The following is a 72,089-nucleotide window of genomic DNA, read 5'->3' as shown; positions in this document are numbered from 1 at the left end:
GTCCCATGATGGACTTGTGCTGAAAGACATGATCCATCCCTGCCTGCCCCATAAGCTGTGCATGGCTTTGCAAACCTCCAGCATGTCCCCTTCCATAATGAAGAGTTAGGAGTCCTTCAGAGTCCCTGTCTCACTGGGCAGCCCTGGGATCATGCTGTCCCCTGCCGAGCCATGTGAGAGCTGCCTGTCTCTTTTCGGTCAAAGCTGCCTATGTATGACACCAGCCTATCAACAAGCCCTCACATCTGGGAGCGCAGGGGACTTCAGGTGCCAGCAGCCCAGCAGAAGCCATGATATCCAGCAGCAGGAGCAATACCAGCTGCTGGGGACAGTAGCAGCCTCCCCCAGCAGAGCTGTTTGCCACAGGAGCATGTGTCTGAGATGTCATTGCTAAATCAGAGAGGTCTGAAATCAGCACACCACGGCACATCAGCACATCAAACCAAGTCAAAAGAAAATCTTTCTGGCAGTGGCTGTTTCCCAATCCAGACAGGCCGTGCTCAACCACTAGGTATTCCTCACACAAATAGCAGATACGTGGGAAACCAAATGACACGTCCATCTTGGTGCCAGTTGGCACTTACAATGAGCCTGAAGGTTGAAAACAAGCTAAAATTCGTTGGGGAATGTCCAGTCCACTGCCTGTCCCCAGTGGGGGCACCAGGGCTTTACCTCTGCCCCAGAAGAAGCAACCACAGAAGGCTCTTAGCTGCCTGCTCCCACAGCTCTGAGCTCGCCAAGGCTGCCATTTGTCCTCCTAAGCTACCTCCACCATCTCAATTTACTCTTGGTGGCTTACAGTGAGCCTGCATCACTTCAGCCTCTCCTGCCGGTCTGGTGGTCTCAGCTTTGGGCACAGTCACAAGTCAGTCTGAGCGTCCCTGCTCTGCAGAGAGAGATGAGCCACGTTTCGGAAGAGGCAGTGTTGCAGCAGACCCTCCTGACCTTCCCTCTACATCTCTTCACGTGTTTTGTTTCTCCCCTGTGCTCCTTTGCCCCATAGCTACAGGCTACAATTACTAATAGTAACTAATAAAGAGGCAGAACAGCACCAGATGAACCTGGAGAGGTCAACCTAAAAGCAATGGCTTAAGAGCAAAAAATAATTGTCCAAAAGCAATGTGAAAGCAATTATTCTCCAGCTAACATTACCTCTCAGCATAAATAACTCCTCCTGACCTCTCCAAGGCTTTGATTTTCTCCATTTGAGAAACTCTACTGTCACCATCCACCCAACATGTCTTACCTTTCTGTGAGGAGCCACCCGGGCTAGTGCTGCGCCTCTGCCAACACCAGCTCACTTGGAGCTGGCGACCTGAACAGGGTCTGCTTTTCCATGAGCTCCTGGCATTGTTGTGTGATGGCATCTAGTGGGCTTCTCACAGAGCTCTGCTGGCTCCCTCCAATACTCTGGAATATTTTTGCCTTTTCCATGGGCTCATAAATATACAAATCATGGCTTGAAGCTTTAAAAACTCCCTTTTGGTATCCACAAAGGAGAGTTTTTCTGTTTTTTGTGGGTTTTTTTTTTTTTTTCCTCGAGAATGCAGTAGAAGTGGAAAGGCCCCATCAGCAGGTATTTGAACAAGGTGCATTTAAGCAGAAAAAAACCCTATCCATGAGACCTTATGGATATTAAGTGTTTACATGGTTTCAAAACAGTAGCTGAACCAATTCGTGCGAGACAAAAGTCCACAATGTGTATTAAATGCCCAGAAGGCCCTGTTCCATGAGAAGAGGGGCTTGGAGACCACAGTGGGGCAAGCTGGCTGAATGTTTGCCCTGGTCTAATTGCCTGCCTGGACCAGACAGGGACAGTAACAGCGAGAGGACACTACACTAGGTGAATGTCTGATCCCAACTGGTTGTGTGCAGCCATCCTTATGCTCTCTTGTAGTGTGCCAGTATGACTGGGGGGGCAAAACCTTTAGCTGATTTTAATATGATAATGAATACATTTGTAAGGGAAATTATACTGTGTGGTGACTACAACGCAGTGTCCCAGATTTGCTCGTATTTTAGACTCCTTCTAGCCCTTCTCACTTCAGCTGGAGCCGTTACTTTTTTTCACGTCGGATTTGAAGGTATGATCCATGTAGCATCAAATAAAAGCTCAAACCCCTTGTTTTGCCAGGAGTGGGGACAGAAGTGAAACTCCTATGTTATCCCTGGATTCACCCCCAGTCTCTCACTGAGATTAGAGATACCTGAAATTCAGCCCACACTTGTCCATGTGGTTTATGAACCTCAGGAGTCTTGAAGCAAGAGGGGAGGTGATGTCTTGTTTTTGATAAAGCCTGTGCTAGGGAAAAACCTTCTGGTTTTTGTTTAAGTCCACACAGTTATTCCTGTTCTGGATGAATCATAATGAATACTTTATCTTAATTGTTGTAAGGATTTCATCACAGAGCTCTCTGCAGAGATTATGACATAAGAAGAGGAAAAGAAAGTGGTTGCAAAATATGGGAAATGCAAAAGAGACATTTACATACACTTGCTCTCTGTAACAATGGACCATCATTGTCCAGGTCCCCAGTAAATATTCAGTGCAGTATTTGTCTGTATTTTGTAAAACCAAGAAGGTTGGGGAATTAAGGAAACACAATAGCTGGGTGTTGCAAAGCATTTGTGCTAATTAGATGATCATGTGCTACCCAAACACAAGGATGAAATGTCCCGTAAGGGAAGGAGCAACGAAAATGTTCCAAATCGATGCCTAAATATAGGGGTTTGGTCTATAGTAACAACCTAAGTTTGAGGTTTGATCTTCAGGAAAGATGTCAATAAGCAGTGCTGTTGCCAGCAGTTTTTAAAATCAAACCACTGTTTAAATACCTCACTGCAGAACTAAGAGCCTATTTGAGGTCCTATTATTGACATCTCACCTGGTAAATATTTGAGGAATTTCCTGTAACGTTTTTTTCCCTCACATTTTTTCTCAGTTAAGGATAAGTCAATAAGTCCTGTGAATTTTTAAAGGCAGATGTGTGTTACTTCCTGCTGTGCAGTATATAGAAACTTCAGGTACTTTATAGAAATATTCAGAAACTATACAGATTTGCATATGAGTTGTTGCTATTTTTCTGCTAAAACACGTTAGTTAGGTGTTACTGTTCTGATCTTGCAAACACTTATGCCAATAAATAACTTGAGTCAAAGGGGAAACATTGCTTACATGCGTTACAGTCACAAAAATGTGCATGACTGGGGTTTCATCTTGAAAATGTTCACTTGCTGAAATTAAAATCGTAAGAAGTTGTGATTCTGTTAACACTGTACATTTTGACAATATCGTTTGGGATATTTTATCTCATAGGGCACCATCAGTAATTTAATGCTTTATTATTGAAGCAGCTCTATTGCAACCAGGTGGCAGGGCTATTTGCACCTTCTACATGAGGGAATACAGGACAACCCATCAGTCTCCCTCATGTTTCTCTGCACTTGCCTAGAACTGATTTGAGAACATAACAACAAAAGTCTGTTCACCAGGAAGTGTCAAAACACAAAATCCAGTATTTTTCATTAATATGTTGGTTTTGATCAACCCTCCTTTGAAAGCTGCTTTTAACAGAAAAAAAAAAAAAAAGAAAAAGTGATTAAATTTAGAGCGGTTCATTACAGACTAGGAGAGCAGACAAGTGTTTGCCAGCTTTCAAGAACACTATTTCCATTAACTGTTTTGGCTCAGGCAGAGTAGAGACTTAAACCTTATCCTCGCATGTACAGGGAGAGCAGCCTGACTGCTTGGTTTACCTTACTCTTGACTTTCCACATTTTCTGGCTAGTCCCAAGGATAATAGAATCATAGAATAGTTAGAGTTGGAAAGGACCTCAAGATCATCTAGTTCCAACCCCTGTGCCATGGGCAGGGACGCCTCACACTAAACCATCCCACACAAGGCTTCATCCAACCTGGCCTTGAACACTGCCAGGGATGGAGCACTCACAACCTCCCTGGGCAACCCATTCCAGTGCCTCACCACCCTAACAGGAAAGAATTTCCTCCTTATATCCAATCTAAACTTCCCCTGTTTAAGTTTTAACCCATTACCCCTTGTCCTGTCACTACAATCCCTGATGAAGAGTCCCTTCCCAGCATCCCTGTGCCTCTGATACATTAGTACATGTTGGGAATTAAAGCAAAAGCATCTGCTATTGCAGGCTCTTCAGAAGGGCAGCAGCACCTCACAGCAAGTACATCCGTGCACTGGTTTTGCATCTAACCTCTTAACAGTGATATATCTAAAATACAAATTATACCAAATGCAAGCAATCAGTAAACACATTTTCATGCTAGGGAGTCTTTGTGAAATGGTGACCTTACTTTTTAAGGGGAATTTACGCAGCTGCCTACCAGGTTATTACAGCATCAGAGTTGCATCATTCCTAAATACACTACAGGCGAGCACCAATGTAAAGGCATTAGAACAACGAAAAATGACCATGAAAATCATTATGTGGGATGTAACCCTTGCTGTATTAAGCAATCTGTTTCCCACTCCTTTAGGGCAACCTGAGTATGCTTTCAGCAATCTTGCTTCATTACCCGGCAAGACAAAGATTACAAGGGTTTTAGAAAACAGCCTGAAATGGGAGAACCCATTTTAAACTATTTAGGGACTATTTCAGTCCTCCATGAAAATTTGCTTTAGGTAAAGACAACGTAAAACCAGATCAGCAGGAAATTCCTGACAAGGAAACAAACAAGTGCTGCAGAGTATCCTAACTTCAAACACCTTAATGCAATAATTTGTTTTTAATCATCCATGAGATGGAAAATATGAGGAAAATGTAATATAAATGTCCAAGAATAGCAGTGGTTAGTTGTTTGGATTTAAAATCAAAGGAAGTTTCCATGATGTTGAAGTATTCCATACCAATAGGCCTGAGGGAACTCAGGGTGCGGTAGGTTTCCATTTGCCGAAAACAGGAACATGTTGCAGTTGTCTTCCTAATATCCTCCTGCAGCTCCATGCGCCAGGATGGAACTGCAAGGACCTGTGCTAATGGAGCAGCATGTCTTCTTATGCTGCAGCAGACACTCCTTGGGGTGAGCCAGCCTGGTTTGAATCATTCATGTTGCTGAGATCCTTACCTCCTGCCAAGGTTTTGCTCCAGCTACGCCTTGCAGCAGACTTACCCGTCCCCTTGTAGGTGTCAGCAGGCACTGGTGCTGCACTGGGCTGCAAGTGCTGGTACCCCGCTGAGCACTCGCAGAGGTAATAAGTCTAGAGACAAAGTAGTTAGAGGTCCACCTTGGAAACATATCTCTCATTTCCCTGGTGATAAAAATAAAATATCTCTCCCTGATCACTTTGGGAGAGCGCTTTCTCCCCCTTTTCAGGGACTCTTAAGCCTGGTTTGGGATAGAAAGGAAATAAACTTTTATCATGGGGAAATGGAACACAGAAAATCTCCTACACACCTGTCTGCTTCTTTTGGTGCCTAAATACCTTTGAAAGTCCTGTCCTGAGTGCCAAAGCTATGATGGATTACACAGTATTTCCTTTTTATTATGGCACTGCATCCTTTGGGCCTCACATTAACATAATTAGGGGCATATGGCACCAGAATCTCTGCTGATTCAAACTGATGCAGCTCCTTTGAAGTCGAAGAGCCTGTGCCAGTGTATACCTGCTGAAGATTTGGTTTATGGTCTGGGAAATAAGAGGTGGGGGAAGAGCAAAGGGACCCAGCTGCTTTTTGTAGTTAATTAACAATTACAAAGATATATTTGTGCCCCCCTTCCTGCTGTCCACCAGGAGCTATGCCTAAAGTGCCTTCATAGTTGTAATATCCTTTTCATGGTTACCTCTCACTGTCAGCTGCTGTGCCTCTCCTTGTGACTCGGAATATTTCAGTGGCTGTACTTAAAACTGCATGCAGTGAGTCAGAGCCAGCCAGCCACCTCAGGGTAGCAATCAAAACCATCCCATTCCCATCCACTGGTTCATAAGGAGACAATTGACTGAGCTACTCTGTGCAAAGAAATTAAACTCTCAATTATTTTTTTCTTGAATTCATTGTGAAAACACTTGATAGTTATAACTGAACAAAATTTCTAAAAAATATCTGCTAGGTAACACCTAAAAGATACGAAAACTTAGTCTGCTGAGAAAGTAAGTGATGTGAGTCTGAAGCATAAGGCCCTGGATTAAGAGCCAGGGAGCAAGGAAATATTGTGAGTGGGTGAAATTCCAAACTCCAGGACTGGAGTGAAATTCCAAACTCCTGAATCTATATTCAAGGCACCCAGATAAAAGAAACTTAACTGTCAGAAATGCTGTAATGAATAACTAGAGTCACTGAAAGCTCTGAGCTGTCAGTACCTGGAAAACCCCAATAACTGGCACCCTGGAAAATAGGGTCATGTCTTTTGGGCAACTTAAATGTGGTTTTGTGTACTCACACTCCGCCCAGTTCCTGTAATGATCCTCAAATGATGTTTCAATCCCAAATACTTCCCAACTTTGAGGTAGTTCCTATTCATATCTAATCAAGGATTAGGGCATTTCCAGGTAAATAAAGAGCAGTAAATCCTATGGGAAGAACTGCCAGCCTGCTTCTTCCCTTGCAACAGCAGGGCTGTCTATGTCAGTTTGTCTTACCTCTCTGTGCAGCTCATGCTCTTCCTGTGTCCTTGGGTGCTAACAGCCATGGCAGAGTGGCTCCTGCAGCACGGTCACCTCTCTGTGCTCTCAGGCACTAAGACTGAGAGCATTTACATCATAGGCAATCAGATATAAAGGCAGCTCCCAAGTAAAGGGATAACATCAGCTCTTCCCATGTGCTGTCAGGGAGAGAGCACCAGGACAAGGTACAGAGATGCCAGACAGCAGCTCCAGGCACTTTAGCACTGATGGGCAGAGCCCTTGCTGGATGCTACTGGAGCCAGGGAAGCTGTACAGAGGTTTGTGTTCATTCTAGGTGTAGCTGATTTTTTAGACCACATCTGTTCTTAATATTCTGCTACTATGCACAGTTAAATGTTTCACAGCACTTTTATCAGCCAGCTCTCAGCTGGGACTAGGAGCTGGTTATTTTGAGGAATTTCCTGCTTCTAAATTAGACTATCACAGGGCTAAAAAGGCTCATCTCCAGCCATAGCTTAAGCACTAGGTCTCCTTCCATCTCACTGGATGGCAAATTGATTTTATCCGGCCATTGCCCCTTTGTAGTGATGATGAAAATCAGCAGTCTTTTGTAGGAAGATGTTCAGCTAACACAGTGTTAAGCTTAAATCAGAGTAATGTATATGGATTTAGACACTGATACCAAATCTGGACTGTTACCTGTGCAAGAAAGTTACTTCCCAAACTGGGAATTTCTAAAATCTCCATCGTATCATATCTCATCAATGCAGATGAGTCTAATCCAAATAGAGAAAAATTATACCTTCGAGTTGAACACATTGCAAAAGGTACTTGGCTGGTTGGGAGGACTTGGAATTAGGAGAGAAGTATAGGTCATCTAGGACAGCTATCTGGAGTCACTCATATGATGTGGACTAATTCAGACCCTCATTCGTGGGAAAAAGGAAACCTCTGGCTCAGGCAGGTCAGTGGGGGAGATACTCTTCTCCATCCTCTTCCTCCTTTCTGTGATGCAGAAAAAATGAGGAATCATGCATGCCCTGGGGAGTCTGGTGCACCTTGCTGAAATAAATAGCAGTAATTATCAAGCTGCATTGACTATTTTACCAGAAAAATCAGCAACTGATTCCTTGTCTTCTGCATATTCAGTAATGTGGGTGAGGTGGTTGAATTCTTAGCACTTTTTGACTACACCAGCTTGGAACATCCTATCTTTGGTTCGGTGTTTTGGTGTTGGTGCTGCTGTGTTAATGTTGTTACATAACACAGTGAAGAGTGGGGTTGATTGAAGAGTAGGGTGGATTGAAGAATGGGGTTGATTGAAGAATAGGGTTGTAAATAAGTAACCTCAAGAACGTTAGGCTTTGTTAGCAACTATAGAGAAAATGAAAATTACTAAGATAAGCTTTGCCAGAACCACCTGGTGATTACTGATATGACAATGATCCTAAAACAAAGTGATGAAGAAATAACCACTGGAGGTCCAAAAGCCCACTACCACATTTTTGTATGCATATGGGAGGCATTCTCTAAGAAGTATGATGTAATGTATGTAATCTAATGAATATGTATGTTTAAGGACAGTATAATCACAGCCTGGTTGATGCCTGATAGAGACATGCTTGGAGGAGCTATCCCCTGGTGCCGCAATAAAGAATACCTGCTTGTCATCTTAAAACTTTGTTGGTGAGTTCCTGGAGTTTTCTCCAAATCAACAGCAATTTAAAGCATTTCATTAAACTTGTTCTGCAGGTTGTATATGACTTTATACTTCTCAAGCGCCCTGCATCAAATCATCCTTGTACTTCCTGTAAGCACTCATTACATCCCCTGCCACTCTGGCAAGCTCTGGCAGCAATGTCACAACCAAATCGCAGAATGATTTGGTAAAGCAGACAGTCAACCACTGGCATGTGCTGGAAAAGTCAGGAAGGTTGTCTGGGGGCTCAAAACTGCATAATTCAGACCTCCTAAGCCCTATCTAAACCAGCCTAGAGCTGGGACAGTGGAAGATACTGAGCTTTGACATTCAAAAGTCATTCAGCGTTCAGATTTCAGAGCGAGGCACTCCACTGGACGTGGATGACTAGCAGAACAGGGATAATGCAGCTTAAAATGCAGGCATTGGAGAAACTGGGAGTGAGAGTTGTTTTGCTTGGCCACAGCAGGCCAAAACACTGGGGATCACCCCTCAAGTCCCCAGAGGAGTTGTAAACTTACAGCAATCTGCTGCTGTCAGACAAGAGATGTTCTGATGGGAGAAGGAAGAAATGAGTTAGCAGCAGCTGGACACTGTAAGACACACAGCTGCAGGTGACAAGACCTGGGTTTGCCTTCCTCGTCTAGCTTTATGTTTTGCCTAATGATGTAAAATGCTCCTGGCAAGGAGTTTCCATCTGCTCATGGCGAGGACAAGGTCAGACCTAGACTGGTTTAGCTCCTACTGAGAGCGCTGCCAGCTCCTCCTCAAGCTGTGGTGTTTTTGCACTCAGTCAAGTGTTGAGGATGCTATGGTGTGGCTTCTCTGGACTGTCTCCTGGCCTTTTCACCTTGAATCAGGGCTGCAGACAAATGACCAGGCCCTTAAGTAGACCATGGCTTGAGAGGAGGCTGAGTAGGATGAGCAGAACCACACAACATGGCATGAGAAATTAATGAAGATAACAAACAACAGTGCGCGTAGGTAGTCATATCCATAATCCCATGTAAAGCTTTCCCTGGCTGGCACAGGAACAAGTTTATGGAAAGGTCCTGCATCCTGGAGCATCTTGGAGCATGTCACGATGTTGGTGCCCATGCTAGGCTGGCAGCATTGCAGCCACCTGCCAGTTCACAGCACTGAGGTCCTGCCCAAGCCCATCACAGACATCAATGCCAGCAGTCTGGACCTTGCTCTGTGATATTTGACCTTGCTCCCACTCCCCTTTTCTGTCTTACACCAGTTAGAAGTACCTAAGTATTTCTGAAATGCATTAGGGTTCCAGCAGTGTCCATCTCCAGGTGATCAGATTCCCCAGTATAAACTGTCCCAACCTACTTCTTCCTCGAGTCCAAGCACACCGAGCTTGCCATCATTGACTCTTTTCTCATAATTTGGGCACCTTACTTCTGGGCCCAGGTCACTGTCACCAGCTTTAAGCAACAGGCAGAGATGCACAATGTTTGAGTATAGCCACCTTTGCCTCCTTAGGGAATTATAATGGGAGGGGAAAACTGTCAACCCCCTTTGGACCTTGTTATCAATACCATTATCATTGGTATAATGCTATTAAATGACTTGGCAGGAGTATCACAAAGTTTGAATAATTGCTGTTTTCAAATAACGTAATTTGAAGTACAAGCTGATCTATTAACCTGAAGAACGAGTCTGACTAAATGCTTGAAATTGCCGTTAGATATATGACATTATTAGAGCAGAGGCTTTGTATCAATATTTTAATGGAAGTGTAGTTAAGGTTTGATTGTTTTGAAAAATATTACCATAAAGTTTATTATGGGCTGTTTAATTATCCACATTAATTTAAGAATAGTTGTATGTTAAAATAGTGTTAATTTCTCTATGTCTTCCATGCAGACACTATTAACAATTGTCTTTGTCTCTAGGAAATGAATGCCTGAGCTGAAAAGAAAGGAAAAGATCTTTTAAAGATTTTTTTTTTTTCATTTTCAAAATCATCTTTCAAAGGACTGTAGTAAGCAAGCTTCACAGCAAAGTGGCATGGACACAGACGTTAACTCTCCATCCAGACAGATTCAGAGTTTTCTGGGGTGAGGGTTCGTGATGCAGAGCCAAGCTAACAACGGCTCATGAAAAGTGTGCTCCTGTTCCAATTTCCCATCCCCTCCTGCAGTTTCCTGTAAACCAGTAGCAGGACACTGACCTCATTGTGAACCAGCTTGTGCTGCAAACCCATGGGAACAATAACCACACAAAAGAAGGAATAATTTCAGAGGGACTGAACCCCTGCATCAGCTTACTGTGGAGCAAGGTAAGTGCCAGAGCAGGGGAGAGGTGGAGAGGGACTGTGCAGCCAAGGATGGAGGGGAGAGCAAAGCTGCTCTGTGCACTGTTTTAAACACCAACTGCTTCCAAAACTGGTTTATTTGTAACATGAAGCTGTGCTGTCAGAGATGAACAGGAGTCGGCAGCCACCATGGCACAATATGGTCAAGCAAAGAGAAGATAATTAATGGCAACACAAGCTGGTTGTGACAGGAAACGCAGCTGATCACTAGGCATATCAAGGATGAGGGGGTCATTAAGAACAGCCAACATGGTTTTATGAGGGGGAAGTCATGTATAACCAACCTTATAGCCTTCTATGAGGAAGTGACTAGGTGGAGGGATGATGGTAGAGCGGTAGATGCAGTTTTTCTTGATTTCAGTAAGGCATTTGATACTGTCTCCCACAGCATCCTCATAGATAAGCTAAAGAAGTGTGGGCTTGACGATCAAGTAGTGAGGTGGATCGAGAACTGGTTGAAAGGAAGAAGGCAGAGAGTTGTGGTCAATGGCGCAGAATCTAGCTGGAGGTCTGTGACTAGTGGAGTTCCTCAGGGGTCGGTGCTGGGACCGGTGCTGTTTAATATTTTCATCAATGACCTGGATGAGGGAACTGAGTGCACCCTCAGCAAGTTTGCTGATGACACAAAACTGGGAGGAGTGGCTGACACACCAGAGGACTGTGCTGCCATTCAGCGAGACCTGGACAGGCTGGAGAGTTGGGCGGGGAGAAACTTGATGAAATTTAACAAGGGCAAGTGTAGAGTCTTGCATCTGGGGAAGAACAACCCCATGTACCAGTACAGGTTGGGGGTTGACCTGCTGGAAAGTAGTGAAGGGGAAAGGGACCTGGGGGTCCTGGTGGATAGGAGGATGACCATGAGCCAGCAATGTGCTCTTGCGGCCAAGAAGGCAAATGGCATCTTAGGGTGCATTAGAAAGGGAGTGGTTAGTAGGTCAAGAGAGGTTCTCCTCCCCCTCTACTCAGCCTTGGTGAGGCCGCATCTGGAATATTGCGTCCAGTTCTGGGCCCCTCTGTTCAAGAAGGACAGGGAATTGCTTGAGGGAGTCCAGCGCAGAGCCACAAAGATGATTAAGGGAGTGGAACATCTCCCTTATGAGGAGAGGCTGAGGGAGCTGGGTCTCTTTAGCTTGGAGAAGAGGAGACTGAGGGGTGACCTCATCAATGTTTACAAATATGTAAAGGGTAGGTGTCAGGATGATGGAGCTAGGCTTTTTTCAGTGATATCCAGTGATAGGACAAGGGGCAATGGGTGTAAACTGGAGCATAGGAAGTTCCACGTTAACATCAGGAAGAACTTCTTTACTGTAAGAGTGACAGAGCACTGGAACAGGTTGCCCAGGGGGGTTGTGGAGTCTCCTACACTGGAGATATTCAAGGCCCGCCTGGACAAGTTCCTGTGTGATGTACTGTAGGTTACCCTGCTCTTGCAGGGGGGTTGGACTAGATGATCTTTTGAGGTCCCTTCCAACCCTTGGGATTCTGTGATTCTGATCTCAGTGACCTGCTACAATATTGATTTGCCACAAACAGGAGCCAGGCACAACAACAGCTCCACCAAAATCTCCCTCATGTTTCACCATTCATGCAGTATTACAAGGACGTAGGTCAGCAGTCTGTGTTTGACACCATAGTACAGCCAAAGCCAAGCAGGCAGTCACCTACACCACACCAGAACAGAAGACATTCATGCCACCTCCAACCAAAGGCTCACCTAGCCTATAATCATATTTCCAATAGGGACAAAAATGGACACCTTGGGAAAAATATAAGGAAAATGCAAGCGTACACTGATGCTTGCCCCATGTACTCTATCAGCCTACACATGCCCATAGCTTAAAGACTCAAAACACAGTGTCACAGTGTAAGGACGTATGTAATTCTGTGTGTTTTGAATTTACATCTCTTGTCTTTGTTTTGATCTTGTATTGACAGTAGAAGCAAACAATTCTTCTCAGTTGACCCTCTTTCTTCATGATTTTACAGACATATATCTCGAAGCCCTCCATTGCTTTTCCTGGAACATGAGTTGAGGCACACATATGCCTTCATGACACAGGGACCATCTTCTGCCTCTGCTCCTCCCTGCTGGCCTTTGGGTATTCCTTTTCTATGCGGGGGAACCTGAATCCTGCCAAATGGGAGAATGGACAATTTTCTGCAAGGTATAGGGTGATAAGCATGACATAAAAGGAGGAAAACCAATAGCACAAAAATATTGGGCACTCAACTGCCAGAGTAGACGCAAGTGAGAAGACCAGGGATCCTACAAAGGTTCCTTTCCTGTGTCAAGGTCTGTCAGTGAACTATCCTTTAGTCTTCAGTGGAAAACCCCTGCTAGCTTTTTCCTGGTATAAGACTAAGGAAAATTCTACTGTTGCTTTTATTACTCAAAGACTTTGAAGACTTTCCATACAGTCATGATTAGTCAGTACTAATGCATCCCGTTTATACTGCTCTTAGATTTATACACCATGCCCACTGTATGACCTCTAAGGGAACTATTTAATAAAATGTTTAAGTGACCTAGAAGCTGAAATAGTTTTTAAGAGGTACTCCATGTGCTGAAGGTCAGCTGTTTTAGGGACCTAAAGGTACAGGTAGGGTCTTACCAGAATTTGAATTTAAGGGCCATATGTACATCCGATGGCTGAACACTACAGAAAACTGCACTAGAGCTGAAACACCCTTGAAACTGAGATTAGGGCCCTAAGATACTGTGGAGATTTTGGAAATCACAGTCCATGATTTATTTCATCAGCATTTGTACATTTACTCTTCTTGCCACCTTCTTAGTGTCTCCACCCCATAGCGAGAAGCAAGAACACATATGTTAGGGTGTTTAAGAGAAAAGTGGGACACACTGAGGGAAGCATTGCCAGCAAAAAAAAAACCCAATGGAAATACCAGTACTGTTATGCAAAGCCTTGATAAGACCTCATTTGGTCATTCTAAGGTCAAAGAAAGAAGAATTCAAACTGGAACAAGTTCAGAGAAGAATAGCTTGAATGGCTGGAAGAACAGGGAGTCTATTAGACATGGAGAAACCAAAACACACTGGCTCTTTAACTGATCACATCAAAGACTGTGTTGTATAATATGGCTGCTATACAACCCAGGAGTACATGAGAGGGATGGAAACGATGCTTAAGAAAAAGGAAAATGTTGGTGCAGCAAAATATTTGTAAGCTAGCCATGAATAAGGTTAGGCTGGAAATTGGAAGGAAGTTTCTTCCAGAGGAATGAGGTTCTCTGAGCCTTTCCCAGAGAAACAAAAAATCCAGTCACTTTTAAGCTTAAGCAGTTTGTGAAAGGGTTATCATAACGCCACAAGATTATATCACAGCAAGTCTCTGCCAGTCCTATTTGCCAACATGCTTATATCCAGATAGAGCTGAGCCAAACAAAAACACACTACATGAACAGGGAACTTGGCATAGGGACCAGACTTCGTAACTTCCTTGTAAAACTGCAGTCAGAAACCTCTTCTTGGGAGCTCCACAGAAGAAAGTGAAAACACTCAACAAATATTTCTGTACTGGCAAGAAAAAGAACAGTGGGTTTCTATGGCTTCTCAGTCCATTAACAGCACAATGGTGAAGATGTTTGAGAATCAGCAGGTCCAGGTAATTTCAACTCAAGAGCCAGAAAGGAGGTAGGGTAGGGAGACTTGGCACAATGATGATAAATACTGGAAAAGCTGGAAAGTTCAAGTGGGCTGGAAATGGGCCCATGTGAAGGCGGTCACATGGAAATGAAGATTATTTGCGTAACTGCAAGCCAGCTACCCCACCACTCTCAGACGAGGTAATAGGAATGCTTCCATTCGCAAGATTCAGTCAGCAAAGAAGGGAACAATACGAACGTAATTAAAAGCAGACACATGGTGCTCTGTCTTTTTCAGACTAGTTTGATTTCATTACTGGGGGGACTGCAGAGCTGAGTGGTGATGATAAACAGAGCTTTTTAGAGTTTGGTACTCCTGTAGCATTAATTAAAAGGAACAGCATACAACATGAATAAAGCACGCATGAATTGGATTGTGAACACAGTAACTGATAGAACTCAAAAAAAGTGACTGTCATTGGGGAATCATCTAATGATGAACTGCAGGGAGCAGTATATGCTCAATGCTATTCGATACTTTCTGCAGTGTTCTGGAAGCAAATATAAGAAACACTGCTGAAATAATTTACTGTAGATGACATGAAGTTTGACAATGATAAATAGTGATGAAGATAAGGCTGTCATCTAGAATCATTCAGAGAGAGTGCTAAATTAAGCTGATTCAAACAACCTGTGTTTTAAATCAGAGATATGGAAAATTGTAGATTTCACAGCAGAGAGAGCTGACCATCTGCAGAATGAGGCTGCCTCTGAAAAGCTGGAAGGATTTAGGGGTCCTATCTGACAAGCAACTCAACATGAGCTCCCAAAGTGACAGGATAAAGCAATTTTTGTCTGTACAAGCAATGAAGTTGTTTAGTAGAAGCAGAGAAGACATCTTGCCTCTCTCTAATTGCCTAAAGCTGATCCTGGAAAAATTCTTGCAGCTCTGGTGTCCTTTTTAAAAGTACACTGGCAAACTGGAAACGTCAAGAAATGTGTCATGGGAATTAGTTGAGCACTGGAGAAAAAAACACTTCCAATGAGAAATGTGAGCTCAATCCTCTTAAATTATCAAAACCAAGAGTGAAAGGATTCTGATTACAGTACAGTTTTCCACAGTGTGGGGAAAAAAAGAGCACATAATGATAGCTATGGCTGCACACTGTATCCAGGTGAATTCTGAGGAAACAAAAGGCACATTTCTAACAGCACATCTGCTGCAGCCTTGGAAAAAACGACCTGTGGTGTATGTACCCAATGGACGCTATGCACTACACACCTCTGCAGCCACATGTGAGCTGCAGGGCTCTGAGGAGAGATAAGTGAGTGATGGCATGGGATATGTGTGACCAGAGGTGATGATGATGCCTCTGAGCGTGCACCCTTCATGCTTTCATGAAACCTGGCTTATTTGTAGCTCCAAATCATTGTAGGATGGAAAGAAGCAATTTGTAAGTTAGGTCAAGTAGCAGGACAATGTTTAACAATGATAATTGAGTTTGAGAGCACAACACACTGCAAATGTTGACGAACTCAAGCTCTTTAAAGTACAGGTCATTATCCTCATTACAGCCAGAGCTCGGGTCTGACTGAAATCTGGCATTTTCTGCTCCCTGAGTGCTGGGAGCTATTGGCATCCCTCCCAACCACCACAGTGGCCGCACAAATCATTCAACCCCTTCCTGGCCTAGACCTGTTGTGGAAAGATTGTGTCAGACCTGTGTCTTGCATGAGCTGTCTATATCTCTTTTCAGCCTCCCAAAAGCCAGACTGAGAGCATTTTAATAGAAACTACAAGTTCCAGGGAAATAGCAGGGGGAGCAGGTATTATAGGGACCCCTGCTCTAGCAGGCTCTGGGAGGGTTGGCAGCAGCCACTACATGACAGGACACTGGATGGGACTTGGCTGCAGCCTTTCCAGTGGGTCCCCAGCACATGGAAAGGGATGGCACTGTGCAGGTCAGCTGTGAGACCAGAAACCTGTGATGAAGGTTAAGCTAAAGCTCCCAGCCAGCACATCTTCCCCAGCCTTTGTTTAATTTAACTGTGAGATGCCATTAAGGTCTTTTAGGAAACTAGGAGCCTCAAAAGCCCAATGTAAGCACAGAGAAAGGCACTGATAACATGAGAATTTGATAGATCCCAGTAAAGAAATTTTTCCAGGGGCCATTTGGACTCTGGATGTGCAGATAGAGCAACGGGTGAAACTGAGAAGGTGCAGCAGAGACCCCCAGCTCTGAAGCTGCAGGAAAGGCAGGCAAACAGCCTGAGAAATCACAGCCACGTGTTGCTGGGGAAAGGGCACAGGAAAAAAAATCTGGGAAGAGCTCACATAGTTTGGGAATTGTGATTAAAATAAAGCCAGTTGTGCATGAACAGTAACTTACTGCTCCTGTGTTCAGGACTTTGTACTTTCTTACAGCAAACAAGCTGGTTGAACTCATCTTCAGTTTTCTTCATGTAACTGAAATGTTTTACAAGATCCTAAATTTTGGTGAGCTGGTTGGGTTTAAGAGACAGAAGCATGTTTGAGAGTTTTAACTCTGTGTGTGTGTAACTTTGTGTGTGCATGAATGTGAGTTTAGGCCCCTCAAATTATGTTTTAGCTTCCAATTGAAGCTAAAACTTCTAATGCTAAAGCATTAACTTTCTTTGCAATGTCAGTGGCCTGCCTGGAAGAGCATGTTTGTAATGAGAGAAATGCAAAGTACAGCCAGAGAGAATTTAGCAGATAGATACATTAGAAAAAGACAACTTCCAAATATTGTTAGAAATGAGCTCATTAAATGTGCTTGTTTTGATCTCTGCATCCCACACTGTACAAAGGGTCCACTGGCTGCATATCAAGGGGGATGGAAAGATCATTTCATATCAAGGACATTAGCTGAAGTATGCAAGGATATAGGTGTCTTGTTTCACTTGTGTTTCTTTATCTTCCACTTATGACTACATTTCATTTTAAACTTTGAACCCAAGGGCAAAGGTGCACTGAGGGACAGATGTTGGAAGGCAAAACCATGAATAGGCAGCAGGGCCTTGGATGTCACAGTATGTAAATATGGGCCACAGAATGTAAACATGGGGGAATGGCAGGGTAATGCGCAGTAAACATGGGCTGTGCAAGGAGATCCTGTATAAACATGATACGTCTAGCAGCAGACACTGTGAACACAGGACTTCTGCAAAAAAGACTGAAAGAGGTAGGTCCCTTCTTCCTGGAGAAGAGAAGGCTCAGGGGAATCTCATCACAGTATTCCTATATTCTTATAGGGCAGCTACAAAGAGCATGGAGTGTCTTTCTTATAAAGAGCTACATGGAAAAGGGCCAAAGTGTACAAGCTGCACCAGGAGACATTTCTTCATGATATAAGAAAGGAATTGTTTACAGTAGAACAACCTCCACAGGAATGTGGTAGAGCCTCCATTGCTGGAGGTGTTCAAGATGCTGTTGGACAGGATGCTGTTGGACAGGATAGCCTTGTCTAGATTTCCTTTCCTACAGAAAGTTGGACTAGGTGATCTTTTGAGGTCCCTTCTGACCTGGGCTATTCTATGATTCTATGAACTATGCAAGTTGCAAGATAAACGCTGGAGTGTAGCAGGGCCATGAGCTACCCACGTAGAGAGGATGGGGCAAGGAGGATGCTGTGCGCGTGGGAGCAGAGCAGGTCAGGACATGGGACAGCAGCAGAACTTCAAAAGGCAGAGATTTGGGAAAGCAGATACTCCTGGTTATAAACACAACAGTACTGTATTGCAGATGTATATTACATCATAGCATGGGGAGAGATGAGGTTTTGGTCCTCAGAACCAGTAAGGGTAAAGAAGTTGTGAAAAAGCTTTTATTTCTCCTCAAGGATGTGTGTATTATTGACCATAACAAGCAGCATGAGACAGGCTACCTTTTCACAGGGAGAGAGCTATTTTGGAAATAAAGTCATTACGAACATAAAGGAGATCATCTTCTGGAGGAAACTGTTCTGTGGAGAAAACTGAACACCGTTAACTCAATAACTGATGCTTTACTGGTAAAACTGGAATGACTGTCATGTGCTTCTGCTCCCAATCTCATTGTTTCCGCTGGGTTTTCATTGGGCTGAGCATGGGAATCTCACTTCTGTTATGGCACCCATGGAGGTGGTCCATACTATGAAGATGGATCCCGTATACTATGCTTTTTCTCAGGTCACACATTTACAGTCAAGCTGTTCTTGTACCAGTTGTGGGGAACAATGTGGGAAAAACAAATACGTCTTTCTGAGAGAGGGAAGGGAGTTAGGTTAGGTAGTGATTAGAAAAAGAGACTGGGTAATTAGGGTTATAACTAGAGCACCTCAGTTAGGTGTCATGAATTTCCTTCCATCCTCTCCTATCTCATCGCACACGACACAAACCCACAAGCTCCGCATATGTGGCTGGCCTGCACCCCATCCATGGAAAATGTTGAGTAAGAGGCTATGTGAGCCAGCCTGTGTTAAATCAGCTCAGAGCTGCTAACAGGGCACAAAAACCATCATGGTAATTTCACTGCTCCAGCCACTAGAGTATACATTTTTAATAGCAAAAAAGGTATTAAATGGGATTTCAGCTGCAGATGTGTTTTTTGAATTTATATCCATGTCATAACAGAGGTCATTGACATGTAGCTGAATCAGGGAAAATGACCAAGAATTTGAGAAATATGGGCATGTTTCATTTATGTAAAGAGCGACTCAGCAAAGATCTGTGTGGCAATTTCTGTGGGCAGAAAGACTTATGGTGTCTGGGTAAGGAACGGTTTGTGTAATCTGTCTAGGAATGGAGAAGTCATCTGATTCAAAGAGAAAAGTATACAGATAACTGAAACACTGCATGGAGGCTCTCAGGGAGGTCCAGAAGGGACATTAGGATATGTTTTGGTAAACATGAAAGCTCTGCAAAGCTCTGAGCACACGCATGGGAGTGAGATTTCTTTTAAAGACTGTGCTTACCATTGTAAAGCTACATCATTATGATATGAGATCATCAAAAATCCAGTCAAATGGCATAAAAATGCAAGTATTATGCACTTGATAAAAGTAATCTCCGATATTAGCCTACTGGATCCTGAACTGACAATGACTGAAATGCTGGAGCAGATGTTCTGGTAGGAAAAAGGTAAGAAGCTGTGCTCTCAGGTCAGCTCATGTGCTTGGGCAGTTGCTTTTCAGTGGATTTTAGTAGCAGTGGTCTAAAGAGTTCAAACCGTAGGACTGCAGAAGTTGGCTCATTTTGACCCAGACCTTTCAGGGAGGAAGCACATGATATGCAGGGGCAGCAGAGGCAAGTGCAGACACTGGTCAGGGCATCCAAGCCAGCCCCATCCTCAGCAGCAGGGAGAGACCCAGGGGTCAGCCCTGAAACAGCAGAGGGGCTTTGAAACACAAGGGCTGGCAAAGGCTTGGAGAGCAAAATAGCTGCTGTGTGTCTTGCTTAGCAATCCCTGGGAAGGGCAGGTTAACAGTACTGTTTCCTTCTGTACCTTCCTGTTATTAGGGCAGGAACCCCTTTTTGCAGAGCACTGGTTTTGCTCTTGTTCTTTCTTTGTCACCCCATCTCCTCCGGGACCTTGGTTCTTCCCTCAGCCTTCAGGTGCCATTGCCCCAATCCCCAGCAGCCGTTTGGTGCCGATATAAATCCAAATTGAATTTGGCGGATTTAAGCCCAGACTGCCCTTCACACTGCTTCCTGACAGACATATATATTTTATAGGAAAACTGAATAGAAAATTAAAATACAAACATTTTGGAAGAGACCTGATCCAAAATAAGTTTGAATCCGAGCATATTTTATGTCTGAAATGTAAATGCCTTTAAAAGTGGGAAAAAAGCCAATAAGCAAAAGATATAAAATCATGGAAATAGTGTTTCCCTGCCTAGTACAGAGCTGCCATCCTAATCACTGGCTGGCATTATGACAGACCTGCCAGCATCAAGAGAGCTACCTACTAGGTGAGGATCAGGCCCCACAGTCATGTGTGATTGAGACATTGATGTACCACAAATAAAGCAGAGCTGAAGTTGTGGCTGCTACAGGCAAGAGAAAAGGAAATGAGCCAAGTATGATGTCTTCATACACTTGCAGGCTTCAGGAATGTGTTTTGCTGGCCTTATTGTAATCCAGACTTTGAACTCCTGTTCATTCCCATTTCTCTCTCCCATGACATAAAATAACTCCTCAGGACTGCCTATAACCCCCAAAACTCCTTGGAGCTTGTTCTATTCAACATTACACCACTGGGGCTACTAAAACTATTGTGTAATGAAGTGAGATCACAGACTAGTTCTGTCCATCAGGTTTGCACCATCTTGCCTGCCTGATGGTTAGCAGCAGTTAAGACACTAAAAAATATTCATGTAGGATTACAGCCATAACTCTTAACAGCAGTAGGAAATACAGATATGTGAATGATCTTCCATTAGCAAGAAATCCATTGATGTGGAGAAGTTTTCCACCGATCTTTGTAAGTTCATTGACTCTGCTGTGGTTGCAGTTTGGGAAATCCAGCTTTTATTTGTCTTATGCATTGTACAAACACACGTGGTGCATGTGTTCATCGTGTAGGCTGGTACAGGAGCAAGGACAACAGCACACTGGCATGTTTTCAGATGTGATGTTTGGCCTCTGAATGTTAAATAGAAACCTGGACAGTATTAATGGGTTTAACCTCTCAGCAGATGCACCATGATGTTCAGATTAAAGAGTCTCTGATAATCTGGAACTGTCATCCCATGGAGGGATTTTCCTTTGAAGTGAGCCATTGGCCTTTTTCAAAATCTCATGTTAAAAGGCTATTGACATACAAGACATAGACACTAAGCACTCCAGCTTCCTGGGTTTTGCCCTCATGAAAGCAGTCATCAACAGTCAGGGGACTTTCACAGCCCTTTTACTTACACAGAGCCTCTGAGAAATGCGATATGAAAATGAGTCCAGAGTGTTTTTCTACTGTGTATCCTGACCAGGAGCTATGAACCACTGGGATGGGACTCAAAGCTGGTGGTTCATTTAGTTTTCTAAGCACCAGGAAAATCACAGCACAGCATAATGTAAAAAGTGAGTGCGCTTGGTCAGAAAGGTTATTTAGGAGCTTCAGATGGTGGTCAGATGGCTATATTTTATTCACTAAAATTAAAACCAGCTCTGCATATGGACACATGAATACACTGATGCAGGATGGGCAAGTGAGAAAACACCGTGTGGTGACTAAAAATTATTTAGATTCTCCAAAGAGTGTGAAGCAGCAGCTTGGCAGCACATGGGACATTTTGCTGTCCTCTGGGGCCAAGGTGTCAGTTCCCCCATCCTGCTGCTTCGCTGACATCTGTACTTGCTCTTCACTATTGACTATATAGCTAATGGAGCTTGAAAATATGCTTTGAGACAGATTACTACCACCACATTTTATCACCAGGTCGTTTTCTGTTGTCCTGTGTGGTTATAAGCTACAGGGAACAGATGCCTTTAAAACAAGCCATTCAGTCAAGGAGGTTGAGCTGCAGCTGCAAAGTGAATGCACTGTGTAGGACTGGCTGAGAGGAAAAGGTTGCAAAGGCCCAAGAGCTTGAACATTTACACTTGAAAGTAAAACCATGAAATGTAGTCACTGCAGCCTGGTGCTGGCATTCGCAGCCTGCCCCCAGATTATTCTCTAGGCTATTTTTCTGTAGTGATGCCATCCAGACTAACTAGAGACCAACCCCAAGCCAGACAGAGAATGGGACTGTGCCTGTGGGTCTAACCTGAGGGCCAGAAAATGGAGATTTGACGAGAAACTAGTTTCCTGTTTGCTTGATTAAATACAACTGTAACGTTAAAACATACCAACAGCCCCCTGGAGGTGTGTTGTGAGGATGCACTGCTTAATGTTTGCAAAGTAATTTGGGAGTGAAAAATACTGCAATAATGCAAAGCCCTGTTCTCTTGCAAGAAAGTTGATTGCTTCTTTTATAAGGTAACGAAGTCCAGAAAAGCACAGTGGAAATCAGCATGTCTCCAAATCTCTGGCAGCAGTTCTACCCTAGATAATGCCTGTGGCTGCAGCTCCAATACAACACGATGCTGCAGTCTTCTGGAGAAGGAGAGAAGATAGAAAGCCCTCTAGCACTCAGTGACTTCAGGATGCCTGCAGAGTCACTGCTTTTATACAGAGGGGTGCAGCTGCATCCCCAAACCCAGGATTTCAGGCCTAGATACAGCTGTTATTGCAGTGATTGGCATGGCTTGAGAAAAACCTCACGGATCTTTTATCAGGGCACCTGCAGCATTTCTTACTGAAGGCCTATGAATGAATGCTTCTTCAAAAAAGACAGCAGTTGGTGCCCAGTGCCCTTTGAAAGCTGGCAAAACTATATGATGGCAGAACCCTCTTTTTCAGAAGCATTTGGGCTGTGAGGATCAGTGTATGTGTCCATTTGTGAACCTTTGGGACACAGGACCATGAAAATCTTGGAGGAGCAAGGCTATACACAGGACTCATCAGCAGTTCTTTTGAAGAAGTCTAAGCCCTTAATTTTATTGAAGACCTCTGTAGGATATATTGCCATGGGGCCTGGTAACAAGCACAGTGTGAACAGTTTATAGCAACCCCTTAGAGATCCTTACAGAGAAATCTTACTGAACAATGAGGTGTAAAATATCTTCCCATTTCCTCATGTCCAACATCCAGTTGCCCACCATGTTATTTGAAACATATTTCTTGACTGAAGGGTTATTGCAGGGACCCACTGCAACTGCAGTGAGCACCTATGCACTGCTTGTTTGGCTTCAGATTGGCCCTTCATGTGCATCCTACCTGCTTGCTTTCACCTGCAGCATCTCACTACCCGTTCAGCTGTGCTGATTCAGAACAGGATATCTCTGTTTGCAGTGGGGATGTTTTCAGTGATGCTGTGTTTAAGCACAGCCTTGCATCAAGGCTGCCACCCTAGAAGAGACAGCAAAGATAAGCAAGCAGGAGACAGAGGGTGGTAGGGCAGGAACTTCTATGCTAGGTTGGCTGCTGAAGGAAACATTCCAGGCAATAACCTTCTAATTTTTACTTCTCCTCCAGACTGTGAGGCATGTCTAAAACCAGGCATGGGTTGCTGAAGAGGAGAGGTGCTATGTTAAGGGGATTTAGTCACCGATGTGCTCACTGTCCCCTTCTGAACAGGGCAATGTCCGTTGCTGCAGGTGACATGGCTGTTTGTGAGATAAACCACTACAGAGCCTGGTGTGAAGACCACAGTCTAACCCACAGTAGTGGGGTTATTGTGGAAAATGAAGGCTCAGCCACCAGAACAGGAGCAGGAGCCAAGCAGCCAGTCCCAGTTCTGCAACCCTGTGGGAGCAGCAAAGCCCCAGGAAAAACAAGTACAGGGCAAACAGAGTATAATAGTCAGCCCCTTCCCAAACCCCTTCCCTTTATCATAAATGTTTATTATACAGTCACACATAAAGCTGGGATAGCAAAATTGACCCACCTCCTAGGGTGCTGATTTCAGCAAAAAATTGGCTCCAATTCCTGATTTAAACTTGCATTTTGTGTTCATCACCAACTTGTGCAGAACAAAAAGCCTCCCATCTCTTCCTTCCCTATGCCATGAGTAAGAGGCAAAATGGCTTTTTAGGAAAGCTGTGTAATTCCTGCCTGAAATTCTCTAGAGTGCTGCTTCTTTTTGGTTCTTCCAAACTATTTTTTTACAGGTTCTTAAGCCACAGATGAGAAGGAAAAAAAAGGCACAACAAGAATCCAGTTAAGGAAAAGCCTTGGGAAAGAGAAAGTGCTTGATGTTTGAATGTGAGCCGTAAAGGGAGCCAGAAAAGGTGGGTTAAATGCAGAGCTTAAATATCCAACAGCCACAGTTGTTATCTGGGCCTCTTCACCATTAGCGATGCAGCAATACTGGTTTGGGTTTCCCCCTCCTTTCTTGAGGTTCAGCATGTGAGCAGGTCTCCACAGGCTCCACACTTACTGGTTTGATATCACAAAACATTAGACCCTGTTAAGAAAAGAAAATGTAGTGATTCCAGAGTTCTGGAAAAAAATCTTGGCTTTGGATTACTCTACATGGGGGCAAATTCATTAGATGTCAAGAAAAAGAAATACCCCAAACCAAATAAATGCCTTGCTTCAATTTCCACCCATTGCAGCTGATCACTAGTCTCTAGGCTGAGTTTGTCATTTTAAGGAGAGCTTCTTATTCAGTGAGCCACCAGCAGTGACTGCAGGGAGAAAGCACAGCTTAGTTTCATTTAGGATGTTTCAGTTGTTTCCTTCCTTCAATGTCGCAAAACCTATGTGACCAAAATATACCACAAGTGATATATATAGCAACAGGATTTCCTTGCTCTCAGATGACCTGAGACCTACTCACCCCATTTGCCCATGGGAAAGGAAATGAGATGAGAAATTAGGAGCAAGAGGATGAATATGAAAGGAGAAGGCACCTGCCGTTCATTCCTCCCCTGGCTTTTGTTGCAGGCTGTTTCCCCAGCAATGTGACCTGTAAATTTAAAACCACTCTGGAAGATTTCAGCCTTTCTCAGTTCATTGGCCTCGGTGGAGGGAAAAATTCTGCTTTAGCAATTTCAGCTAACTGGTAATAGGCTTGTTTTCTCAGATGCTTATACAGATGCCAAAGGCCACAGATTGAGCAGTGGTGACCTACTAGGTAGAGTGCAGCCATGTTTATGGGAAGGAGAAGAACTAGAAAAGACCAGATGAAAATACACCAGCTCACTTCATGGACTAAATTCTGCCAATGACACAAAGGGAGAGCACAGCTGTGCTGAGGGCAGTACTGGGCCCTGTGTGTATATTTGCTGAATTAGAGTTTTGTCCTCCTTCCCAATCAGGGTAGCTTTGTTTTATGTCTGTACCTCTCTCTGGTCTATCCAGCCCAACATGATGGAAATACCTGTTTCCTGCTGCTCAATGGAGGGATCCCTTTCTTTGGCAGGTAATAGAGTGAAAGCTGATGCATGTATGTGTATGTGTGTGCATGTATACATACAGATCACCTCTACTGGAAGCTATGAGGCACTAACAGCTCTTTGTTCAAACTGAAGCAGCACAGGTATTCGCAGGGATCTGTTTGCATACAATATTCAAGTGAGTATGAGTGTAGATATATACAAAACTTGCACATATGGTTGTGGTGCATTCAAGGTGATGTATTTCCATATGAACTCATTTCTCCTGAAAGGCAGGCAGGCAGGGAGCAGTCTCTGGAGTATCTTTCTGCTGGAAAGACTCTGGCCCTCTGGTCATTTAGCAAGTGGTGCAGTCATATTAAGATCTTTGATCTCCCTTCTACAGCCTTTCTTTCTTTCTCATACTGTGCAAGAGATGAGACACTCTAATAAAAAACTTCTTGTGGGAGAACATGACTCAGTTTTCACAAGTGGATACTCCATGAGTCATAGAATCATGCAAGGGACCTTAAAGATCATCTAATTCCAACCCCCGTGCCTTGGGCAGGGACGTCTTCCACTAGACCTGGTCTCATCACCCTCACAATAAAGAATTTCTTCCTAATATCTGATCTAAATCTCCCTTCTTTCAGCTTAAAGCCATTCCTCCTTGTCTTATCCCTATATATCCTTGTAAAAAGTGCCTCTCCAGCTTTCTTATAGGCCCCCTTCAGGTACTGGAAGCTGCTCTAAAGTCTCCCTGGAGCCTTCTCCAGGCTGAACAAACCCAGCTCATCGATCAACACCCCCAAGTCCTTCTCTTCAGGGCTGCTCTCAATTCAGTCTCTGCCCAGCCTGTATTTCTGCTTGAGATTGCCCCAAGCCAGGTGCAGGACCTTGCACTTGACCTTGTTGGCCTTCATGATGGTTGCGCTGTCCCACCTCTCAGCCTGTCCAGGTCCTTCTGGATGGTATTCCCTTCATCCCTTCCTTCCAGCATGTTAACCACACCACACAGCTTGGTGTCATCAGTAAACTCACTGAGGTGCACTCAGTCCCTTAGCCAGCACCCTTCACAAGTCTTCAGGTAACCAGAATATCAGAGGAGGCAGAAGAAAAGCAAGGTCAGAGGGGTGAAGTGGAGGAGGAAGTTCTAAGTTTACTTTTGTATTATTTGCACCCAAACTCCTATAGTCTCTGAATCACAACTATGTGCACATATAACTCGCAGTCATCTGCAAGAAATCACCACAATGGTAATTGTTGTCTTTTTTACTCAGGAATTTTCAGGGTTAAACTTTTAGTGGCATAATATATTTGTACACATCCAAATTATACCTCTATCTTAGAATCATAGAATAGTTAGGGTTGGAAAGGACCTCAAGATCATCTAGTTCCAACCCCCCACAATGGGCAGGGACACCTCACACTAAACCATCCCACACAAGGCTTCATCCAACCTGGCCTTGTGAACACCGCCAGGGATGGAGCACTCACAACCTCCCTGGGCAGCCAATTCCAGTGCCTCACCACCCTAACAGGAAAGAAGTTCCTCCTTATATCCAATCTAAACTTCCCCTGCTTAAGTTTTAACCCATTACCCCTTGTCCTGTCACTACAGTCCCTAATGAAGAGTCCCTCCCCAGCATCCCTATAGGCCCCCTTCAGGTACTGGAAGGCTGCTATGAGGTCTCCACGCAGCCTTCTCTTCTCCAGGCTGAAAAGCCCCAACTTCCTCAGCCTGTCTTCATACGGGAGGTGCTCCAGTCCCCTGATCATCCTTGTGGCCCTCCTCTGGACTTGTTCCAGCAGTTCCATGTCCTTTTTATGTTGAGGACACCAGAACTGCACAATACTTGGAGAATGTGCTCCAAGATTTTACCAGGCACAGAGGTGAGACTGACTGGTCTGTAATTCCCTGGGTCTTCCATTTTCCCCTTCTTGAAAATGGGGGTTATATTTCCCTTTTTCCAGTCGTCGGGAACTTCACCTGACTGCCATGATTTTTCAAATATGATGGCCAGTGGCTTAGCAACTTCATTCGCCACCTCCCTCAGGACCCGCGGATGGATTCCATCAGGTCCCATGGACTTGTGTGCGTTCAGATTTTTAAGATGGTCTCGAACCAGATCCTCTCCTACAGTGGGCCCAAGGTCTTCATTCTCACAGTCCCTGTACCTACCTTCTAAGAGTTGGGGGGTCAGAGGCCTTTGCCAGTGAAGACTGAGGCAAAGAAGTCATTCAGAACCTCAGCCTTCTCCAAATCCTGTGTAGCCAGCTCTCCAGAAAGCTTCCTCAGGGGGCCTATGTTGTCCCTAGTCTGTTTTTTGTTTGCTACGTACCTGTAGAATCCCTTCCTATTATCCTTAACATCCCTGGCTAGGTTTAATTCTTAATGGGCCTTAGCCTTCCTGACCTGGTCCCTAGCTTCCCGGACAACATCCCTGTACTCTACCCAGGCCGCCTGTCCTTGCTTCCATTTTTTATAAGCCTCTTTCTTCCTTTGAATTTTCTTCAGCAGCTCCTTATCCATCCAAGGAGGTCTCCTGGCCCTCCTGCTGCACTTCCTTCTAGTTGGGATGCAGCACTCCTGAGCTTGTAGCAGGTGATCCTTGAATATCAACCAGCAGCCTTGGGCCCCCCTGCCCTCCAGGGCTATATCCCATGGAACCTTACTAAGCAGGCTCCTGAAGAGGCCAAAGTCTGCTCTTTTGAAGTCCAGGGCAGTGAGCTTGCTACACGCTCTTCTCACTGTCCTGGGGATCTCAAATTCGACCATCTCGTGATCGCTGCATCCAAGGCTGCCCTGGAGCATCACATTCTCAACAAGCCCTTCCCTGTTGGTGAGCACAAGGTCAAGCATGGCACCTCTCCTTGTCGGCTCCTCTATTACTTGCAGAAGGAAGTTGTCTTCCACACAATCGAGGAACCTCCTGGATTGCTTGTGCCGTGCAGTGCCATCGTTCCAACAGATGTCAGGGTGGTTGAAATCTCCCATGAGAACAAGGGCCTGCGAGCGTGAGGCTTTTCCTATCTGTCTGTAGAGTGCTTCATCCACAGGTTCTCCTTGATCAGGCGGCCTGTAACAGATCCCCACAGTAATGTCTCCCACGGCTGTTTTCCCTTTAACCCTGACCCACAAACTCTCTGTAAACTGCTCACCTGTCCCCAGACAGAGTTCCATACTCTCCAGCCTATCCCTAACATAAAGGGCAACTCCCCCTCCCCGCGTGCCGGGCCTGTCTTTTCTATAGAGCCTGTAACCTTCCATTCCAACACTCCAGTCATAGGAGCCATCCCACCATGTTTCTGTGATGCCTATTATATCATACCCCCATAGATGTGCACACATCTCTAATTCCTCTTGTTTGTTCCCCATGCTACGGGCGTTTGTATAGAGGCATCTGAGCCGAGCTCCAATTGAAGCCGACTCGTTGGCTGGAGCAGCTGGAATGTATGTACATTGTTCCGAGCATTTATTATAGGTGTTGGCAACTGACTGGGTGTGTTGGGATGGAATGATGCACCCCTTCCCCAACACATCTAGTAGTTCTTCTAATCTAACTGTTGAACATTTCTTGAATGTAGCTGGGGAGAAAAATATATTGCAACAAACCAGACCTTTATCCAACATGGGAGAAGAAAAGTCATCATTGCTTCGGACCTAAGACTGAATATACCTAATTCAACCACAAATTACTGGGCTGAGCAGAGTTCGCGGCACAGCCAGGAAGACTAATGCTTCCCTTGCAGGAATTACCATGTTAAACTGGCTGACCTGGATTACACAGGAGGTCAGGTTAGATTATCGCTGACCCACATTCTGGTCTTGGAAACCAGTTTTCAGTATCCATCTGGCTGCAATCCCAGTTAAACACTAAGAAAGATATGCAAGCGTGTAGTTAGGATGTCTTGTTCCTGTGTGCTGCGGTGGAAGGACTCTCACTGCTGTCGGTAAGAAGTCAGCAGACCTTCCTGAGAACTGGAGACAAGGCAAACCTCAAGGGGGCTTTTAAGAGTCAGCGTTGGTCAACGTGGGGCCTTCCCAGCATTGTGTATGCCTGCAGGCAGCTCACTCTGCTAAAGCAGGGTTCCCAAGTGCCCTAAACTTGTTTAAATACAGAGAAACTCCCCGTGGTATGATGAGTCCCAGAGATGTAAACCATTTGCAATGAACAATGCTGCCTGTTTACTCCATTCTTGGACTCTTCCCTGGGCAATTTTGTTCCTGCTGGAGAAGGGGTTGCCATCTTGCCCTATGTGTACTCCTGCCATGCCCAGGGACTGGCCTCGCAAGACCCAGCTGTCAGCAAATAGACTAGGATTGGTCTCTTCCTATGCCATGGATGCCCACAGCCGTGCCAGCCCCATGCATCTAAAGGCCACAATATGGCAAGAGGTAGTAGCTTGCTCCAAACTAAGAAGCAGAAATTTGTTTCTCAAAGACATGCATGGACACCTGTTCAGTAGCTCCCCACCTTCCAAGACAGCTAGCAGAGCCTGTTTCCCTGGTGTGTTGGTGCTCATTTACAACTCATGCTTATACCTAAATCTGCAGCATCCCTTTTTAGCACCTCCTGTGTGAAGTGCTCAGGCAGATGGTGCCAGCAGGGCTTGAGCTCCCTTCTAAGGTGCTATGAAATCACAGAGTGATTGACTCCCCTCAGAGCAGCTTTCCCATCCCTGATTACTAAACACTTGACTCCATCTGCTTGTCCTTTCTCCACCCCTGGAAGGACGGTGAATTAACTGCAGGACTGTGACTAACAGCAGGGTGAGTGAGCAAGGAAGCCATTTGCCATCTAAATCAGCTGAATCAGAAGGAGCAGGGGAAAAAAATAAAAGCTGTGTGAACAATCACTAATTGCTTACAAGCCACAGCATGAACAGCCAGGGATATTAGTGACTCACAGGTGAAATGTGTGACAGCGACTTTGGTGAGCAGTGGGAAGGGCTTCACGCCTGGGCGGCTAGAGGGCACGCTGTGCCAAGTGTTTCCCACGCACATTCCTCTACTCCATGCACTATGAAATTTGGTCGGAAGATAAAGCATGGAAGCAGAAAGAAATTCCTGAGAGGAAAGTGAAACAGAAAAACAAAACAGCGTGGTAATTTCTTACTTACAAAGAGCGGTATTTCCATGTGCGGGCTTGCTCCACCTGCAGTTTTAGATGTGTACAGTGATTGCTGATATCTTACCAGATGCCTCTAGTAAGAAGCTTGATCTGTTTCAGGAAAATCCCTTCCTTGTTAATTTATTATTTGATATATATGCAAAGCAGCATACAACATAGCCTCAGTCCTTAGAGACTCATGCCTTCAGGGCTGCAGGTAAAGGAAAGAGTACTCAGGGGTGAACTAGAGAGAGAAGTAAGCTAACAGCTGAGCACCCTGGTTCCAGAGCAGTCCCTGGTGTTATTTTTGCCATGATTACCAGCATTGTGGTAGCATTCATAGGTTCAGCTGTGCGTGGAACTGTAACTACACACAGCAGGTATCCGCTGTCAAGCATTCTTCAGCAGTGTGGCCCTGCCGCTGGATAAACACATGAAAATCCAGCTTAGGGATTTTCAGAGAAGGATAATGGGGGCCAGATCCTTTGGTGGTGCTGAGTTGCGTAAGTTCCTCTATGAGTCCCTTCCTCTGGGCACTTTGCAGCTGGAGGGCATTTCTGAAGGAGCACTGTCCATACAAGGGCCCATACACTCCAGACCTCGCCTTGATAAGGCATCTGTGCATGATGGTTAAATAGCTAAAAATAAAGTGCTCTGTAATGAGAAGCTATAATTTGCAAGCAGCTACCACACAGCCTACCATACATGCTGTGCAATTCAGTTGCTGGGACAAGGCATGCTCTCCCAATGGTATTTCAGTCAGCTGCACCAACATGCAGGTACCCGCCGGGACATTGACCCCACACCCAGCCCTGGGGTGCTTGGTGCCCTGTAAAAATGGAGCAAAGAGCTTGCAGATGCAGCAAAGAGCAAAACTGAGATTACAAAAGACACCGGAGGTGCAAGCAAACCTGAAATAATGCAGTAGCCCAGAATCCCCCAGCCAAACTGCTCACTGGGTGGTGGTGTAGCCAAAAAAGCACTGCAAGAGACTGCTCTTGGCCAGCTGCTGCAGGGAAGGCAGAGCCCCTGCCCCAGGGTTTGTGAGCATGGAGCTCTTCTGCCAGTGCCAACACATGTGATGAGCTTTACCCGCAGTGAGCTGTGATTGCAACACAATGACTTGCAGTGTATTAAAATTAAGCGAGTAGGTTAAAGTATTTTCTGAATCAGGTCCTAACATGACACAAGATGCAAAATCAGTCTAGTAGAGGAAGCTAAGGGAGGAGAGGAGAAAGGGAGCAGATCTCAGCATGTGTTGCAAAATAAACCCACAGTGCTCCTGACTTGATGACTACCAATCTGGGTGTTTTTTCAGACATACCAGGTAAAGGAGGTAAATGCCAGAAGCCCAGGGATACCAAGAGCCCTCCACAGGCCCACAGGATGACCAGTCTGCTGTCTGGTTCTCATGCATCTGCAACCTCCTTCTCACTTCAGCGTGTGGTGTGCAGCAATGTCTTGTGGTGGCAGGGCCCCGCAGGCTTTGTGTTGTGTTGGCGCAGCACAACCTGGAAGCCTGCATGTGTGCTGCTGTTGTGCTCGCAGAGAATGCCAAGGCAAGCACAGGGTGCCTGCAGCCCGCTGCTCCCCTTCTTGCTGCCTGCCTGCCTGTGAAATTTTCCAGTGGTTCAGCACATCTTCTGTTGTTTATCCTGCTCACCTTTGTACAAAAATACAGCTTCTGTGTTTGCAGTAAAGCAGACGCTTGCGCAGATCTGACAGGTAGCTCTCCAGCTCCTGGAGCAACTTTGGGTGCTAACAGAGTGCTAAAAGGCCTTGAGCATTCCTCCATTCCTCGTGCAAGCGAGTGACTGTCCGCAGGGGTCTTTTCTGTGGATGTGTGAGTTTTAGTTGACACTAAGTGCAGATCATCTCATGCAGATGCCCCGGAGGGGTTGTAGCAGATGTGCAGTGGCCCTTCACAGCCCCTTGCCGTTATGTGTTAATGAGTTACCATGACTCTGGTTTCCAGGTCTCTGTTCAATTCACACCAGTTCCACTCAGGCAGCATAATTTGTAGACCTCCACCAATAGCAACGGCACCTGGAGAAGCTGGCCCTTTCTCTACCACAAATACATGCTTGTTTTTATAGCCAAGAGATCGAGCCTTCTTCCATCCTAGTATGAAGATGAAAAGTACCCGCTGTCTTCTTTTTCTCACTCTTGCCTCTGGCCTCTCCACCATCAACCTGGGGAACTACAGGCTGGTCATCTCACCTTGGTGCCTGGCAAGATCATGGAGCAGATCCTCCTAGAAACTGTGCTGAGGCACATGGAAAATACGAGGTGATTGGTCACAGCCAACGTGGCTTCACTAAGAGGAAATCATGCCTGACAAATTTGGTGGCCTTCTACAATGGGGTTAAAGTGTCAGCTGGTAAGGGAAGAGTAGCTGATGTCAACTACCTAGACTTGTGCAAAGCATTTGATACTGTCCCACACAACATCCTTGTCTTTAACCAGGAGAGGCATGGATTTGATGGAAGGACCACCCAGTGGGTAAGGAATTGGGTGGATGGTTGCATTCAAAGAGCTGCAGTCAGTGGAAGCAATGGAGATTCAAAGAGCAATGCAGTCAGTGAATGGCAAATGGAGACCAGTGATGAATGGTGTCCCTCAGGTGTTGGGACCGGCACTGTTCAACATCTTTGTCAGTGACATGGACAGTGGGATTGAGTGCGCCCCCAGCAAGTGTGCTGATGGCACTGAGCTGTGTGGGTCGATTGCTACACTGGAGGGAAGGGATGCCATCCAGAGGGACCTTGACATGCTTGAGAGGTGGCCAATGCCAACCTCATGAAGTTCAACCATGGCAAGTGCAAGGTCCTACACTTGGATCAGGGCAGTCTCAAGCTCAAATACAGGCCTGGTCCCAAACTTAACTGCACAAACAAGATGGGGAGAGAGAGCCTGGCCAACACCTACTGCCACCCTGCTGTGTCTGGCAGATGTTGGAGAGTTCTGGGAGGAGGAGAGACACCACATCGCTCAGCACCCTTTCCACGATGAAATGGATTTCAAGATCCTATGTCAGATGAAGCTGTTGTTAATGTAAGCTGTATCTGGGGCTGCTGTAATGAAAACTGCTCTGAACACTGAGTTTCTGGTGCCACCAAAGCACTCTGCCTTCCCCAAACTTCCTGGGAAGTGTTTTGAACTTTATTTTTAAAAGTGCAATTAATCACGGAGCAGAGCTTGAAATCAGTCCAAGTGCAATAAAAGCACCCAAGCAGAGCCTGCTCGGCCCAGCGAGCATTGTTTGCCAAGGCCTGACTTCAGGCATCAGGAAACTTCCAGATGTGTTAACTTTGCAGCTCCTGGCTCCTGCAGGAATCTTAACTGCTAGCATCTGTACGGGGGAAAGGCTTTGGAAAAGCAGCCCTCCCTCTCACTCTGCTTACGTTCCTCTGAGTACCAAGAGTTACTAACCCATGGCCTCTGCAGTTTCTGCTGTCTTCACCCTCATCAACTAAAGACTGCACCCTGCAAAGGTGTCATCATTTTATGCTTCCATCCTTTGTGAGGGAGCGTCTTGGTGGACCCCCTCCATTGGTCGGAGGACAGGCCCCCTCCATCTGCTCCTGTTCTGCATGTGGTTTACAATATGCTACAGGAAGGCATTTTCTCACACTAGTAAGTTTTCACTAGATGTGGAGGGGGATCAGGAATGCCTCGGATGGTGTAAAAAATCCCTGCTCGGTTTGGTTACTAGGATCTAGCGGCAGCAGCAGGCAAAATTACAGCCTCCATGAAATCTAAGTCTGCTGCTCTGACACAGGCAAGGGGTGCACACTGTGCCCCTTCCATGTATGCCTGGACACCTCCTGGGGCAGCCCCAGAGCCTCTTCAGTTAATCCTCAGGCCTTTAATCACTGAAGTAATGTGTACCTGTGCAAGCTCCCCTGTTTGTACTGAGAGCCTGTGTGTCAGGCATCTTTGGGTCTGAAAGGCTCCAGAATGGCACTTCCAGGTTAGTTGCTGCCCTGGGGAAGTTCTTCCCTCAATCTGCCTTTTCTTTTTTTTTTTTTTCCAAGAAGAGGTTGCTGTTTGCTTTGTGTTTGTCACCATTTTCTCTTTCCCAAAGTAACAACTGCAAGCAGAAGCTCCATAGACAGTCTCAATCATCCTAAACACACTTCACGCTTGTAAAGCACTCCGTGCATTGAAGGCTCCTCACAAACATAAATTAGTTGGCCTTTTCAACACCCAGAGGGTGGAGGTGAGCAAAGTCTATTTTGCAGATGGGGAGGCTGAACACAGAAGAGGTTCATTGCTTTACCCAGGGCCACACAAGCGGTTAGTAGCACAGCTGGGATCAGAAAGCTCTGGCTGCTGAACTGTGCTGAAACCACCAAACCTCATGGCAGAGGCAAACTGGTCCAAACCAAAAGCAAGCAGTGCCCAGGACTATAAATAATTTTGTCTGACTCAGCTTTTATGAAACTCATGCAAAACACAGAAAAGGCTGGTATCTTCCTGGGGTTTATGACTGTGTTTCCTTCAGAAACCCTGCAGACACCGCCCCCAGTACCCATACGAGTCCTGGAAATGAGAAACCAGTGAAGACGTCTGTGACAGCAGAGACCTTGTCTATGGTCAGGAGCTTGGGTGCTGTCGCAACAAAACCGATAATGAAGTACAGCTGCACAAAAGCAAACCTACACACAAAGCCTTGAAATAGCAGAGCAGTGAATGAAAAAGCAGGAAGAGCAGGGGAGAAAGGAAAGGAGAAGCCCAGCAAGAGGGACTTTGGTAATCCAGGGTTTGCTGATGGAAGCTGAAAGGAGGTACTGGTTTCCTGACTGGTACCAATATGACTAGGTATGTTTGTATCCAAATACAAAGTTGAACCTACATGTTCAAGATGTAACTTTGCCTGCCTTGTGCTGCTGGCTGGGAATAAACCAAACAGCGTGAGGCCATATGATTTAAAGAGATGATCACACTTTCCCGTATTTTGCCTTAACACCCTGCAGCTCCAAAACGCTTCCCCTTGTATGAGTTCAACTTCTTGCCCTGGTGCTTGGAGGAGGGGGAATGTGACTTGGCCACACATGCACTAAGAAGCTCCAGTTGTCCTGCCAGCATATCAGACCTGCAGCCCTCAGGCTGTTCATGCCCCAGGGAGATGTCTTCTGACAGGAGGGATGTTTTCATAAACACTGCACCAAAGCATAATCAGGATGCAGAGACATCCGAGTTACTCATCCTGGCTTAAACCCCACAGGATGTCTCAAGTGAAGTGTAGGCTGAAATACAGGCTTAAACTATAAGTTTTGGGATTCTGGCATTAGGTTACTGGCAACAGAGAGATCCAACACAAAATGACCAAGTAGATAACCCCAAATGATAGCAGAAAAACTACCAGATGGAGTTGTCTGTTCCCAAGGGGTTTTGGCATCACTGGTGGCAGACCATGACTAGGCTTTATTATGACAGTATCAGACCGGAGAAATTACGGTCATAGTGGGACCAACACCTATTTTTATTTTTCCCATCTGCAGGGGTTTTCTCAGCTCTTTATAAAATTTTGAAATCTAGAAGCTTGTCTTCTCCATTTTCCTACCAGTGCAGCTTCTGTTTCTGAGAACAGTCCCCAAATGGGGAGCACTGGAAATGAGATGTGAAATGAGACTTCAGATTTCACACTGGAATTAGAAATTATGGAGGGCAGTTAGCTCACCCTCTCCACTTTCTACGCAGGACAAATTCACTCCCTCCAATTTTCCATGCTTTCAGTGCTATTTGCTTAATCTGGTGGAACAGGTCTTTCACTAGGAGGTTAAAATGTTGTAGTGTGATTTATCAGGAAGCAGATAAAATATATTTAGGAACATAAATATGTCTAAACCCCTTAATTTAAGCAATGATTTTAGTATCCATTCTATATAGAAGGTTGCAAGAGATTTATCTGAGCAGCCATTCTAATGCAAGTTAATAGTTGGTGTAATAATGGAAATGAGAAGGAAACTGGGAGACAACATCTGTGACAGTTGTGACAGTGGAAATAATTCGGCATCAAACACTAAGGCTGAGCAAAGGGAAAGGAAACAGAGAAGTCAGGAAGGTGATACAGCAGAAGAAAAGAAAGATCTGTTGTTGCCTCAGAATTGGATAGTTTCTGTCATCTTTGCCATTTCTTAGCTCATTACCCCTAGAACAAACTCCAGCTGTACTGCACTGGCTTAGCAGAGTCAGCCATAGCTATTTCACAATGTACTTCTTATCAAGTCTTTCACTAAAAATGAAATCAAGACCACTTGGTTCAACTGACTTCATGTGATAGCTCTGTAAACTGCTGGCAGTTTGCTGCCTGGGTTTGGAAGCTGTAACCCTCAAACACTTCCCTGGTTGGAAGGTTTTCCTCACTTGTTTGCCTATTTTCTTGCATTCTTGCTTTGTTTCCACCCATATGCCAGCAGTATAACAGACACCAGCTCCTCCACAGTTGCATGACTGCTGTCCCAAGTGGTCTCATTAATATCTGCAGAGGGTAGGCAGGATTATTATTTTTTGAATGCTTTCTAATGCTGGTTTTATTTACAGCGCTCCTTATTTCAGGGATTGTTTGTAATTCCTTGCAACTGATAGTGCTACAGATGTCGTACCACAGACGTGATGGCAGCTGGAGAATACAATCTGAGAACTCAAATTCTTTAAAGTTTCTGCAGTAACCCAGGAAAATAATATTAATTCTTCTCCCATCCCATTCAAATATGCACATGTGGACCACTATGGCCAGAGGGCAGCCCTTTACAATGCTTATTTCCATAGGTCTTCAAGGTACTTTAGAGGATATTTTCCTTAGGATCCACATCAAACGGTGTTTGCTGGACTAAACATGCTCAGCTGGCCTGATTTCACTCCGATCAGATGTATGAGGTATGTTTCACTCTTTTGTTCATGAGCAAAAGTAAGTAAAAAAAAAGAGTACATACCAGTTTATTGCTGCATCCTGCAAAGGCCTGTGCTCTGCTCTGCACTATGGTTTGTTTTGGCAGACCAGTGTGTGCAGATCTGGCTGTGGGTGTCATTTCCAAATACGTTTGCTGTTAAAAAGATCAGCATTTGATTCATTCCTATCCTGCAGTCAGCTTCCCGGTATCTTTTTAGAAGTGGGAGTGAAATAAAAATGGGACCCAAGCATCACGGTGTCTTGAATAAATTCAGCCTTATGGCCAAGCTTCAGGACCTGTCCCTGCCTGCATGAGGTCAAACCAAGTGAATGAAAAACCTCATTCTCTCTAGGTACCAGGCCCCACCCCCAAAAACAGGAGCCAAGCTTAAAAAGACTTCAGTTATCTCTATTTCAGAGGTCAATTGCTCTGAATTATTGAGGAATTCAATGGCTCAGACAGTGTAAGACAGTGCTAGAGCCCTACATCCCCAATATACCTGAGCAAAGAGAATTTCATCTGCTTAGCCACTGCTCAGTGTGAGATGACAGGCACTGTGCTATTGCCTAAGCTTTTTTTTCATTAAGGTCTGTCATCTATGTGTGTTTGTTTTCCCAAAGCAGCAGGGTACTCATGCTGCACCTAGTTCACTCAGGCTGCATCATGGACTCATGATGTCCTTCTCCAGTAAATGTCAATGAGGGGATGCTGGTGGAGTAGGGGAGAGGAGGAGAGACACACAAAGGTACATAGGCTGACAAGTGCTGAGGATCCAGACAGGAGTAAACAAGAGAGCTTAACTCTGTAACCTAGAACGCTACTTTGATAGCACGAATAAACAATAACAGGAATCATAATAAAAGTTGCGAGCAGGACAATGTTTTGATTCATGCAAACGTCCTCAGGATGCATAGATACATACATATATATATATATATATATACACACACACATACACACACACTTAAGCTTGCAGGTATGAAGGTTGCATAGATGAATGTCTAGATAGTTGTCATATGCACTTTCCTTTCAAGGATCTGAGGGATCTTTGTAGACATCAGTGAACTGCCAAAGCAGATAAATATTTAATATGCAGCTCATCTGGGGAAATCCTGACCCTGCTCTGAGCAGAGATGTTGGACCAGATGGTTTCCAGAGGTCCCTTCCAGCTCCAGTGATTCTGTGAAATGGCCTAAAACAGCACAGGAAATCTGGGGTCAGATGAGATCCCTTGACTTAATTTAAGCTTCATGTGTTTGATCTAGTCTCTCACATACTGCAAGGGATTGCTTTAAGGGCAGATTGAAGACCATAAAGCTCATCAGTGCATATTATAACCCTTTACAGTTAAGTCTGCATTTGCTAGCATGTCTCTTATTGCAGCAGTGGTTTGCTACCTTAGATATGCAACATCTGGACAGTCCTCCTATTACTATGCAGAAAGTACTTCACCTTCCCAACAGAAGATCAAGCCCTGAATTTGTTCTTGGCTGAGTTTTCTGGAACAGCTGAAGAAAAGTACATGTCTGAATCAGTGCTTCCCTAAATGTCAGAAATAAAATACTGCTCATGTGGAAGGGTCTAAGTGCTGTGACGATGTACAGAGCAGAGTTTCCCAGAAGCCAGAAATCCACACAGTATCCCTGAATACTGAATTCTGCATGTGTTCATCTGTCAGCTGACATACACTAATTGTAAATTGATGTATACAACATGCAGAGAACAACCTACTGACTTTGTGTCTGAGGGGATTCATGTGTGGTACATACTCTGGAAAAATGAAATATCTAATGCTCATTAGTTCACAGGAATGTGGGGCGAAGTTAGAATCTGATGCGTGTTAAGCCTGACCAATCGATTTGTGATGCACAGACAGAGAAAGAGGCTAAATCTGTATGAGTAAATAAACAGTTCCAGGAATATTTATTTGTGAAGCTGTTTGAATGGTCTCTGGCATGGTTTTGGCCAGGTCCGTAACTCAGGAGTCAGTATGGAACAAGGACCATTCCCAGCAGGCAGTCTGATTATGACACTGTGCATTAGTGGCTACTAGAGGCCAGCAGTATGGATGTGGGCTATCTCTTGCTGTTGGCCTTGTGGCATTGACAGGTCCTAGGCATTTAGTAGCTTAATATATATAATTAAATATACATGGTCTAATTTATTTGCATAGAAGTAGAATGAGCCATAGCCTACATCAGCATATGTGGTAGATGAGTCAATCTTCTGAGGGATGAACCACCAGGTTGGCTGGATATTTCAGGTGATATGAAAATGTACATCCTCTGCCGAGCTTGTGACACAGTTTTATAAAGGTAACAATCTTTGGTTTTGTAAAGGTAAAAAATCTAGAGGCATTGGGATGAGTCTTGAGCTTGTTTCTTGCTTTGAGTTCCTTTGCTTACATTTAGTCCCACACTCCACAGGGTTACCTGAGGCAATGGATGCTGGTGAAACATCAGCAAGTCTGCCCCATCCATCTTCATCACACACCTTGATTTGTGAGCTTGTGATTTTTGCACTGAGCGTGCATCATTGCCACAAGAAACTAGTACCCTGCTAAATAAAAGTGCCTGGAGCAACCACAGGAGCATATCCTCTGATCACTGATGAGGGGTAATGGTTCATTGCATATCAGCCCTTCTCTGGAGCCCTCCAGCTTGCTTCACTGAGGACTGCAGGACCACTAAGACTCCATGAGCACACATACACCTCCAGAGCTTGTCATATATGGATGCACTTTTTGTTTTTCTTTTCCTTTCTCATTTGTGCTTTTCTTTTTCCTCAATCCTCTATGGCTCTCCTTTTCCTCTTTCACCAAAACCCCAGCTTCTCAAGGACTGCCACAAGTATATTTGATGTTGAGTTTTTTTCACCAGCTCCCATCACCATAATCTACTTTATCAAAACAAGTGTGATCACACTGTATTTTAAAGATAGAATTTGGTCCTCAGCATTTTTAAGCAAGTAAATTCACTAGGGTTTTGAGAGACTTAATGATTGTCTATCCCATACTTTCTTCTTGTCCTCCTTTCCAGAAAAAGAATGCCATTTTAATCCAACTTTCCTAACATTTAGAATTCTGAGGGAACACAGTTTGCCATGGTTTCATAATAATGCCAGAGTTTCTTGTCATCACCTTCCTTCTCTACCTTGAAGATGAGGCCAGACCAAAACCCCCAGAGACCACTATCCTGTACCACCCTAATACAAGGTCAGAGAAAGCCTGAGTATCTTGCACAGAATGGGTTTGGCCTCCCTGCTCTTCAGTGGTCTTCGCAGGGCTTCCTTGGATTTCTTCTTGGTCTTGGTTATGAAAAATGCCTTGAGGAAGATTTTGTAGAGCTAGTAAGAAGACAGAATAGTTGGAAATGTAACTTTAGGTACAGTGTGTCAAAGAGATTTAGCCCTCTTTGCTCCACACTGAACTTTTAGGTAGGTTACACTGGTTAAAAATCCCTGCATCCTGTATATGATTTGCTTTGTTGCTCACAAGTGACTTATTGAGTAAAATTTATTTGAATTGCTAGTTTCCATGATAAGCACAGTGACAGAATTAAAAAACATCCATACTATTGTTTCCAAGTGGTTTTCCATTAAGATCAGTTGAACTGAAAATTACCAAATCAAAATAACAGAGTAGAGAGGTGAAATAAAAGGGAGAAGAGTGGAAAAATTAATCCCTGAGAAAAGAAAAATGCCACTATAAAATAGGTGTCAGGTGTCAGTCTGCTCTGCTACATCAGCTTTGAGCTAGTATAGCCTTGCAATTGTAAAGGGGAAGCAATGTGGCCAGAGCATCATCACAACAGAACATTTCTATCTGTAAATGGCCAGCTACAACAGCTAACTGTGCCCTTCCCTTGTCTCAGTAATGGGTAAGATCTGGGATGAAAGTCACACATCTGAAACCTATATTGGGAATAATTAGCCATTTGAGAAACACGCTTTGCTTTGTTTTCTAGTTGCTGGTCTAAATCACAATATATTCCGAAGTGTATGTGGCTGGGAGTTTTAACAAGTCCACTGTGGTGGGACAGTGATATACTACACATCTGAATCCAGATTCAGATTTTAAAACATCCTTGAAATGCAGATGTGATTGAATTAAGGGTTTCAATTTAGAATTTTCCTCTCTTTAAGATCCAACACCCAAATCATTGTGCCAGAAACTAAATATCAGTAATAGTCATATCTCCAGTACTCGCCAGAGTACACTAGAGATTGCTTTGAAGTATTTGGAGACTTGTTAGGTTGACATGGAATTTGAAATGATGTGAAATGCACTGTCAAAGAGACTGCATGGATGTATTGTTTTTATATTTTAATTATTTTCTTAAAACTAGAACAGTTGTTTTTTTTGGTAACCCTCAGAGAAGTTTTTAGGGTAAAGGCACTGCACATCTTCCTGTGCAGCAATACGTTCACAGTTTCTTTAAACTGAAGAAATATTCACTATACGTGTAGAAAACTCAATTTACATCTGACCAAAAGGGTTTTACAGACAAATTGCTTTTCTGCAGGTTTTCAAACGACTGTATTAAACCCAGGATTCAATAGTCTATATTGCCCTCAGAAGACTGCAAACACCTTGATGTGATGTCTGTCCCTCTAGCTTACCTTTCCTCAGGGAGTCTGTCCAGCTCCCTGTGTTCCCTTAGCTGATGGAAATGATTTTGGAGTCTACGAACTCTACGTCACAAAAGTCACTTTATAAATGTGAGGGGAGAGAAGGCTTTGCTATTTTTTAGCCTCAAGTTTGAAGTAGCTTACAAAGAGGAGGGAAAATGTGATGGCATGGGACCAACCACAGGGAAATACTGATCCTCTGTGGTTTTAAAAGAAGGGGCAGTGAGAAAAGGTGTTCACTGCCTGCTGCAAACTAGTTCTTCAGATGTGAACTTCTGTGGAGGAACTGGGAGGGAAGGGGCTGTGGATCGCAGCATCTTGGAGCTTATCAAGGAGAAGCAGAGAGGGAATGACAGGAAGTGCTGTCATCTGGCACTGTTGTCTGTTGGCCTCCAGCAGATGAGCTTGTGGAAATCGTAAGGTTTAAGGAAATAGTAAGTTTATTTTTTCCTAAACCACCTGAACCTCTGTTTTTCAGTCTTTGAGATGAAAAGCCACAAACCCCATGCAAAGCCTGCCTGTTTCTATGTGTAAGTGCAAACTTGCTGTGTGCTCCTGTAGGTGTGTGCTGTGGCGCCACAAACTCACCACCTCCTCTGGATGGCTATCTGTATTTAAATGACTGAAATGTTCTGCCTGGGAGCTGTGAGTATTCTAAGGGCCAGCAGCAATGGGCTTGTGCGCCTCCATGAAGGAATATGAGACACAGATGACAGATCTCATACCACTTATATTCAGATACGTAAAATTCATCCCCTGTCTCAACTGCTTTTCTGGGCATCCTTTAAAGTCATTAGAGGTAAAATAGGAAGCTGCAGGAAACTTTTCTTCTTATCTAACTTTGGCATTTCCCTTTGAATAGGAAAAATATCTCCCCAGAGTGCTCCTTTGACACCATAGGTGACAGAGAGAGTTGAATACCAACTTTTCATACTGAAATTTAGGTGAAGCTGATTCCACTTGGAGTCTCTGCCTGACATGTCCCAGGAGGAGTCCTAGCGAGACACAGCAAAGCTGAAAACAGGTGAACAGTGAGCTGAGCTTCAGCACAGCAGGCTGGGAGGTGTCCAAATCTGGGGATGTTGACCAGATCAGTGCCACTGTCACAGACCCAACCAAATTTGCTTAAATTCATTGCCATATGCCAGTCACAGATTGAACCATATGCCACTGAACTGACAGTGAATATCTCCACCGAGAGCGCATCTCTCCACTGAGATGTTCACTGTGAATCAGTAAGATCGCTCAGAGCAAAGAAGAGGTGTGTTTTAGAAGCTCCTCTGCAAGAATATTCAGCATGGAAGTGTGCTCACTGTGTGGGGAATTACCCAGATTTCAGTCTTGTAGCAATATCATGGTAGACTGAAGACACTTCCCTCTCTTGTAAGAAACCATACTCTTTTTTATCTCTTGAGGAATTTGGCAATAAATAATGGGTTTGAGCCTTACACCTTTCAGGCTACTAAATATGGGGGGGAAATTACAAATACACAGGGATTTTTCTAAGCAGGGGCCACATATCATGTATTTACTGAATGATTTTACAGGAATTCTCCTATTAGGAAACTGCAGGAAAACTGTAACTAGTAAGTTACACAAATCACAGAGGAGTGGACTTTGCTCTATGGCATGTGCCTTTTGGGGGCCTTAAAGGGAGTTTAGAGAGATCTGTATATTAGGAAATCTGAGCTGGGACAGGAAAAGAAACCTTTCTGTTACATGACAAGATGCACTGAGCACTGTTCTGAGTTGCTGAAGCTCTTCAGTCATGACAGCATGTTCAGTATCACTAACAGAAACAAGGGATTTATGAGTGGAATAAAAACTTAATAACTCGTCTGTCACTTTAGAATGATATATTCTTGGATTGCTTCCTCCTCCACTGACTTGCAGCCACCTTCAGGGATGGGACAAGTGCAGCTGTTCAAACAGCATGCAGCAACCCTAAACCATGCAAGGAAGTGGAGAGATGTATCATTACTCTCCATCTGCAAGGAATTCTCGGAAGATACTTTGCATCCCCCAAAATACTGAGTCTTTTGTGATAAAAATATGCCAAGGTTATCTTTAATGTCAAAGCATATTAGACTTGCTTTTGTTTTATGACCACCAAAGCAAGGACCCACCACTGCAAGTTGCATGGAACAAACAATATTTACTTTGCAGCTCAATATTAGTAAATTGAAAACAAGCAAGTGTTATGACTGAGAAAGCATAATTTAATGGGAGTACTGAAAAAAACATGTTCTCAGTTTATTGTTCTAACTAAACTCTCTAAAAATGCTGAGAAGGTGAAAGACTGTGGAGATCTGGGTAGAACTTTTGTTTATAGCTATTTCTGACTCTCCTGTTAACACATTACTTGATCACTTTTTCTGCAATCAATTTTTTTTCTTCCAAAAGAAGTTGGGATAGTCATGCCCATGTAATTATTTTCAGGGAAATATTCCCAACTTGAAGATACCTTCGGAACATTTATCTAACCATGAAAGAAGCTGTGCTTCTAGTTGAGTTAAAGAGCCAGAGCTGTGTTGAGAGGTACACTGTAAAGGAGATCTCCATGATTATTGATTGATGGCTTGGCTTTGTGAGCGAAGATTTGGGAAGGGCTTTAACCACACTTACTACAAGCACGATGACCAAGGCTATGTGGGATATGCAAATCTGGTTGGAAAAAAAGGGTGCTTAGGCAATCAGGGAGTGTCCGACCAGGACTTCCTCTCCTGAGCAATCTCGAGCAACCCATGCGCTGGTCCGCCCGCATGCAAGGTTGGATCTGCAGCTTCCCATGCACCTTGTCACCTGCCATTTCAACCTTCGCCTGTCCATGCAGACGAGTGCCAGTAAGCCCTTCCAGCCTGTGCAGTGGATTTTTTAGGTGAGGCGCAGCTTGCAAAGAACTGGCACCACCCTTTACCCCTGAGGTTTAACTGCCATGGCCTAGCTGGCTAGGACAGTGACAGCAAAGTCCCCAGGTCTTAGGCTTTGTAAGAGTGTCCTTCTCTTAGATGGAAGACCTTACAAGGCTAGATGAGCTCCTGCCCGGTTTTGAAGATAGGAGTTTTCCTTCTCCTATACAGATAACACTTCTAGCATTGTACTGAAAACTTCTGCAACCAATTTAGTTGAAACTCCAACAATGGCCTGGGCTGGTATGTCTTCACTCGTTTGTTCAGGGTGTGGGACCGGCTCCAGAACCCTCAAAACGTGAATGAAATCACAAGCAGGGTGGCTTTTTGCGGTACTGCACAAGCCAGACTTGTACTAGTGACACCTATTGTACATACCGCATGAGGGTATGACTCTACAACTGGGCTTTGGGTCTCTCACACAGGCTCTCCAACACTGAAGCAGATCAGCTAAGAGTGAAAAGCTATCTGAGGCTTCACGCATCTTTAATTTTGGACAATGAAGCCTCCCTCTCTGGTTGACAGATCCAGTGCTCCTCCTGGCATGGATTTAAGCAGCTGTAATGTCGAGGATTTACGAAAATTCAAGCAGTGGAGTATAGCCCAAGGCTCCAGCAAGCACAGTTTAAGTGGTGTAATTAGGCATTTACTGAGATGTTTCTTTCTGCAAATTATATTACCTGTTTTTCACACATACTTACAGCCTTCATTAGTTAAGGCATAAGGTACTGTCGTAAACCTTACTGAAGTATTCAATCTACATTTAAAATGCTGGATAATAAAGGCAACAATACAAGCATTTATTAGAAATGCAATTCTCAGACCTTTACATGCAAACAGGAGTTGTTTATTAGTAGCCAGGTCCATATGACCTCACCTCACATGTTCTTCAGGCATGGCCTACAGGAGACCAGCCTGGAAGTGCAGAAAAGCAGGGTTGTCCTGGCTGACCAGCATTCTTCCTCACTGACTCACTTCCTCACTGACTCTTCCTCACTCACACCAAGTAGTCCCAATGTAGGTTAAGGTCTGTGGGCAGTACCCTAACATACACATACATAAAATTCTCAGAGGAGACATTTGGAAGTAGGAACTACCTGCTTTTCCTTTTTGAGCTCTCTGCAATGAGAGCTGCTTACTAACGTATCAGGAGCCAAAAGGTCTCGTTGTCCTTTATTCCCCTCTTACCCTGACTTTCCTATATATAGCAAATACAATTTCAAGATATTATATTCCTAGTTATGTAGAACCTTACTTTCTGACAGACAAAAGTCTGGGTACTCTCTCTCTGTATGTGTGACCTGAAGCAGGATAAAATGTTAAAGGAAGTCTACTCTTCCACATTAATTCCTCTTAATTCTTCCAATTCTTGAGGTCAGGAAATTTTATCAGGAAAATGTATAACAAAAACAAAACATGGTTTAAAGGAGAAATTTATATTGAGCAAATCTCTTTCCTGTTAGGATGCTCATGATGAAAACTGCAAACAGCTGTCAAAGGCAGCCCTTCACCCAGGGCTGCTCTTTCTTTACTGGCCTGAATACGCTTCTTCTAAAAAATAGGTCTCCTGCAGCCTTACAAAAGATGCTGAATCTGAAGTAAGAAGGAAATAACTGCTGTACAAATGTGCTACTTCGTTTTTTAAACTGTTGCTGGTAGATATTTCTATAAGGAACTGCAGTTAAGATGGAAGTTAAAAGAAACCACCCTGTGGTCCATAAGCATTTTTCACAGAGAACAACCAGCCATTAGAATAATCTCCCCAGGGAAGTGGTGGACTCTCCAGCATTGGACACTTATGTGGCTGGACAAGGCACTGGGAGATCTAGTATATCATGCTTTGCCAAGAAATACTGGACCAGATGATCCCTGAGGTTCCTTCCAACATGGTATTCTATGATTCTTTATCTAACATTCATTTTCGCTTCTGTCATTGGGGGTACAAGTAGTAAATTATTTTGGCTTCGAGCTACAATATTTACCAGTATCCACCACTTACATATATATATATATATATATATACACACACACATAAAAGTGGATGCTTAAGCTAGCACATTGTCTTCATTTTCTTCAGGGCTATTTTCAAACAAACCTTTGAGAAACACCACAAGCCCAAAGGCTGCAAACTGCTGGTGGGTGTCTGGGCACTGCCCCAGCCCTGACAAGGGTACCAGGCCCTGTTTGGTGCCTGGCCCCTTTAGAACAGCCACAGAATATTTATAACTTGTGACTAACCCACCCCAGTTTCCCATCTCTGTGCAATGTATGCTGCTCTCTGTATCTGCATAATATGTAAGTCAAGAATAAGTTATTCTCAGTTATTGTGGCAGCTGAAAAATGCTAGAAAGGAAATCAAAGTTATTTATTTCAATTCTTTCTGTGTGATTTGTTCAGCTTCAGAAAGGAGAGAAACATGCAGCGGCAAGTCTAAGTGTGAATGGTTTCAGGGAGGGTGAATCTGTGGGTGTAACTATGTCATCCAGTGTACCCAAGTTCACAAAATAGGCTTGTCAGCTGCCTGAGAAAAAGACATGAGGGGAGAAAGAGATAAGGGAAGAAAGACAGACAAAGAAGACAGACAAAGGAAGAAAAGGAAGAAAGGGAAGAAAGGGAGAAAGGGAGAAAGGAAGTTAAAGAAAAGAGAAAAGGGAAGGAAAAGAGAAGGGAAAAGGAAAGAAAAGAAAAAAGGAAAGGAAAGAAAAGAAAAGAAAAAAGGAAAGAAAAGAAAAAAAGGAAAGGAAAGAAAAGAAAAGAAAAAAGAAAAGAAAAAAGAAAAAAAGAAAAGAAAAGAAAGAAAAAGGAAAAGAAAAGGAAAGAAAAAGAAAAAAGAAAAGAAAAGAAAAGAAAAGAAAAGAAAAGAAAAGAAAAGAAAAGAAAAGAAAAGAAAAGAAAAGAAAAGAAAAGAAAAGAAAAGAAAAGAAAAGAAAAGAAAAAAGAAAAATAAAAATCACACAAAAAGAAAAGGACAGAGGGAGGGAAGTCTGTATGTCCTGTTTATAAATTATGACTTCCCACTTGGCTTAATTTTCATCACTGAGTCAAAATACGACATTTAACATTAAAAATGCACTTAGGAAGTGAAGCACAGCAAATACCATAATGATGGAAATATAATCACAGACAGCAGTAAACCAAAATGGCTCAAGGACAAGCAGACCTGCTCTGCACACTAGCACCAAACAACACTCCATTCCCAAATACCAAGAAACAATATCAAGACAAATGAATATCTCTGAACAACTTTTGCTCTCAAACTGTTCAAATCCATATCTGACCTCTGCTGGCCAGTTTTTTTTATTCTCTCTACATGATCCATCTACAGAACACCACGCACTGGCTTCCCAGGCATGCCTGTGGCTGGTAGGTGATACTCTGCATATGGCTATTTTGATTCCTTTCTCAGTGGAGGAATTACACCAAGTTTTTAAGCAACTGAGGAATCCAACCGCTATTTCTAACTGTTTTCCAAACCATGAGTTGACACCACTACTTTGGAAGACAGAATTTGGTGGACTGAGATGTATAACTGGTCTCTCAACAGATCCGCAGGCAGTGTGGCCTCATTTCAGCCACCTGTGTGGGAACTCCCTGGGTCAGGTTTCCCACGGGCTAACACACCCTACTGTCACCCAGCCACTGGGACAGCTACAACTGCATTGACAGGAAAAAAGCGTCCTTTGCTTATAGATTACTGTTATTAACAGTTGTTAACATAGATTTTCATGTTTGTGTTCTTGCTGTGTTTATATAAAACAGGATTGTCTTTACTTGCTGGTTTTGAACTTTTAGAAAGTGCAAGAGAACATGCCTGCATGGAAACATGCTGGACTGGCCATCAGAGAGGGATGAGTTCTCCTCTTTGACTGCAAACTTCACGTGAAATGCAATTTGACAAGTAGCTGATGAGTGTCACTGAGAGGCATTCGCATACTGGGTGTGCTACAGGGACCTGGCACAGCACAAATAAACCATGTTGAGATTCATACTGCAGTGGCACAAGTCTCCACAAACATCCTAACCTTGTCTTCAGTCTTCACTAAGAGCCATTGCCTCATGGGGCTTGGAGAAATGTCCCTCCTCCCAAGTGCTGTGAGGTGCATCCCAGTTCTTTAGGAATAATAACCATATAATTTTATGTGGGCATCTGACAATGGCAGCTACATGAACACTAATCACAGGTAGTCTCTAAAAGTAGCGTCAGACACAAATTGTAGCATTCCTCAGAATTACCAGCTCCTGTTTAATGGCAGAGTTTGTGAGCTCTTGCAATATAATGTGTATTGCGCAGGGGAATCAACAGACTTACATGAACTTAAATGTACTTTCTTCTTTCATGCATCAATATGTATTGCGGTTGGTTTTACACTGTAATCCTTGGCTAGCCACAAAAATCTGTAGACTTTTAGATGCTTGTCCCCTGTTAATGAGCCACAAGACTGATTTCTTGGTGTTATGACATGAATGTGACCTCATATTTACATGCAAAAAAGCGCAAGCAGAAAATATTGGCACAAGTTAAATCCTGAAATCCTTTTCTGAGCAAAAACTCCCATCAAAATCAGTAAGACAAAGGATGTAAGGATCACTCACATAAAAGTTTGAGCTATTCTTTCAATCTACATATCTAAAATTACCTGTTAAAATGCATCAGATCGGTTTGCTTCTGTCTTTTCTTGCCAGCATGAAAAATGCCTTGATGACTGCACAATCAGAGTCCTTCAAAGGATAGCTCTGATTTGACTTAAAAAGCTTTGTAATGCTGGCTTTGCCATGTAGACTACACTTGCCTTTGGGATGAATTAGATACTTTCTGCCTGTCACTCTGAAATCCATGCAGCAGTTCTCAAATTTTAACAAGCAGAAAATCTTTGTTGGAAAGACAGGTTAGATTTGATTTATTCTGTTTTAAGATGAGAAAATACTGTCAGTAGCAGTGGGAAGGAGTAGACGTATGTTCACTGGTTACAGCACTTACAAGATCTTGTATGTGAAGAAAGGGATTAGAGCAGCATGGATTTCACCTTTAGCAGACCTGGAAAATTTAGTTACAGGTTCATATTGGTGAAACAAATTCCATGAGCTCATCCCACTGCTATCAACATTAAGGTGAATTTTGTCATTCATTTTCTAAGGAACAATTCTTACTTATTTTCTTTATTCCATACCCAATAATCTTACCTGAGCAACTCAAGGATTTAACTTTGAAACACACTCCCCGGACATTATAACACAGACAGTGGAGAAGAACTGATCTGAAAGCTGTGTTTTAGTATAGGCACTCCTTTAGGAACAGGTAAAGAAGCCTACTGTGTAGATAGTCATGGAAGTCATGGGCTGCAAACTGAATTTAAGGGGAGCAACATGAGCTCCTAGTGTAAAGCAAAAGGGGATAATGTGATTCATGGATATATGAACAAGGAAGTAGCGAGTAGGAGTGGGGATCTGATCTTATCTATCTCCACTGCTCTGGTAAGCCTAATATTGGCAGAGTGCAAAAAGTTCTGGTGCACATATTTTAAATGGGAAAAGTTGGAGACAGGTCAGAGAGAGGATGAGAGAAAATGTCTCTCTAGTGAACACCTTGAAGGGATCTCTCTGCTTACCTTATCAAAAAGATGGAGACATGACTTGATTAAAGCATACAACTACCACCACAAGAAGATAATACCGTATGCAAAAGATCTCCTTCATCTGGTGGAGAAAGCATAGCAGGAATCAACAGCTAGAAGCTGAAGCCAGACGAATTCATACAAAGAGACTCAGGCATGCATTATTAATAGTAAGAGCAATTAATCCTGGGAACTACTTACCAAAAGTAGGGTTGGATTCTCTGCCTCTTGATGTTTTCAGATCAAGATTGGATATCTTCCTAGTAGGGATGCCCTAGGCAAACCCCTAAGAAAGGAAAGTAACGTGAGACATAATAGTCCATGATATTCCATCAGACCAGTTGAATGGGTGATCCTGTTGTTATTACTCATGGGCTCTATCTCTGCTAACAAGTTAAAGTAAGTTAAAGGACCCAGACCCAGACTCCAGAATGTAACCACCTACACTATTAAATTGTTAGGCTAGTCCCTCATGTGCAGGTGGCCTCGTCAACTAGCCCTCTCCCAGACACACATAGCACAGTCTGGGAATGAGCATAGTCCAGGACTATAGGAAATTTGGACACGGGCACCCTATTTTGGAGGGGAAAACAACGTAATGGCGGAGTATGCTGACCAGACCGCCTTTTGCTTGGCAAAATCAATTTTTGCCTGTATTACTGGCAGATGCTTGAGTTGGTTATGGCTGCACAAGGTTCAACACCAAGCAAGAGAAACTCCTGTGAATCAGATATTCCAGAACCGCCTCCAAGTAGGTGGAATGATGTTGACACTCACAGCTTTGATGAGCCCTAAAAGGAAAAAAGGAAGAATGTTTTGACATATTTTGAATATTCAGAAAGGATAATTGTTTCCTGCAGTAACTGACATTCCATAGGGGTAGTGTATTCCTGCCAGTCATGTCCATACTAGATAGAGACATTGAAACAGCGCTTCCCACACAACCCTTGCAATTAGACAGCACAGAGCTTGATAACAGGGACCTTTTAAATGTCAACATAGCTTCCCATTCCAGTGCTCACGCGGTGCTCATTAGCAGCATTGAGTTAATGTGTTTTGTTACTGACAGTGATGATGTACAGGGACCCAATTGCTACCCCTCAATGTCTGCTGTAATAGCAAAACAAGGAGTGCAAGTTCATTACCAGATTTAGTATCTCATCTTGGGGATCCCAGAAGGATGCTCTTCACTCTTTCTAAGTGCTGGAAATATTTCTTGCATTCTGAATGTTAATTTGATACTAGTCCTCAGGGATTTTATAGAGGAAAAAACCCCACATACTTTGACTAAGGTTTTAGCAGGCTCTAAACTATTTCTACAATGAAATAGTATCTACAATGCATGTTTTCCAGCACTGTTTAACTTTCAGTACAGTAAATATTGTCTGGGCCATAAAGACAGTTGGGCAGCAGTTGCTGGTGTGCATCAGATGTCCCTAATGCATTGTCTGGTCTGTTGGGAGACATTAGAGAAAATACTGGCATTATAGAGAGCTTCTATGTAAAGACTTTCCAACTTCATCTCCATTCATAAATCAACCAACACTGAATCTTCAAAAGAAAACAAAATAGTATTAACCTTTCTTCTAGTTGAAGAAAAGAAGACACAAAGGTGCTTTTGGTTCACAAGATGTCCAGAGAAATGAAGGGCAGGTCACTGTGCAGAGACCTACATGGTTTTATGTGAACTACATACCTCCAAAACACATTTTCCTCCACACTGAGTACCAGAGTGCCAGGACTAACTTAGCAGACAGCATCTGAATGAGGGGGTTTAGCATTAGTTCACATATCTCCACAAAACCCTCAGACCAGCCTTGTGCTCTGTATGTATTGCAATACTCTCACAAGAAAATGGAGCAATTCTGAGTCTCTCTGAGACTCACAAAGAGCACTACAGCAGCAGCGAAGGAAAGCAAAAAGACCATTTTAAATTCTCTTTTGCAGACCAAGAGATCCTATGCTGACAACAAGGTCATCTATCTCAGATTAAGGTTTATTATTTTTGTGAAACTTGGATCACTCAACACCTGGAGGCAATTTCCTAAGCATCTGCATTTTTACAATGCAAAGCTAAGGTGGGATGAAAGGGCAAAACCCAGTCAGCTCTCAGAAAAACCAGTGCTCCTGGGCTTTGCAAGTTTAACTTAGCTGAGTAAAGTTGTCATCTGCAGGGTATCCATGGAAAGCTTCTGATTTAAGTGGAGCAACACTGTGGGTGAGATTTTCCCTTCATTATACAGAGCACACATATTTTAGAAAATTTCAGTCACATTTCACCCTGGCCTTAAAAAATCATGTTGTCATAAAAAGTGGCTATAACACTGAAAACAGTAACACTGAAAAGCATCACTCTGAACAGAGGATACAGATACACTAGCAAAGTGCAGAGAGGCCAATGGGCTGGCCATCACTCATCTCCAACCCAGGTCAGCTTTCACTTTCACAGCCACAGCTGAGGCAGGGTTCAGGAGCTAGACACTGGCGGCAGGCATTTGGATGTGGCTGCTCAGTTTTGGGGGAGAAGGTTCCTTATCTCTGTGGCCATGAGGTGTGCCACAACTCTAGACTATGGGGCAAGAAGCATTCCTTGAACTATTTTTTTATTCATATCTTAAGATTTATCTTGCCAGGACATGAGAGAATAAGAACAAATGAGGCTCTCAGCAGCACTTCAGACATCAGAACTTAGCAGGAGGCAGTAAGTTACTGTAAAAAAGCAAGATTCAATTTAGGACGCTAAGTTGGGCTGTCTACATCTAGGTGTATGTCTACATGAGGCAAAGGAGCAGTTCAGTTCCTATCACCTGAGACCTTCTTGATGCCCTTTCTGACTTCTGGACAACAGTGCAAAAGACATTGGACCCTTCCTGTGCTGTGTCATTTCTCACAGCACCACATAGAAGTCTCATGGACCCCAGGACATGTGTCTGGGCAACCCAACTGAGCCAAATAGCCTTGGGGACTGATGACCTGAATTGCTCATTGGGCTTCACTGGCTCTACTGACAAGCTGTCTGCTGACCATGATGGTCTCATATGTAAAAGGCATGGTTTGCTTGTAGACACAAGCTCAGGAGTCTTAATACAGAGCTGAAACCTACCCTGACTTCCTAAAGGATTAATCTTTAAATTCACAATAAATTTCCTGAATTTAAAAAGACAGACAAATAAAAATTATATTTTGGTCTTAATTAAGATGATTAAAAATTAAAATAAGAATACTATTCTTATTTCTTCTATTCAAAGCATAGAGAGGTACAAATATCAAGGGCTACCAGTGCTGATTTACATACTTTGTATTACTCTTCTTTCTGCCATTCTAAGTATTGAAACTTTGTCTATGTGAGTGTTGCATTTTTAGAGGAGGTCATGGGTGGATCACTTCTGTGGATGCAGCGCTGGTCTCTATCATCTTTTAACATTTTTGCAGAGCACAGAAAGCAAACATGGTAATAAATTCCCAGGACATATCTACTGTCCTACCTTTATGTCAGTGACAGTGAGTCTTCTCAGGTAGTGGCACTGCAGTGTGAGAACTTCCAACAGAAGAAATGAAGGGACAGTAGCAAGAAGAAAGAGGCTCTCAAACAGCTGAGTAAGAGACTACTGGGTGTAGTCAGACTTGCCAAACTGAGCCCAAACACCTGATCCATTAGGATCAGTCCATGTCCACTCAAGCCTCGTGATGGATATCTTGTCAGGCAGAAAAGCCTGACTCAGATCTCTTTTCCACTCTGCTGTTGATGGTCTTCTGGATCTGAGAATCACAGAATATCTCAAGCTGGAAGGGACCCATAGTTGGGTCAGAGACTTACGGGATATCTTGAGTTGGTGAGGGATCCTTGGAGTATCCCTCACCTCATCGTCATCTCATTTTTTTGGTATTGTCTGATTACTTTTGTAACATTTTCAGCATGCGCTGTTAAGCTGGGTCTTTTTTTTGAACTATGCCTCCTCGAAAGCTGGAGCAAACCTGACTCAATCTCCCACGCAGAAACTTCGGAATCTAAGTGACCCTCTCTCTGCATCCTGGATTAAACAGTGTTTTCCAGTCACAGTAGCAAGCTTTAGCAAAGTGTTTTAAATGAGAGAATTTTATTAGAGGGAAGAGAGAGAAGGAAACAGAAGGAAACATTAGTCTGGGAAGCCTGAATTAACAGTCAGCAAGCCCGAGCCTTCAGCCTAGTTATTAAAGTATTAGCCTGGCCCCAGCTTTCTGCTTGCAGCTATGACAGTGCCAAAGGGACAGCTGCTGCTCTCCTCCCTGGTCACATTCCCCTTGAAGCATGCCTGTGCTCAGGATGGTTCAGCGGGGTGACTAGCCAGGCCATTTCCAGGGCTTTATGTCCCATGGACAATGATCCCAAACTCACTGCTGATGAATGATATCCCCATGAAACCTACAGGCTAGGCAGGTATCCCCAGTTGCTGCTGACTGGTGCCTGGTAGTCTCCATGCAGCTGGTTTTTCCATGGGTTGCTGTGGCTTATGCAGTAACACCTCTTTCTTACAGCTGGGGATCTGCTCACTCCTACAGTCATCACTCTCAGGCCACCTCCTCACCTCAGGGCCATGTGCCTAGAGATCTCTTGAGAAACTGGAGATGGCTCTTCTCCAGACTCACCAGTAGAGCCAGTGGACTCCACGCTTTCAAGAAAACCAGCCGTCATACTTACAACCCCTCTGGATGCAACAGTTGTCTCCTATTATGTGTTTTCACTGTAACAATGCCAAAAAATGTAAAGTTTACAGCTCTGACTAATGTAAATAACAATGATGGCTTTGATAATAAAATAATACATGATCCATGAGAGGATTATAACTCTACCAAATGTCCAAAACTGATGTAATGTGGGCTAAAATATTAGTGTAGGTAATGAATTGGTAACCCATTTGCAATGGAGAACATGGCTAATGATAGCCATCTGATGCCTGAGAAGATGGATGAGTGCTCAGGTGCAGGGGAGGCATGATGCAAAAGGAGGGTAAGGAAAGGAAACACAGGGAACAGCAAGGGGGAAAAGGATGAGCAGGGCACATGATGTTAGCTGGGGCAGGAAAGCAGGGTGGGTCAGAGAAGCAGCCAACCTGAGACAAGGTAGAGCCGTTTCCTACCTACAGTGTTCCCTGAGGATACCCCTCTCTCTCCCTTCTCTCCCTTTAAGTCTTCACTACCAGCACATACTATGTCCATGGGACTGCAGACCAGGACACCTCTTGCCTGGACAGCAGCAACAACACCAGTGCTAGTGATATCTAAAAAAGCCTGGAAATCTTTGTTTGCAACTGATACCTCTCCTCCTTGTCCCTCGGCATAACTTGGCACTGATATTAGCCTTGAAGGTCCTTACATCATGAACGAATATCATTTGGTTCAGGTTTGCCAAGTGCTATTATAATCCATATTTGTATTTCCCCAACATCTCCCCACCAGGTCCAACGATATATTCTCTCTCTTATTATGTGCTACAGAAACTCCCTTTGAGCAGTGTCCCACCCCCATGAACACAGAGCAGCATGCACAGGGTTAAATGAGCTCTTCACAGCACCCACATTTTTAAAAGATGGGCCATGGCCATTGTAGATTGCAGCATGTTTTCTCCCATGTGCAAGCGCGGATCTGGAGCTCGCTGTGGGTGGCAGATGTGACACGGTACAAAGTCTGGGCTGGTCTGACTTGGCTGAAGCTGCAGCTGAATTACAGGCACTGGTGCTGGCTCAGCCTGGGAGTGGAGAAATGTCTCTCTTGAGTATGGAGATAATAGAGTGTGAGAGAAGCTGGGAGGTGAAAGCCATGGCAGACCAACCCAACAGCAGGACCCTGTGAACACTTGTCTCCCAGTGCCCCCCATTCAGGCTGCCTTGCTCCCAAGGATGTGATTCATGGACATACCATAGTCAAGAGAAACATTGAGTATTTTACGTTCTCCTCACCTTCTCCTAGTAAAAAATGTGGGGTTTACTTTTACTTTTTTACTTATGTGTGCTTTCATGTTCTGTGGGCAGCTCACTCACATACATCATGTGCTCTCAGAGCAAGGAAACAACCATTGGTCTTTCACTGGAGAAAAGAAGCACTGGAGCAGTGCTGAGGATGACTTGGGAGGAGAAACAAAAGAACAAAGAGTCCTCAGCACCCGGTGCTGGGACAAGCTGTCTTTGGGCCTGAGACATGCTAGCAGCCCAAGGGGGATCGGGTCGGACCAACAGTGCTATATTCCTGCAGCTGACAGGAGGAGTCTTGGGAAGGAATGGAGACTTTCCCTGTTGAAGAAGTCTGGTTCACATTAAAAAACTCCTAAACAACAACAACAAAAAATCAATCTGCTGCTGCATGCATAGCCTGGAACTGTTACAACTTGTGGGTGATCTTTGAGCAGCCCTCCTCACGGCTGCAGAGGCATCAGCTATTATGTGTTTCGGCACGAATTAAAAGATGTCTTGCCTTTGTTTTCCCATTGCCTGTCCTCTGTGTACCACATACAGCTGGTCTTTACCCATCCTTAACTTACAGGGAAGGGGAAAGCATCCAAGAATTCAAGTGTATTGCATCAAAGATTATGCTTTTTAAAAAACACAACACAAAAACCCTGGCCTGCGTATGTGGTGAAAGGGCCTCCCTCTCATCCTCAGGCAGAGAAGAGATTTTGGGACGTAGCAATTTGCCAATTTGGGCTCATGTTTTAGTGGAGCAACTTCATTAAATAAATCCTATTTAAATCTGTTTCTCTATCACCAGAAAAACCACTCTGGGCAAATCCTACCTCTCTTCCTTCCGTAAACAACTGTGATGAGCTCACTCAGGTACACTGGATCTGCATCACTTAAGCTTAGCAACAAACAATGTAGTGAAATAAAATAGCATGTTAGCCACTTCTTTCTCAGATTCTCATTTCCTTATTTCTGTTTGTTATCTATGTAGGAGGAAAGCAAGTGAGAACTTCTTTATCCTTCCTGACTGTGAGGCAATTAATTCCTCTTTTCAATTGTGAGGGTGTTTCGCCGGAAATGGTTTAACTTTTACCCAGGTTGTCTTCTGCATCTCGCACTGCTTCTCAAAAACTTGAAGCAATATAATGTTATCGTTACACGGGCTCCAGAACACTCACATAGTGCTGTCTCAGAAAACACTCCCATGGGGACACCTATTACGTCGAGTGCTTTTTTGTATTGTAGGAACTGTAAGCAATGCTGGTCCCTGCCAGTCCTGGTTGCATTGCTGCGAGGACAGAGAGATGGCTGATATGTTGTCCCTTCCCATGGGGTCAAGGTGGTTTGAATCTCTGCTTGCCCCAGCAAGGCTGCTTTTTAGGGAGCAATCCTGGGGGAACAATTTCTTCATTTACCACCTCTGTGACAGCTTCTTCCCTTGGTGAAAAGTGAAATTGCCCCACAAGTACCCTGGCAGCTATAAATGGTTTAAAGTTTCCTCCAGAAACCTTCTGTATTTGAAGATTTGGTTAGTATGAACTAAAATATTTTGCTAGAACATGTGTATCTACCTTGGAGGGGAAAAAAAGTGGAGATTTTTTGCTTTGCACAAGAGAAATATATTCAGCTGAGGTAGCTAACAGGTCAGTGTCAGGCACCTTTGCCTAGACCAGAGTTCAAATGTCCCCTCTACAAATAGCTGGACATGAGGACAGGGACTTGACCTTTCGTCTCCAACCTCAATCATGTAGTCAGAGGCTGAATGAACAATTGGAGGGGAAGTTTTGGCTTGGGTTGAACCAAGAAACAGGAATTTGGGGTTTCTAAAGAAGATAAATAGTTTTGCTACAATCTAAGATATTTTTTGACTAAGCCACAATGTTCTCAGACTCTTGTAAGAGATAGACCTCAACCTGTCAAAGGCTTTCCCTTGTAAATTTAGGAAAATTTTAAAATCTAATGAAAAGTGAAAAGTTGTGCTTGGCAAATATCAAAGTAATATTTTTTAAAAATATGCCTCCATTATTTTCAGGGTTAATATTTTTGGCCAAACTTAACCTAGATCTATAAATAGATTTGATGTTTCTAAAGATGGGTTGGGTTTTTCTCAGGGGAAAAAAAGTACTGTTTGTAAATTTAAATGTAAAATGCTTCGGCGCTCTCTCACCACACCTGGCATAAGGACCCTGACCATTTGGCTGTGCTGGAGTAAGTGGGGGGCTTCTCACTTGCTCATATTCTTTCTCCACCTTTAAAAATAGTGGTCTCCTCCTGTTGCAAAACAAGAAACCAGTTTTCTGGTCAGAGCTCTTGCCAGGCTGTGCCCTGTCCCCTGGGGATTGAACTCCATTGCAAACCTACTTTCCCATTAAACACTTGACCAAAGCATGGAAGCAGTTTATGAATAGGAACACTGTCAGTGAGTCCACATATACTTCCCAGTCCTCTGGCATCTCACCAGGCTGCTAACAGAGAAAGAGGTGGCAGAGGAATTACCTAAGGCACAGTCTCTTGTGGACTAATTCCAGAGGAAAGCAAGACAAAATTAACATCCAGGTTTGATGTTCTTACTGTCCAAGGAAGAGAAAGAAACCACAGAGGAACAACGTTTGGTGGGACTTAAGTATCAGGGCATGTACCTGTAGGTAAACACATTTAATTTATTGAGCTGGATATCAGACACACTATTGTGAGTAATATCAGTCAGATTATGACTATTCTGCCACTCCTGCAGACTCAGAGGATGAAATGGTTGCCCTTATCTGTTCTGCCTGTTTGCTCTTGTGAAAAGCGAGGGACAGGTTTTCAAGTGGGACAGGTTTCTGAGGGCTTATTGTTAACAGCTGTAACTGCTTTCAGCACAGTTCACACCCAGAGGCAGGTCAGTGAGCATTATTTTCACTTCCCTTGGAAATGTACTGAGAAACGCCGGAGATGAGATTTTATGTAATGCAGCAATGTGGTACAGCACTCTGTAGGAAATTTACTGGACCTTGTGACTTAGACTACCATGAAGAAGCAAGGTTACTTATTAAAAGTTCATTTCTCTACAGTATCATCGAAACAAGAAGTTTGACACGATCTCAGCATCAGGCATGATAGTTTTCACTGGCAGCGTGATGGGCTAATGCACATGGGAACACCAGTTTCACAGCCAATGCACATGCCATAAAACCACAGAAACAAATAGGCTTTCTCTGTATTCATAGGGCCAGGATGTTGCCATGCATACAATTGTATTTTTAGATTTTACAACAGTTCCCTTCTGTGGGCAGAAGCCTTATTGACCCCAAAATAAACACTATGAAATCAAAATAAATGCCAAGGGAATACGGGCTTCAATATAAATGCCTAAATTCTGGCTCCTTAACAAGTACCTGTACAAGTCCCTTCTTGTATAATAACCACTGAGTCACAGTATGACCCTGAGTGCTCGTTCATTACCTCCCCAGGTGTTGTGGGGAAAGCAGAGTCTCATCTCCCCAGCTGCTGGTTCTCGAAAGTGTGTAGTGAAGTATAACATATGAAAGGGCAGGACTAAGCTTTACATCACTTTTTTATTCAACAACTCATTCATTCAAATAAGATTTATGAAAGAATTATGCAATGTTGCTGTATGCAGTCATCAGGGGTGTGTAATGAATATCTAATTCACAGACTGAGAAATTTAATTGGATGTAGATCATCTTATGACCATAATCAAAAAGCAAACAGGGACTGGGAACCAAATAAGCTTATAGCAAAGTGTGTTGAAGTCTTCGACTCAGTTGTTGTCTTATATAAAAGAGGAAAGCTAAAGAATTCTGAAACCTTGAGAATTACGCAAGGAGAGAGTTTAATTAGTTTTATCGAATTTATTGATTTTTGGTTTTTTTTTTGCTCTGCAGGTAGCTTTTAATTACTCATTTCATTTTGACACTTGAAAATCAGAAATAAAAACTGCAGGTAAATTTGTCCTTGGCACTGCTGTTGGAGTAATGGAAAATTAAATCTATCTGTACAAGTTATTTTACAGTGATATTTTAATTCATACATAATATTAGGGATGAGAAAAACAAACACACAACATTCTTGTTCACTCATTTTTTCCTGAAAACTTATCCAAGACATTAAATACATAGTTCTCAACAATCACATAACAGCATTTTTACTTCCACTACAAAAGTTCTCCCACTTAAAAAAGCTCCCAATGTATTTGTGTTATTAAAGAGCATTTCAGAAATGCACAGGCATCTATTTTCTAGCCTGCAGCTTACTGGGAATACTCACACAGGTGGGAAAAAGATAAAAATAAAATATTTATTGCTAAATGTATAAAAATCCAATAACAAAAACATGAGACGTGGATTAATTGGAAGAAAAAGCTTTTTCTTTTTTTTTTTTCACATTACAAAATTATGAAAGTATCATCAAGAGGGAAAAGCAGAAACTTAAATATGCCTCATTATCTTCCAAAGCTGTTCAGCACTAATGGAGTGAAAGACATGGTGATCTGAATTTTTTTACATAGACATCTGCAACCATTTGTTTTATAGAAAATACCAGGAAAAAAAACAAGTGAAAATGCATCTGATAATGACTCATACTTCCATTTGTAAACATGGCATAAGCACTTGACACAGGGAAATGGAAATCAGCTATGGGGAGTTCTGAAAAAAACAGCCTGTACTTTTGCCCAGAAAATTGCTGACTATTTCAAGTAATGCTGACCCCAGTCTCCCTTGTCCCTTAACATGGTCAACTTGCCCATGGCAATGACAGTCACTGCACTTAAACTGAATTCTGAATTGCATTCGTGTTGCTACTATTGGGTTTAATTTACTTATTTGATTTATTAGGTACTTAACTAGTGTGCATTCCATTAGAGTGGAATGCAGTTGTCTGTGATTAGCAATATCAGTATTGCTCAATATTTGGGATTGCGTCTCCATTGATTTTATTGAGCAGCAGGATCCTAAATCATGAGAAAAGGGGAAAAAAAAATGTACCACATTGATGTGCCTGTATTTTTACAGTTGCCAATTTCCTCTTAGTCTGTGCTCTGCACATCCTCAGGGTTGTAGCAATTCTTGCTGATGGCTGATCTCAGTTCAGTAATTTCATTTCTCCACATCTCAAATATCAGCACAGTGATGGCATGCATAAACAAAGCATGTCAATTTGATTTGAGTGTTTTGACATCTCCTCTAACATCTTTACAGCATAAGAAATCTACCATTATTTATTATTTCCACCCAAAATCCTTGGCCAAGCTCAACTGGAGCAACTTCTTTTTTGCATAAAGGTAATGACTAGGTCTCTGCCTCAAAGGTGCAAGATCACTATAAAAAATAACCACTGTAACTTCCAGGTTTACTCCTGTAGCCAGGAAGAGGTGACAGGATGCAGAGTGTGTTTTGGGGCTGGATGTGCCCAGGTGCTGCGTGGCACAGCACGGTGGCCAAGGCCAGCATCAGGATGTGGGTACTGGCGCCTGCACTTGGACCTATGTCCTGCAAGCGTGGGGTTTGCTGCTGAAAACACACCCGACCAGGCTGGGCTTTCAGCTCCAGCTCTCTAGCCCTGTAATTTACACACCAAGCCCCACATTACGCAAAGCACACTCATCCCACCACCCCATATTTATGCAGTCTTGCCACTCTCGAGCAAAGCTCTCGGCTGTGTGGTGAAGAATTTGATGCTAAACACTGAAGCAAAAAAAAAAAGGGATAAGAGCCAGTGGTGAAGAGCTGCAAATCCCAACAATCTGTGGTGCCTTTTGCTCGCCTGCCCCAGTCTTGGGTTACACTGTGCGTGTGACTCAGCCAGGGAGTGAGTGCCAGGAGAAATATGTTTGGAGGAGGAAATTGAAGGAAGAAAAGTGTTTTCTGAAGGGGGATAGAGCAGTATGTAGGGCTGCATGGTGGAAATCCAACATACGCCTTGTGCAAGTCTAACTGCTATGATCCCCCAAGTCTAACTGCTATGATCCCCCACAACTGTCTTCTCATTCTTTTAAGTAATTGAGGCTTCAGTTCAGCAAAGCATTTAAGCTCAGGCTTCATTTTATACTGTCAGTAAGTGATTTGCTGAATAGGGACTTAAAGTATCAAGCTTGTTGCCTGAGATTTATCCCATGTAATTGTAGAAGTTTGCAGTGCAGAGATCTACACCAGAGCTAGTGACTCCAGGCTCTCCTTATTAATGATGAGAAATAAGCATTTCTGAGGTTCTGTTCATTAGGCCTACTCTACCTTTGAGAAATACCATTCAGTAGAAATGTTTGCAAGCAGAGCTTAAAATAGCTAGATCAGACGTAAATATCTGCAAACCAGGCACCTATATTCATATACCTGAACCATGACAACCTCTGATGACACATAAGTAGAAAAAAACATACCAATTGGAAGGTATCAGGCAAATGCAAACTGAATTGTCATAGAGAAATGAAACTGAAAATTATTTTCTTTGTGGGAAAGTTCAATTTTTAATTGTTTTTAGGACAAACAGCTGAAGAATAAACTATTGTGATTCCCTTGTTGAAGGCATTATTTCTTTCATACTTCCTTTGTCTGAAATCCTACTCTACCTCCATCAGTTACTGAGGGTTCCTGCTCAGCAGCTTATCCTTTAGAAAGCTGAAGCTAGGTAAGATTCATCTCTTTCTGTGTCAGACGTATTTTTTGAGGAGGAATCCCAAACATTCAAGATATTTCTGCAGTGTTATTCGACTCAGAATCCATGTTTCTCTGAATGTTGAAGACCCTTGCTCTCCCTGCATAGGCAACTGGGATGTAAACTTCTGGGAATTACTGTAAATATGGGAATGCCTGGAATCCCTCTGGGCAATATCTGCAAAACCCTTAGACATTTTTATCTCTGAGAGCACATATTTTTGTTTGCTTGAGTAGCAGTGGGAGAGGATGACTGATTAGTGTGTTGGACAGTAAAGCATTGCACTATTTCTCTGTTTGCCAGCCACAGACTGCCCCTGGGAGAGGCTGGTTTCTGAACAAACACCACTGAACAGAAGAGCAGCAGCAGTTCTCAGTGTGCTGAGGTAGTGCGGTCAGGGAACATGTGGTAACTGCAAAAATGGCAGCAGCAACTGCAGTTGTTGAAAGTAAAACACAGAAGCAAATACACTTTTGTTAAACTGAAGAAGCTGGTGCTTAATGTGGTCTGACACCTACAGCAGGAATCCAGGATGCCCATCCAAATACTGAACAGAGGCAGTAAGTCAGGAGTAAAATCGCTTGACATTTCCTTCTATGAACAGTGGAGACAGCCAGCTCTAGAAAACCATTCATCCTATCCCAAGGAAAAGATTTAAAATTTGAGGGTTGAATCGCTTGGAGGTTGCGGCCTCTTTCTAACTGAAAAAAGTCACCAGATCCTTAACCGAGGTGGATAGTCCAGTCCTTAAATGTTACCAATATAAATAACGTGCTTCTTAGTGCTAGAAAAGTCTTTTTCTCTACTCTTCGACACCTACTGAAATGAGGACTGTGCTGAGATTGCTGCTTCAATGTGCTACCACCGGGAAGCTGATAACAGAGTTCTGGGCTCTGTGAAACCTGAAGAAGGAAAATTCACGTACAGGACCACAACACGTCTTTCTCTTTTGCTGTTTAAAGCTTTCCAACTGTAACACACATCAGAGCATCCTGCAAGCAGTAACCTGGCAGTTGCATGGGGACCAAATCTGGTAAAGAGTTTATTTTACTTGGGGACAGATTCTGTCTGGGTGTTTTGTGGGACTTAAAGAAGAGGAAATGATTCACTGACAAAGGGGGGAACAGATGCCTTGACTCACAGTTTCCTGTTCTAACCACTAGACAATTCCTCTAGCAATTCCTTAGTGCATCAAAAGGATGGATATTTTCCTAATTCCTTAAACATCATGAAATGGTTGTCCTGGATTATACATCCAGGCTTACCATACCGCCTATTGTGGGAAGATGTCTAGGTTTTATTCTGCAAGTCTGCAGGAAAAGTACCAAAATAAGTGTGTTTGCCCAACAATCTTGTTGACGCTATTGAAACCAAAGTGCCAAGTCTGCTGCATTGCTTTTCTCACATTACAGGGCTGGGGGTTTTGGGGTTGATACACTCAAGTCTCAGTTCATAAAATTCCAAACATAACAGAGCACTTGTTTGTGCCAAATTCTGAAAGATTCTGGATGATAACTAAGAAGCACAAGAATATTCGGTCTGCATGAAAGCAAATTTAAGACATTAGTGTTCAATTAAATCATTCTGGAGTTCCATTTGCCTTCCAGTAAATAGAATTTCTTTACATCTATGGCCACTACAAGTTGTTTCTAGATCACACAAGCATAATTAAAAGAGTGCTTTATGAGGCATAGATGCCAAAAAACCTTACAATTACATTTAAGATGTCATCTGTACTTGACAGTCTTAAACAAAACTTCGCTGCTACCAGATTGTCTCATATATGCAGTTTCTTTTGTAGATGATTTCTCCTCAAGAGAAAATACCCTATTTTCAAAACCAGTTTGCTTATGTTGACAAATGAGTAGACTTACTCCACAGGATCCTCTTGCAGGAGCTTCCAGTTTCATGGGTCAAGTAATGTCTCCTCGTGCCTGCCGCTCGGGCTGATTTTAGTTTTAGGACTGTGCCATCTGCTGTTGGAATTGCAAATTTCCCTGGGTCTGCGCAGTTCGCAACCACCAGCTCCGGCAGCCTGTCTGCTCGTGACTGTGATTTGCTCCCACGCAAGGGACAGATGCAGGGTGACTGTCAGCCATCTCCATCGGAGCCTTCAACCTTCCCAGGATTATTTACTCCACTGCTTTGTTTTGAAGGGCTCTGATTTGGCACTCACATGTAAGGACCTTCCTTTGTTCCTGTTGCTCAGAAGTAATTTCATCAGGGGTGGTATGTCACACGTAGGATGCAGGCCCATATTCCGCAGTATTAAATTGTCACAGAAAATTGAACTTCCTGAATTGCTCTTCAGCTCCGTGAGCAGCAAAGCTGCACAGACAGCTAAGGAATGGGCAGTTTCAGCTTCCCAGCATATTTGCTAGCTCTAGGTATCATTTCAATTGCTGAGGGAGGCTGTAGCTCAAAGTAAATTGAGCAGGAAGGGAAGAGGCATATTGGAGGCCAGTCCCACAGAAAGAGGAGCAAAGGGCACCACAGGTTCTCAAGGGCAGAGGGGAGCATCCCTCAGCAATGTGGGGATACTGGGTCTCAAAAAGTGGTTTAAAACCAAGACACTTCTTAGGATGTCCCATGGCTTCACCTGTCTGTGCCTCTGCCTGATCCTCATTACAGGGCTACTGCCATCCCTGAGATTTGAGAAATTCACTTGCTCACAGGTGTTTTCCCACCTTCTTCAAAATATAGAATATGGCCCACTGGATTTCATTAGCCCTGCCTGCTTTTGTCTGGAAGCTTTCTTGGTGTATGAATTAGTAACACAGTTACTCCAGTGACATTTCTAATCACACAGATGGAGTTTCTTTGTCTCACACAGTGGTTCTGTGCATTCACCCAGGACCATATATTGAATGCATTGTATGTCCGGTTCCTAAGGCACATACAGTACTCTCTGCTGGTGGCTTCATATAGCACAGAGCTCCTCTCCCAGCAGTCCAGTGCAGACTGCCCTGCTAGTACCAAACAAGCCGTTTCTTGATCTAGAAGCAGCAGAGGAACATCACCATAGTACTGCAAATAACCTAACTGGTCCTGCTGAGAGGCAGGGTGAATTAGAATATGTATCATAGAAGCACAGATGGTTTGGGTTGGAAGGGACCTTAAAGATCGTCTAGTTCCAACCCCTCTGCCATGGCCAAGGACACCTTCCCTGATCAGGGAAATCACAGCAAATGTATTTTCAATTTAAGAATTTCAACAAGGGGCATCTTCCTGGCAATCACTGCAGAACAGACACACTGTATTTCATACCTGTCTATGGCGGTCAGGAAATCAGGTGGCTGCTATACAGATCAGCTCTCCCGGAAGACAAAGTTATCTTTCAGGAGACAAAACTGACCTGGAACTTTTTAATCACACTCCTGGTTCCTGATATAATTTACATCCAACTGCCTTGCATTGCTAGCATGTTTGTCTACTGACACAAAGGAAAGGAAAGATCTTATGTTTTAGACACAGAATTACGTTAGCAGTTAGTTAATGGGACTTTACTACTGTGAGTTCTAGGACCTGCATCTTTGTCATCTAGACTGTATAATGAGGAAGACGTATATGCTTAGGCAGCAAACCAAGAAGGGCCAGCATACCATTCAAGAAACTGTTTAACCAAACTGGTTAGAAATAAGAGACATACACATTCAAACCCATGCTGCTTCAGGACTCAGAAAGTTTTTAAGACTTGGTTTTCCCTCTACAGCATGAAAAACTCCCAGCTCAATAAGCATTGTTAATATTTGCAGTTGGCACACCACCACAACAACACTGACCTCAATGTTTTAGGTGCCCATCTTAACATCAACAGCTCCAGCACTGAGAGGTCCCCTCGCTGGCCACACTTAGCCCATAGCTCGTGAGAACCTGCCCCGATGCCTCTCACAGGCACAGGAAATTCCGAAGTTAAAACTGAGGTTCACTGGGAAAGCAAAGGGCGGTGTTGCCTGGAAAACTTGTTGCCTCTTGTAGCCCATGGGCTGGTGGAATCTGGGGAACACTGATCTGAGGAGACAAGCAGATGAAGGATCTGAAAGCAAAGCTATTAACTCCTGAGCCAAAATGACTCAGAGTTACCCAGCAGAGCTGGGAGGTGAACATAGCCACCGAGGGGCACCTAAACCAGACAGTTCTGTTTTCCAGTTAAGAAGTAAAATGAAAATTATCAAGAACACAAAAAAAATCCGTTTAGCAGAGTGAAAATGTGGCTGATGTTGCTGTCCCCCCTCCGCTTCATTTAATCATCTTAGAACTTGCCTGTAACAGCAAATGTTTCATTTTCAGACAGAAACATGATGAAGTGTCAGCAGACGCTCTTGACATGATGATGGCCAGCACTTCCACCATTTGAGCTTTTCCCACAGGACATGCTGTCTACTCCAACCCTTTTTCAACGGGAGCTGCCCTCCCTCATGCTGCCCATAACCTGGGGCTATTTAGGGGAGAGCTGTTAGGAGGTTATGCAATGCTGAAAACCTTGCCACTTCCCTGACTTCAGGAGGGTTCAGAGGCCTCAGATCAGCAGTAGGACTACAAATGAAATGGAAGGGCTGAAAGCAGGAGGCAGAACTGGCGGTGACTTTTTGACCACAAGGACTTCAGCAAGAGCAAGCTGTGATGGCAAGTGAGCTCCTCCTAAGAGAGGCCTCAGGGTCCAGCCAACCCTGCAATATCTCTGTGGCGGGTGGACTAGGGCACAGAGCTGCCTGCCCCTCTCCTGCCTGTCCTGAGGTCACTGTGGCTCTGCCCAGCAGCAGCACACCTCAGGCAAAAGGCTTGCCCTGCCCTGCTGTGGCTGCCTACCATTTCCAGACTGTATTTCCTCCTCCTGAGACACTTTGCTACCCACATTCCCAACCCAGTGAATAAAAATTATTCCCAAGCTAGGGAATTAAAAATAGGACTGTCTCTGATCCATGCTGGGTAAGCAGATTTTGTTTTCCTGTTTTGCATGCATCAAACTGCATATTTTGCATTGTATCTAAAAGACCACATTAAGCTGCGGACAGCACAGCTATTGACAGCTGGGAAAAGAGCCATCTCATCTCTGAAGATGCCTTATACAGGGAATTTAAACTGAAGACCCTAAATTTAATAAAATGTAATGTGAACGGAAGCTGGGGTATAGGGAACAGCTAAAGGACTTGAGCTTGGCTTAAACACGCACTCCTACAGAGGCTTGGAAAATTACAAGAGACTCCATTCTGAAAAACACCTGCAAATCACAGCCTTTACTTCTGAAATGATGCATTATTTGGGAAGAAATGTGGAAGAACAAGTAACCCTTTGCACGGGAGTTACCAATACCGCTGCTTCAACAAAATGCTGTATGGGGTGGCTGGCAGGGTGCTGTGAGAACGGGGTGGTGGGATGGCTTTGAATGTTAAACTACATCATGTTTTAAGAGAGACAACACCATAAATGAAAATGCAGGTCTAAGTTACAACATAGTTGCCATGGCAATTATAAAATAGGAAACCATTGCTGTCATTGCTTGCATTTCCATATGCCTTAAGGTGAAATCGTGGCTCCTTGAGTTATAGAAGGAGACAAGAAATGTTGGACTTGTCCTAAGAGTCTGTGTTTCTGTGAGGCAGAGTGAGCAGAAGAGCAGCAACTCCAACAAATCCTGTGGGTTGCTCTGACTCTGGCTGGATCCTTGGGGCACAACTCAGGAACACAAGCCTGGGATCTGGACAAAACAGCAGTTTGAAAACTGCTTGGTCATTAATAGAAATTTCTTCTGCAAAGCTAGATCCGGAAGCTTCTTCAGGATGACTCCAGGCCTCCAATCTGGCTGCCTACAGATCGGAGTCTTCAATTAAACAAACCTGTTTATTTACCCACAGTATATGGGTAATGCCCAAGAAGGATAATCTCCTTCACATATAAGGAGACCTGTAAGAGAAAGCAAAGCAATAAATCATCTACAACCAGGTTACATCTGGGAGGAAGATGCCCCATAAGCCTCAGGTCTGACTCCCCATGCTGAGATGCCTTGCCCTAGCTCTTCTGGCCGTCCCTCAGGAGCATGAGCTTTAGTGAACTAAACTCTGGGAACTCCCCATGGTCTTTTAAAGCCAGACTCATAATTCCTCTGCCTTCAATGTGAAAACACTGAACACAAATCAGGTCTGAGCAGCCCGTGTACTGTGGATAGAACAAATAAGCATATACCTACAGAGCACCATGTAAATAAAGCCTCCATATAATACAGCCTCTGTATAATAGAGCTACTAGAGAGTTCTAGCGTAAATAGAGCAACTTTTATTCACAGGAGGTATGCCAGGAATATAAGAAATCAAATGCACTTATTCCTTAACCACTTCATTACAGGAAGTGGTACTGCAAACAGTGCAGAAACAAAATTTAATCCACTGACCACACCTGCTGCAAAGATGTGATGGGACAAACCATCTGAAAGCAACACTAATGCATCAGGCTTTTGTCTTCTGATTGCATACTGACCAAGGCTACCAGCCTGTGCAACAACCACAAATCTCTTCAGTATCCTTAAAAAGATCTATCTGTAAGTGCTCCAGATTCCTGTTAATCACAAAAAAGATTAAACTTCTTCTTCCCAACATTGTGATGAGATTACTGTGTGCCGGCAAGACAAAGTGCTGCAGAAACATTACTTCTTCTTTGCAGAGGAAGGAACTAAGTACAGAGCAGTCACCTTCTGGCAATCAACAAGTCCTGTCATTTACTTTAGTAATTACTCATAGTAATCCAATGAATGTTTTTGAATTAAAATTAGTAAACTGGCTAGGAAACAGGACAAACATAAGCAGGCAGCTCTGCTGCAGCCCCTAGTGTGTTGGTGCATAAAAGAGAGCTAAAACGATCCCACAATGCATATGCTAGGAACAAGTGATTAGGTTAAAGAGGCTGAATATCACCTCTCTATATGACCACACAGAAAAAAGGACATCAAGTGGGTGTGCAAAAGAAAAGCCTCCAAAAATAGCTTGAGACCTGGTGGAAATGTTTTTTGGTGAGCATTGTAAAGAGATTTAATACCATTTGTTTATCAGAAGGGAGTTTAAGAGGTAATGTGCTTGTGACATTGAAGCACTTTCTCAGGAAGAACACGGCAGCTCAAGAAGGATATCTCTGTCAGAGAAAATCACCGAAATCAGTGGTGGGAAACTGAAAAGAGATAAGATTAATTTAGCAACAAGTTGTATTTTTTTTCATGTGGAGGATGGCTAAACATGAGAAGAAACCATGAAGGATGTGGTGGATGCGGTACATTTTTCAGACCTTCATGTCTCCAGATCAAAGTGAAAGGTTGTCTTCAGACACAGAGTTGTGGGAGCATACATAGAGAAAACTCTGTGGCCTTTGAAACCTAGATTGCATGAGAATATGATATTGTGTGAACACTGTAGCATAGCCACGGTTACGGATACTTACACATTTTTGACAGTAAAGCCTCCCTGAGGGTAACGATTGCTTCCCTCCTGTGTGTCAGCTGCATTTCTCTGAGTATTGGTTTTGATAGCAATAAACAGTGTGTCATCACTAATCTAGTCTGTGTTCACTGTGTCGTATGCCAGCCTGGAATAAAGCAAGGACACTTATGTTCATTTTAGGAGACTTCCCTGTAGTCATCATTATCTTCAAAAAATGCACACGTGCTGCCAATCTCTGATTAAGAGACCTAGAAAGTTTTTAAAGCCAGAGCTTGAATTGCCTGTCAAAAGAAATAGAGAATCACCAGCCGGTTTCACAGACAGATACATCAGAGACACAGGCTGAACAACACTGAGAGCAAATATGCATGTAAGGAACATAGTAATAGTCCTGTCTTCTACTGCTAGACAAATACGTTTTTTAAATTGCATTAAATATTTATAATAGTGTGTTGTAATTGCACTCAGCTTTTTTGTAGAGGGGAAGGGAATAAACTCTCCTGCCAGATTCCCAGATCTCCACTGCCAGTGGCATGTGCAGAAAACCTGACAGTGCTGCTGTATATTCATGCAGCTCTGCACAGGGGAGGTGGATGCTAAGGGTGCAAGAGTGACCTGGGGCACTTAACAGTTTGTTTCTGAATTGTCTGTCAGGGATGCAAAACTCTTCTCCTTCAGGAAAGCCAACTATGCATATTTTTATGTCTGCTTCTGCTTTGCTCTCAAGGCCTTTGATTTTATCTTTAAACCAGTAGTGTTTACAGTTCTCAAGATGATCATGTTCTGCTAAACAAGCTCCTTTGTCCCATGCTGCTGCTGACAAATCTGCTAGTGAAACAACTTTATTATTCAGTAGCTTCAGTTTTGCCTCCAACTTTTTCGCTGTACCCATTGAACTGACCTTGTTGCATTAATGCCTGATATGGCTTTGTCTACCATACATGTCATTGCTACAGCCAATTAAAAGCAGTTGCAGCCGTGCTTAGTGCTGGCTTCCTTTTGAAGCAGTTTTCTTTGACTGGTCTTAATTAACACATAAGCTGGGAAAGTGCCTTCTTTCCTCCTTTCCAGATGTTTTTGTTTCTTTGTTTTAGTTTCACATTTTTGGCTGAATAGATGTTTCCAGTATGTTCTTTATGAAAATGAAAGGGAAATTGAAGCTTGCACAACTTTTTATTAGTGAAAGAAACTCAGGCCACGGTTCTTATTTGACTGTATTACCATTGCGTGCTTATTTGACTCAATTTCTTCTCCCTATTCAGAAAAGCCAAGCAACATGATTAAAGTCCTTTTCCAACTCAAAGACTTTGACAGCAAACAAAGATGGATCACTTACCAGCCAAATGAATCATGTACAGGAAACCAAGGCAAGTGTTAAACATACTTACTAGGGGAATCAGTTAAGAATGGTATGCTGAAGATCTGCAGTTCATTAACACCAGTTCCATGTACTGAAACAAGAGATTGAAAAGCTATTAGATAATTAGTAAAAATCTATAAAGCTGCATTCCTCAAATCAGCCATAGATGCCGAAAGGAAATGTCGGACTGCTAGGCCAGACATCAACTTGTCAAGGAATTAATCATCTTGTTTAATGGCAAATACCTGGCCACGTGGACAGCCATGCAAAGAGCTGAATAGCCTGAACAGATGGAACACTCCTCTCTCATTACTGGTTACTGTCATGCTTTGCCAGGCATGCAGCTATCATGCTTCCCAGTTTCCTCAACGATAGGCAAAGCAAGATCGGAAGTTTACCAGCTTCATGTGT

General features: G+C 43.5%; 2 long non-coding RNA genes across 4 annotated transcripts; one reads left to right on the top strand and one right to left on the bottom strand.

The window, feature by feature from the left end:
• Nucleotides 1-23,051: 23,051 nt before the first annotated feature.
• On the bottom strand, nucleotides 23,052-31,633 carry LOC136014441 (uncharacterized). Its single transcript, XR_010612707.1, has 3 exons — nucleotides 31,583-31,633; nucleotides 23,713-24,231; nucleotides 23,052-23,174 (listed from the first exon to the last, which is right to left on the bottom strand). It is a non-coding gene; the product is annotated as an uncharacterized LOC136014441 (long non-coding RNA).
• On the top strand, nucleotides 24,961-71,659 carry LOC136014440 (uncharacterized). 3 transcript variants are annotated; one of them, XR_010612704.1, is made up of 3 exons: nucleotides 24,961-25,191; nucleotides 37,036-37,143; nucleotides 71,581-71,659. It is a non-coding gene; the product is annotated as an uncharacterized LOC136014440 (long non-coding RNA). The 3 variants fall into 3 exon arrangements; XR_010612705.1 differs by lacking the exon at nucleotides 71,581-71,659 and adding an exon at nucleotides 54,823-55,033; XR_010612706.1 differs by lacking the exon at nucleotides 71,581-71,659 and adding an exon at nucleotides 38,541-38,614.
• Nucleotides 71,660-72,089: the final 430 nt, after the last annotated feature.

This window comes from Lathamus discolor, chromosome 5 (assembly GCF_037157495.1).
Source record: "Lathamus discolor isolate bLatDis1 chromosome 5, bLatDis1.hap1, whole genome shotgun sequence".
In the NCBI taxonomy this organism is placed as follows: domain Eukaryota; kingdom Metazoa; phylum Chordata; class Aves; order Psittaciformes; family Psittacidae; genus Lathamus; species Lathamus discolor.
This window is presented reverse-complemented; position numbering and strand designations above follow the sequence as displayed.